We start from the raw sequence: 72,089 nt of genomic DNA on the forward strand, positions 1-72,089 counted from the left end.
TTCCTGGTTCCTGATTCCAGTATTGAAGAGACGAAGAGGACCTAAAGGTGGTACCGGCCGATCTGCAGGTGTTTTTTTACATTCTTTTTCCATTTAACACCCCCATCCTTCCCTGCCTCCGCCCCCCCTGTTAAATAGCGGCTGCCACTGAATAGATATCCCCTTCCTTCATTAACCATCATTTTATTGGTCTCCCACAAGGATGTCCTGAAAAGAACTCGACATTTCTAATGAGTTCAAAACACCATATCCCTCCACTATACTTTTCAATCAAAATTAACAGACTAACATGTTCACTTCTCAGATTCCATATTCAACTATACTAATTCACCACTAATCCATTATGGGTTCCGGAGTGGAGTGCTTCAACACCCCATCAGGCGTAATAAATGCTATATGAATGCAAACCTTTCTTCTCCTTTTAACCCTCCGCTATCCTTCTCACTCCAAATAACTGACTAATATCCACCACTGAGATTACTTTCATATTTCACCATACTAATTCACCACTAATCCTTTATGGGCTTCCGGAGTAGCGTGCTTCAACACCTCATCAGGGGTAACAAGCGCTATATAAATTCAAACCTTTTTTTCCTCCTCTATCCTTCTGCTATCATTCCAAATCCAAATAACTGACTAACCTATCCACCACTTAACATGTACTTGCATGTTTCACTATATTAATTCAACATTAATGCTCTATGGCTCCCGGAGTAGCGTGCTACTCACCGAAAAAACGCTTTGATGCCTCGTCAGGGGTAGTAAGCGTTATGTAAATGCAATTACAATACAATACAATACAATACAATAGATACCAAAGCACACTAATATCACTGGCTTGAAAGAATAAGGCTGATACATGTACTTAAAACTGCCACCCATGTGTATGTGTTTTTCCCTTGGGACACAGCACACATTTGTTGAGTTGTGTGCTTATTGCACTCTGTATGTGACATTTGTACAATTTCTATGTGGTATACAAATCGCTACGCTACACGTGTAGTTACTATAATGTTCTGGTTTAGTTAACAGCACAGATAAGGCAAGAGTGTATTCCTGGTTATACTTCTCTGGCCACGGCCGTCCACTCAAAGTTGTGGTTGCGGAACTGAAGAAGAGGCTTCCAGGCACACTAGCTTCTGCTGGGAATCCCCTCGGCCCAGTGATGAGAGCCCTCGCCTGGGGCTCTTCACAGAATCATAAAGGTTTGTGCTTAGGGTTCACAGACGTACCCTGGGCCAGTGTTTAATTTGTGGTGTTTGTCACCTAGACTCCTTTTTTGGGCGCTGAGACTTATTTTTAATAATTGGACTTGGACCCTGATCAAGAGAGATAATGGAAGAAAAGGGAGAAAGAATGAGGAAGAGGAAAACATTGGAAAAACAGCGACAAAGGGAGCACGAAGAGATGAAAAGAGAGATTGAGAGACAGGAAGCGTAGTGTGGGGGAAGACAGAGGCATGAGGAGTGATTATAACTGGGCGGCCCTGGTATTAACCGTCACATTCAACAGAACTTTCAGGGGGCCACTAAGAAGCACGTTGGAGCCCTGAACGTATGTTTTTTTAACGAAGTACTGTTTCAAACATATCTAGAGAGCAGTGCCGTGAGACCCATCCTCTACTCAGGATAGACTGGCACCTGACAATCACAGGTCTCAGGTAAGAGTGCACCACCTGCACCTCGGTATCAGGGGCCAATCGAATAGGATGCTGCAGCCCTCACTCTACTCATGAGGGCGCCTCCATTTTGCACGAACCGTGGGGGTGTAGAAATGGCTGCTGCGCGTCTTGTGTATTCATCCGTCGTATGCGGGGTATCATGTGGGGGGGGGGCGGGGGGGCACGGTGGCACCCCATATGTAATCATTTACTTACACGCCCTCATTGAAAGAAGGCACCCACACTTGGTCGGCTATTTGTAGTGCAGTTATGCATGGCGCCACAGGCTCGCGCTTGTGGGTGCCCCACCAAAGAAGCAAGTCGTGACCTGCCAGCGTGCCCCTTTGCCCTTTCCACAAAGGGAAAGAAGATTTTGTTCATCGCGCCCTTAGTTGTAAACAGATTATTTTGAGATAGTTGGAGTTTTGTTTCAGGCCTCGGTGAAAGTCTGCACCCCACAGCCACCTCTCGTGCTTTGGGTTTGGGCACACGATTGCATGGGGCTGTTGGCTGGGCTGTGCAAAAGTTATGGGGCAGGAACTTTCGCTGCAGCCGCGCCCTGCTGCTCGTGAAGCTCTGTCCGCTCCAGGGGGCCTGCCTGCTCCAGCCTCTGATCTCTGCACTGAGTTGTGTGTGTAATTGGCTTCTTCCTGCCTGCTTTGAAGACGCCTGGTCTGCGGCCTCTCCTTGCTGGCCCCCTGCATCTGCGCGCCAGCTCCTCGTAGTAAACATCGCCTGACAAGGAGACGTGTGGATGACCACTTGGCAAAGGAGACCAAAGGAGACGAGCAAAGGAAGTGTGCGGGGACTGGGGGCAACCACAGTGCATGGCCCATCTTTGGGGCCTCCACAGATGGGTTTCAGAGAGGCCCAATGCCAAGGGATCGCCTTCACATCATATCGAAAATGTACACACAAATCGTATGTCGTTTACTTAAAAGCAGAACCCTGCTTGGACATTGCATATATTCTGAATGATGCATGTCCAACCCCACGCCACCTCCAGGAGAAGTCACTGACTAATCCATTTCAGTACCCCCTGAGAGTCCAACCTAAAGAGGTGATACTTGGCAATTCAGTGAGCTTGCAGAAGTACCTGCTTCCTGTGTTCCCAAGGACGGTGATAATACCTGTCACAAGGTTGCCTAAATACTCTTGAGACACTCAAGCCATGTAAAACTGGCCTGACACATACATATAACATTCAAACTTTTTGCATCTTGTGCTAGGAAGTTTCTTTATTTTAAGAATGTCTGGAACGTCAGCAAGCTCCAAGACCCATGCACTTCAAACCCTTACCTCATGTTGCATCAAGGCAGTCTCATCTCACCTTTGTTCTCAACGGGCTGATGATTCTTCATATCAACAAGCACATTTTCTCAATACATTTTTAACATCTGCACACTTAGGGGCCCGTTATGATGTCTGGCGGATTGCCTCCGCCAGGCCGGCGGTGGCTATCGCCAGCCTGGCGGAGGCACCGCCGGCCTGGCCTGGCCTGGCCAGCCTGGCCCGACACCTATGCCCGGATTCACCCCGCCGTATTAGGATGGCGGGGGGGAGCGCGGCGGACGGAAAGACCGTCCGCCGCTCTACCGCCGCGGTCGCCTTGCGACCGTGGCGGTAATGGAATAATATGGTGGCGGTGTCCAATGGACACCGCCAGCCATATGCCGCCGCGGAAAGGCAGGCGGTGTTTGCTGCGGCGGCCCCCTGCGGGGCCCCCAGGTGATGCCGGTTTAGGGGGAGGACAGGGGGGGTACCTATGGTACCCCCCCACATTTGCATATGCAAAGCGGCAGGCACCGCGCGGTGCCTGCCGCTTTGCACATGCAAATGCGTTTACGAGTGTTTTGCATTGTGGCGGGCGGTGCAGAGTGCACCGCCCGCCACAATGCAAAACATGGAGGACGTGCCCGCCACAGTGGCGGGCACATCCTAATTCCCCCTATGGGACCCCCGCCCTTATGGCGGGCGGTCCCGTTCTCCGTTAGGGTGGCGGGCGGACAAAGTCCGCCTACCATCCTAATGAGCCCCTTAGTTCTCTGAATATGCGCTGCAAAATTTGGAGGTGAAGTGTGCCATGCATTTTACCTTAAGGCTCTGCTGATAAATTTTTGTAACCTTATGAGGCAGTGATGCCTAATTATTGTAACCTTATGAGGCAGTGATGCCAGTCGAGCAGTTACAAAGGCCAGATGCACGGGTCAAAATCACCATCTGGTTTTTGATCATCAGGTTTACGTTTACGAAGGAGGCAGAAAGTTGATTTTCTTTTTTTATTTCGATTGTACACATTTTATTAATTTTATTCAGGACAGACAGGTAAAAAAATTCGGACGACATTATTGACTTTATGCTATCAATATGGTGCTTTACACAGGCAGTCAGGTCACACTGGTGCCTAGGCCGTGTCGGTACTTAGGGTTCATTCTCTTACTATTGCGTATTTATGTCAAGAATGCAGAATGTATGTGCCTATTCATTGAATCACTAAAGTCTCCCTTCCTCAGTCTGTCTCTGTCTGCAACGCTTTGGGTGTTGTGCTAGATCAAACCTACAAACTTTAGGGCTGCTGATTGTTCCTTATTGTTATCTTTTTAAATTGCAGATCATAAGAATCTACCCATTGCTTAGTTTCTGTCAGTGGCTTATTGGGTATTGGCGCTCATTTTTGGCGACCAGGATCAATGTTTCATCATAAGACTTTGACCCAGAGCAAGAGGGAGGGAAAGGCAGAAAAGGAAAAAAAGGAAAAGAAAGATAGTAAAGCCAGGCTATGGGAGTTCCACCATTGTGGCCCTTCCAAAAAGAAACTTGCCCAGCTGAAGGTCACCCTGAATGCGGCAACAAGGCTCATCACTGGCTCACAAAATAGGGATCATATCTCTCGACCTCCTATCCTTGTATTAGCTCCCATTTGAAACTAGGATCCATCTCAACATTGCCTGCATGACTCATAAAGCATTTCACCACAACACTCCCACCTACTTAGCCCAGAAACTAACTCTATCGGGTGGAAACACATCTTCCTGAAGTGCAAGCTCCTTTCTACTTAAGTCACAAAACATCAGCAACAAGAAAATCTACAATTGAGCATTTTCTGGAATCACCCCAACAATCTTGAACTTTCTTTCTCTCGAGATCAGTTCAACCCATCCACTGCCTTCTTCAAAATAGAAGTAACACTTCTACTATCAAACAGATTCCTCTCACTTTGAAACTTTACCTCCCTCTCCTCAAGCGTGACGCTATTTCCTGCTTATCATGCTTATCAGAGATCATCATGACATACATTGGAGTTTGCCCACTCCATTACTTACAAGTGACTATTTGGCCTATCTCCCCTCCTATTACTTATGTAATTTTGCCTATTTGACCAATCCTTGTTGATCTCTATTGTTTATCGTTTTACTATAACTACCTTCCTGTAAAGCGCTCTGTCACCCGACTGGGTCTTACCAATACCTTGTTTTTTTCTATATTGTTTTTCGTGTGCACTACAAATACCTCTTGGTGTTTTTGTAAAGTGCTCTGACACTTGGTAGGGTCTTGTTTACAAATAAATAAATTAAATAAATAAAAACAATGTCAAAGGGAAAAAGCTGAGATGAAAAGGAAATTGCAAGAGTCAAAGAAAGAGACAGGCATAATACTTTTTGGGGTGCTCTATTAAATTAGTAATTAGAATTTTCCAATATTATCAATCAAAAATCCATATTATGACAAAAATCTTCACTCTTAATGTTATTTCAAATTCCAAACACTCTTCAAATGTTCTCATATTGATTCCACATTGTCAGCACGTGTTTCACAAGTAACAGTACATTAACATCTTTAAACTTAGACATTCGCCACACATCAAAACATTTAGATTTCCATTTTGTTTTAGGCAATGTTATTTTGCTTGACTCTTGAGTCTGATACCTCTCAGCGTGAACCTTTAAGCTGAGTTGAGTAACGAAGAAAAGGCATGCCAGCCTTCCTCTAGATAGTGAACAAAGAAACAGAGGGCCTCATTTATGAGGCCTTGCGTCAGTTTTGCGCTTCCGATGCGTCACTTTTTGTGACGCATCGGCGGCGTAAAACATGCCTCCTGTTGCGCACTGTTTACAAAGTGACGCATCTAAGCAGATGCGTCACTTTGTAAACCCTGCGCTACATTATACCTGCGTCAGGTACAATGTATGCAGAGGGGGCGTTCCCCCGCAAAAAGTCTCATAATAGTGACGCAGTGAAATCTATGAGATTTCACAGCGTCACTTTTAGGACGCTGTTGCGTCAAAATCGTGCGCCTGCCTCACAGCAGGCGTAAGACTGACGCAAGCCCCTTCACATGGGGCTTTCCCCTTGTGAAAGGACGCATTGCTGGAGTTGCATCACTTTTGTGACACATTCCAGCAATGCGTGACTTTTACGCTTACAGATACGTCAGAAATACTGACGTATCTGTAACTCCTTGCGACATGATGCATCATACTGTAAATGTGACGCATCATTGGTGTCGCAAGGAGGGTGCAATGAAAAGTGACGCATCGCTGTTTTCACGCAGCGATGCGTCACTTTTCATAAATGAGGCCCAGAAAGTGTAGGCTGGTGGAAGAAAGAGGCATAGGATGGAATCAAGGCTATGCAGCCTTGATATCTGGTAACCCTTTAGGCCGCTGACTTTATTATTTTTTATGTTTTTAAGTAAGCACAAAATCTGCCCATTGATACCTACAACTCTGGTCTCATTCCCACTCAAACACCCAACTCCCTCATTGTCACACCAGTCTCTTTTTCATTATCACCCCCGGTATTCTCTCTCTGCTTTGCCCTTCTGCTGTCACCTAGAGGTGAATCATTGTGTAGTGTGTACATCGGAAGGGACCAGCACCGCAGGGCCCCCAAACCCATTGCACCTCTGCAGCTGCTGGAACTTATATGAACTTATCGCAAGCACGCTTTACCTCACATAAACCCCAAATGTACTCTGTCCGCGTAGGAAATAGTGTCCCCGCGAAACAATGTACCACAGTAGGAATAATGCCACCATAAATAATATGCAAGGAGACATAATGGGCATCATAAATACTGTGCATGGACGTATAATGGCCTTCATTTCTTCACGTTAAGATTTTTATCGAGCGTTTTGACAAAAGTGCCTTAGAAAGAATTCGAAAAAATGGTGTGCAGTACAATCAGAAAAAATAAGGTGCGCGTGGTAAGATAACCAGGGTCATTTATAAAAACAGTTCTTAAAGGGAAAGCTACACGGATAAGATAGTATACCAGACAGTTACTATGGAGGGTGAAATGTATGATTTGTAAAGTATTCCGTACAACAGTATTTCAAAACAATCATTGGCATAGGCAGAAGGCCTGGCTTTAATGTGCCAACTCATTTGAAAACAGACATTCGCAATTGCTGTTTATGTGAATTCTATACACAAATGCTGTTTAACACATTAAATAACTTTTTTTTAGTTTTCTAATGTTGGGGAAAACGTAGCAAAAGGGATTGTTTTTTGTATAGAAAGCATACATATATAGGAGACAAAGAATTGAATGTGGAACACAGTGTGATGAACATCGAGTGAACTCTTCAGATGCAAAACAGGCCATCTTGCATTCCAGTGTAAACACTTCCTAGAAACAAAATGATACATCAAACACCCAATAGTGTTATGATGTGAGAAATAAATGCTCCATTAGGAGGAGCCAAAGTTATATATTGTAAAGAATTGATAGCAGTATGCCCAGCAGACTGCTGTACATGTCAAGCCAGACCTAAAAAGGCACAACGGGAAGTAGTGTACCTGCTATAACTAATTCCTTCCAGAAATGCTCTGCTTGTCAAAAATATTTCTAATTTATAATAAATGACATAGGAAAACAGAACTCATAGCTACATGCACAGTGTAGAGTTGCTGAAGAGAAATACTGTATTTAAACAAGCAGTGGCATAGCCAATCTCGCCTTTAGGACCTTATAAGTGTTTAGCCATGCAGGACATTATCCTGGGTGCTCTGCCGCCAGGGATTGAATAGCTATACAATTACTACCCACTGGGTCATGCAGTCTTATTCAGGAATACATGATTGCCTAATGAAACATTTATGGACACATTCTAAGTCTTTTTAACACAGACATTATTGAGGAAATTACTGTTACTGTTGTACTAAAAAAGACACCGAGGTGCATCTCCCTAAATGTAAAGGCTGTTCCACGTGGTTGGACATGAACATACATGCACTTCAGGCATTTGATTTACATATTCTGGTAGCAATGAATATGCACACTAGACCCATGTTATGCACACTGTGTAAGCCATTCATCAAAACCTGACTGATATGGGAGGTGTGAAATGACCCTTGATTGCGGTGAAAACCCGCTTATGACCGTGAAACTCCTGCAAAACTACACCTTCTGGTAAAGAGCGATGAGTCCGGGTGTGTGTTAAAACAATGTTCCGAAAACTTGTGTTGCAATAAAAAATGATAAAGTGTATTAAAAACATAAGTAGTGATGCACACGTGAGTTAATAGGTCAACGGCCAACATTCGTTGTTTTATGAAACCGTAGACTAAAATTAAACCGGTAAGACCACTGGGTCAGTATAAATGCGATCATTGGGGTAGCAATGTTGCAGAAGCAGCGTGTGCGCTTGATAGGTAACGCATGTTTGCGTGATAAGTTTCTGTTAAAACAATCAATGCATGTTGGTCAAACACATAAATAGAATGATTCAGCACAAGTGCTGTCTAGGCTCGACCTAAAAATTACTTACAGTTGTCATTGTCGAGGATCAGCAGTCCTAGCAGAGCAGGTCATATGATTCTTTGCTGTCAACTACAAGTGCACAAATGGCCTTTTGCCCCTCTCTGTGCGAGTTACAGTTTATTACCTGTCTTGGTGCTAGTTTGTTATCAGAACTCTGTCCTGAGTGATCTGCAGGGATTGGTATTGGTGTTCCTTGTGCTTTCTGTCTCTAAATGATGATTTATTTGCGGGTGCAAAAGGGTATTTTGCCTCCTCTGACCAATAAGTACATTTATCTTTAGAATTCGATTATTGGAGCATGACATCTATGAGAGTGCCAGCTGTCTATCACTCTATGGTGTTGGGCTTCTGGAGAATAGGAACACTGGGAGCTTTAGATGTGTGGCACCAACAGGTTGGTAAGAGATGAATGCGGCTGGATGAAAGCTGGTAGCCATCTTACTTGTACCAATAGCTACAAGTGAATCCAAAGACAGCAAACTTTGTGCACGGCAGCTTTACTCTGAATAGGTTCCACAACCGCCATCTGCGCTGTTCTTATGCTCCCTCCCCCTCACATTGTTGAATCTTGGCATATCATTTTCACTACAGAAAAGCCAAAGGTTTTTTTTTGGGACCTGGTCAAATTTTGTTTGGGCTGTACCATCATGTGTTAGCGACGAGGCCATTGAGGGGCTCTCGGCATGGTTGGTACAGTTTTTAAAACCAAGACTAGCCCTTTCCACTATGCTGCTGCCCCTCCTGTTGGCCAATCGGCAACACTACTCTGCGGTGCTTTAACGAAGCTGAAGGGAAACTTCTAGGCTCTACAACTATAGTTTTGTTAGGGCAGCGATTATTAGGGCAGCAATTTCAAAGTACGGCCTTAGTACTTTTAAGGCTGCTGTGCCAGTGCTTATTTTAGGATGCTGTGCTATTATCGTGACAGTACCTGTTCTCATCCATCGACTTCTATATTTTTAATCCAAATAGTGCCGCTTCTGGGCAGGTCTTTTATTTATGTGTGCAGTTTTATAGAGCGAGAACTCAGCCCAAGAGCATCAGAGCGTTTTACATGAGCACTAGTTACATTGCACAAGATCAGGTTATTTATTTTTATTTTTAGGCACAGTGAGAGTGAGTGAGTTGTCCAGAATCACAGGATGCAGAGCTGACGACAGAACTTTAACCTGGTTCCCCAGTTCCAAAGTCATTGACTCTGGCTGTTATGCCACACTCGGGCAGTGCTATACCCATTGGCTAGATTGCTGTCCTGTTTGGCTCTGACTGGCCATGTACTAGCTGGAGAGGTATTAGGTGCTGTTTACAGTTTTCATTGCATGGGGAGTTTGTCACTCACACACATACCGATCTGCCTGCTGTACGGATACGGCATCCCGTGATTGTTTATGTCTCAAGATGTAATGCGCCGTGTGTGTTTTAGCTCTCCACCATTACGTTGAGCGATGCTTCTTTCTGTGAAAGCCGACTGCCCTGTGAAAATCTACACTCTCAAGATAGCACCCGTTGCTCCTCACTGTAACTTCGCCTTGGATCCAAGTTGAGATGAGGCAATGAAAGCAGATCTATGAATGGAAACCGAAATTGATCCAGGGCTGAGCAGGTGCCCGGGCTTCTTGCTGCCTCACTTGATGCACATGGAAAGGGAGGGTGGGGTGATGGATGATGCAGCGAATCGGAAGGGTATTGAGGGACGAGGGCAATCCTCTCACTTTGAAGTCAGAGAAAGAGAATTCAAGAGGCCTCTCGGAAATAGTTTCTGACATTTGATCTCAGTCTTTGAATGCGCAACAAATGTGAGGAGATAAAAACAAGAATTACAGCCATGTTTACAGAACTCGGAGCTCAGTGACTGAAAACATTGAGGGCTCCTGTTGTGCTCTTAGAGAAAGGAAAAAATAGTCCCTAAACAGATGGTAAAATGGGTCAAGTGTAAGGGTACACGTGTAGGGTGGTGCTCTGTTGGAGGAAGCAAAACACAGAAAGGAGGGACAAATAGGAAAGATTAACCACAGGCAAGCAAGCTTTTTAAAGGACACTTGGAGTAACAAATCAAAAGCAATGGACGGGCTGTAAGCCCAAAAGTATGTACAACATGCCTCAAAGAGACAGCGCAAGCATTGTTTATGCTCGACCTAAAACTAATGCCAGCCATTAATACTGTGCTCTAAAAAATCCTATTGCACTTATAATGTCCTTATAAAGAATGTAATGCAGAAATATTGTGCGTGGATAAGTTATGTAGCCAAGCAACTTGAAAAATCTTCCCTTCCAGAACACTGTGCCCTGAGGGAAAAGGATAACAAAAAACTATGCAATGATACCAATGATTGTCACCAAGGTTGTGCATCAGAACAGCACACCAGAAGTGATGATGGTGTGTCAGACTCTAAAGGAGCAGCTGGTGGTGTCTCCAACAAAAGAAAACATACAGGTTGAGATGCTGAAAGGACATGTAATCCTCCCAGATAGGCTTCATGATAAAGAGATGCAAATTGAGGGGGCTATACTGGGTTAAATGAAAGCTATATTCTGACCTCTTTTATAGGATGCGGATGACATCATCCTTGCAGAGGATGACTGGCCTCCATTTTTTGTAAGGAAAGCACTTCAAGGTGAAGAGCTTATAATGCAGGTATTTTCCTCCTTAGTGCCTGAAGTACTCAGGTGAAAATATACATGTGAGTGGGCTTTGAAAGAGGCTCCTGCTTTGCCTAGGAATCCTGGATTAAAAAACCTATGTCACATGTGATTCTCTTAAGAAGCGAGCCTCAGATATAGGCTCAATATCATTTGATGCCTTAAGCTAAGCATGTGTGGAGAGAAGGAAGACTTGCCTGAAGGGTTGGCGATCTTCTGGCTTCAGCGACCACCCTGGAGCGCAAAAACACCTAGGAAGGTTAACAACGGAAGTAGGGGAAGGGAGAAACAAATTGAAGAAAGACAAACACAGACAAGAAAATATAAAAACTGAAGACGGACACTCTGGAGGTGTCTTCTTGCAGGAAGCTGACACACCGAGGCAGAGAGGAACTCGGGGAAGACAAAAGTTGAAGAAGGACACATAAAGGTAGAAGTGCTTGACCAAACAGGAAGAAATTCGACTGCCTAGGCAGTGAGAGACTGTCAAGAGAACTTGGCAGAGAAGGAGTATGGCTTGATGATGGCAGCCAAGGAAGGTAGATGCCGCCAACTGAATGCCTCCCAGTCCAGGAATGAACCAGACTTGCAACTAATGCCTGCCATATTCCTGGAGGAAAGTGGCTCATCCAGGTGCATGCAAGGGAGAAGGGCTGGTAAAAATGTGGTTGGGGAAACTGGGAAATGGACGGTAAAGGGTCTTAAGTAAACTAACTGGAAAGAGCTGACGTTGGCAGGGATCATCCTGTCCTAAAACTAGGTAGTAATTAAGCTGAAGTAAGCTTACTAAAAGGGCGAATGTCTCAAGCCTAAAAAAAGGGAGAAATACAAATTGCTTAAGTTATTTGTTTTGTTTATAATGTTTATGTTTCGCTTGCTTCCTGTCCAAAAGTCAGAGCCAAAAAACAAGAGGGAAAATTGATAATAAAAGGGGGTGAGGTTTGCCAAAAAGAGAGAGAGAGACCATAAAAAAAAGAACAACATGTGACTCGTGAACAATGTTACATTTATTTTTACTTTATTTAAATATTTTATACAATTTTTATAATTAAATAATAAGTATGTACTATTTTTATATCTTTTTAATATTTAATTATATTTATTTATGTTTTTAACTATTTTAAATAATTTAATTTAATATAACATTATTTCATACAAGGTTTTATTTTAAGTCACTACCTCCTTGATTTTCAATGGGAGGGTGTTGCAGTACAAGTGATTGGATGTGTGTAGTGCTGGACTTACTACAGAAGGTTAAGGGCCAGATGTATCAGGCATTTTTCCAGTCACAAACGGGCCAATTTGCAGAATCGTGCCATTTGCAACTGGAAAAATGCATTTTGGTATGTATCATTTGTAAATTGCGATTTGGTAAAATGTTACCGAACCATAATTTGGAATTGCGAACACATACCCATTTTGTATTAGGAAGATGCATGTTTAAGGCGTCCCTTCCTAATACCGAATCGCAGTGGTATGTAAGAATGTTTAGCAACCAAAAGGCGGTCACTAAATATTTGCATTTTTCCACCTACTTCAAGTAGGTGGTAACCCTTTCGCAAATGGGAAGGGAAGGGCCCTCATACCCTTTGTTAACGGTTGCGAAAATGTATTTTTACGAGCATGCAGTGGTCCTCAGTGGCCCCACGAACCACTGCCTACCCTTAAAAAATTATAAGAAAACTTTTTTTTTTTTTTTTTTAACGCATCCCATTTTCCTTTAAGAAAAACGGGCAGCATTAAAAAAAATGGTTGCTTTATTTAGAAGCAATCACAGACATGATGGTCTGCTGACCCAGCAGGTCACCATCCCTGTGTTTTAATGATTCCTAATGGGTAGCAAATTGCGACCTTCCTCAATATTCCTGAGGTAGGTCGATTTGCAACTCACTAGGAATTGCTAAATAAAACTCACTGGCCCACATGCATCAAGCATTTTTGTATTCGCAAACGGTGCGATTCCTTAAAATCGGCCGTTTGCGAATGCAAAAGTGCTTTTTGGGATGCATGAAGCAATTTTAGAATTCGTAACATGTGTGCGAATTCTAAAATTGCGGGTGCTTTTAAGAAGTCGCAGATGTGCGATTTCTTAAAAGCAATGCATCATTTTTTTTAAAAGTGTAAATTCGCAAATAGGGTGCCAAATTTACCGAGTGGTTGAACCACTCGGTAAATTTGGAAAAAGTGTGTAAAATGTGTAAAATGTTTTTTTTTCAACATTCATGTTACGGACACACATGTCCTTAGGACATGTGTGTGTGCAACATGATGCGAAAAATACATTTCAGGGGTGCATGGGGGGGTCCTTTGGACCCCCCCCTGCACCCATGAAATTTTCTAAGTGCCACTCGCAATTTCCATTGACTCCTATGGGCCTTTTGGCCCATAGGAATCAATGGGAATTGCGAAAATTAAGTTAAGAAATCGGTATTTCTTTGGGATTCGGTAAAAATTGCGATTTTTACCGAATCCCAAAAGAATACCGAAAATATTGATGCATATCATTTTGCATTTCTTAATTTGCGATTCCTTATTTTTCGCAAATTAAGAAATGCAAAAAGACACAATGATGCATGTGGGCCTATGAGTAGGAATAGTGATTTCCTAATTTCGATTTGCAGGGAATCACAATTAGGTAATCACTATTCTTAATATTGATACATCTGGCCCTAGTTTACTACAAAGGTGTAAGATCCAACAAAAGTGCAGCTTGTGCATACCAAAATGTAGTAAACTTACTCAAAAGTGTTATGGGTACATAGAGTCACTTGTAAAATAAAAATAGTCAAAGATAGGGTGAGCAGATTTTGAGACGCAAAAACTGGGACAGGCCAGACTTAAAAGTAGAACTAAAGGATTTTGTCTTACTTCAATGTCTTGCCTGTCTCGTTTTTGGCATAAACTTGTCAATGTGTGCACATATATATATTTGTATATCTTGTAAACTGTACATATATATATATATATATATATATATATATATATATATATATATATATATATATTCATGTACATATAGAATTATTGTTATTCTTTGCAGTCTGAGATTTTCGTCTCTCTGTCCTTGAATTGATTAACCTATTATTTCCTTCCCTTTATGGTTTTTTTGATTACGGTATTATCACTGTATACTATGTACCGCTTGAATGATTATTAATTGCCAGTTGTGCGATGGGAACGCAGAAGGAAGCAAATAGTTGCTGGTTCTGTGTGGTCATGCCCATCCAAGGGCTTTATGAGATACAATACGGTCTGTGATACATTCCGTTTATTTTGTGTTACTTCACGATATTTGTTTTGAAGCATACTACTCAATTTGACCCACATTGATAATGTAGAACAGCATGGTAAGATGGCGCCCATGCTGTTGACTCTATTTGTAGAGTTTTATTGTCCGCTGTTTGTTTCCATGTACACAGGTTATAATGAAGTTTTGAGTGACGCTTTGGTAAACATAGAAGAAGGTTACGACCGAAACGCGTCTGTTTTGCTGGTTGCTGTGTTTGTTTCTCAATAAACGATTCAAACGGCCCCCGCAAGTGCTTTATTCCTGTGAAGGATTGTCCACTTTGGGAGTTGGGAGCGGCAATTGAATAGCGAGTGCGCCCTCGCGTGTCAGCACCCGCCCGCGAGTGCCGCGCATGTAGGTGTGTGGAGAGCGGCAATTGACTTTGGTGTGGCACCGCCGCGATGTATTGCAGTCAAATCGAGGGACTATCGGCGTTGGAAAACGTGAGAAGCCACGAGTATACACCACTACGGCGAGTCCCGGTAAGACGCCGGCCGGCGTGTTTACTTATCATTCGAATTGACGGCTGCATCAAGACAGGGCGAGGGGACCAGGACATTATTTATTGGCCACAAACAGCATACAACTTTGATACATAGCATGTTCTGCGAAACAGAGCGTCACGAAGCGGCAAACAATATTTTTAAAGGGAAGGATAAGAGAGAGTCCGTACAGCATCAACCACCGGGAGGCTCAAGTAAAAACAGTGTAACCACTAAATGCAACGCGCTCGAACGGCTGTACGAGCGCGAAATTAGAAAGTGGTGGGAGGGCACCTCACTCCAAAATTATATAGAGGTTAACAGAGTCCCGAGGGGACTACCTATTTACACTGTACCAGCCTATGAATCACCGGATCCCTTGTTATTGGATGCATGGGCAGAACATACAGCATCCGCATGCCAAGGAAGTTTGCGGCTCCTCACTATATTCGCATGGAGTGATTGTGAAAAGGCATTGGAAGACATAAAGTCATTGGAGGAAGAATTATCAAAGGAAGAGGATCAGACGAAGATCACAGAATTTAAAGATCTTATGAAAAAACGCTTGAAATCATATGAAGACAAGATAAAGGCACGTAAACAAAGCAAATTTGATCGAGACGAGGAAGACTATGCCCAAGGAAGGATTCTGACCTTCGCCAAAAAATACGATGCACCCCGTAAAGAACTTCTGAAAAAGAGAACAACGGGTGCACAAGTAGAAGTGGCGGAGACACCAGTGACCTCAGAGTCAGAAGTCACTGAGAACGAATTATCCGAAGACGAGGGGAGAAGTCGCTTAAGATCAGGTCGAGTGCTTACTCCTTTTCACGAGGAGTTCAAACTGATCCGCCAGTCTCGACAAAGTGGTGGGGCGGGCAAGCCACCCGAGAAAGCCACACGAGGAAGACAAGGAGGGGGCAGAGGAGCCGCGGGGGCCAACACTTCACCACCTGTCACAAGAAGCAAGAGAAACTACAACAGGAAACGACAGTAATGGGAGAAAATTTCACCATAATAAATCTAACGGATAAGAAATTGACTGAGACGGAGGAATCCATACTCAAATTGGGACTTAATTTTTGCCCTGACCGGGATCTAGAATTCACGCAGACACGGATCGATCTGTACAAATTTATTCGGAAAATGAAACTTCATAAATTCTTTAAGACCAAGGTGCAGACTGGGGCACAAAGGAAGAAGATCATTAGAAGTGCAGAGACTGATTCTTTGGCTGGGAAAGACCTTACTGCCATTATGGTACTGGAGGACTTGAGAAGGGATGATCAAGGGATCACTTTGACCTCTATCAGTAGATCCCAGCAATTGACTATTACTGGAATTAAACAAATTGGAGGACAAACGTTATTTAACCCTGTCTCACAATTTAATCCACAACTAGCAAATGATGCTATAGATGTCTTTTCAGAGGCTGTTTTGAAAGATCTTAAGCAGTTCCGTGGGAAACAAAAACATATCAAAGCAAAGACCAATAACTTTTCGAAAGAACAACATCTAGCACTGAAGAAATTGAGCCAAGACAAAGATATCATCTGCAAGCCCGCAGATAAGGGCGGAAATATTGTCCTACAGAGTAAACTGAATTACAACCAGGAAGCTCTTTGTCAATTGACTAATAAAGACACTTATCTACCCATCACCAGCAAGGAATACTCATTGAGTATTGAGGAGTATCACCAGCTGATAACCAAATGGCATGCCAAAGGCTTATTAGAAATGGATGAATTTCTCTTCCTTAGACGTCTTAACCCTACCATCCCAACCTTTTATCACCTTCCCAAGGTGCATAAAAATAAGGAAATGCCACCGGGAAGACCTATTGTGGCATCATAGGGCTGCCTCACGGAACATTTATCAATTTATGTTGACTTCTTTTTGCTTCCTTTTGTAAAAACATTGAAGTCATATATACGAGACACTACAGACTTTTTGGAAAAACTGTCATTTGTACAATGGAAAGAAGGTTACACAATGATGGTATTAGACATTACAAGTCTATATACCATGATACATCATGAGGACGGCTTGAAAGCTATGAAATACTTTCTAGACCAACGACCACTGAAATTCACCTTACACAGTACTCTTGTACTAGAATTTGCTAAATTTTGCTTAACCAATAACATCTTTCTATTCCAATCCCAATTATACAAGCAAATGTCGGGCACGGCAATGGGCACCTGCTTCGCCCCCAGCTACGCGAATCTCTTCGTCGGCTGGTGGGAGGAGCAGGTGGCCTGGGGGACAAGCAATGCCTCCTGGTCTGAGAAAGTGATAAGTTGGCATCGATTTATCGATGACCTATTTATCATTTGGAATGGCACCACTGACTCTGCCAGGGAATACATAAAGGTATTGAATCAGAATGATGTGAACTTGGAATTTTCAGGAGAGGTGAGTGAGACATCCGTAAATTATTTGGACGTCAATATCTACATTGATTCGGGAGAACTTAAAGCAGGTTATTCCGCAAAGCTACTGCTGGTAATTCTGTACTGGTAGCGACCAGTAGTCATCCCACTAACCTGGTACGGAGCATCCCCTATGGGGAGCTCCTTAGAATCAAGCGGAATTGCACTGATGATGGTGAATTTCAAATGGCCGCCAAACAGAGTATCGAACGCTTTAAGGTTAGGGGATATAGCATTGACATTCTTGCTAATGCCTACAAAAGAGCGAATGCCATAAAGCGCGAGAATCTGTAAAAAAAAAAAGATGAAAAAACCAATAAGAGCTCAAACAACAAGTTCCGGTTTATAACCACTTATTCCAGAAATGCCTCCTTTTTAAAGAAAACTATTAGGAAAAGTTGGCATATTCTTCGGACAGATGAGAGTCTGGTCGCGGATCTCCCTTCCAACCCTCTAATAACATTCAGGAAAGCGAGGTCTATAAAAAATGAGTTGGTCCAAAGTCACCTAGTGGATACTCCGAAACCACCTTTTGGGGCAATGAAAGGCTTTTTCCCATGCGGGAAATGTAAGGCCTGTAAATCGAGCAAAAGGGTCCTTACCTATGACATTCCAGGGGTGGGTCTTCAGAGAGGAATTAATAAATTTCTCACATGTACTACACCCTATAGTGTCTATTGTCTCTATTGTCCCTGCAGTCTCCGATATATAGGGAGTACTGTTCACCCCATGAAAATCAGGATATTAGAACACATGCGTGCCATTGTGAATTTCGATGAGACATACCCTGTTGCACGTCATTTTGACCAAGTACACCACCGCAACAGGGACCTCCTTGGGTATTTTGGCTTGGATTGTATTCCCAACAATCCTAGAGGAGGGGACAGACTCACCAGACTCCGTAGATTAGAGTCGAGATATATCATCGACTTGCAGACAAAGGCGCCAGGAGGATTAAATATGCATGAGGAACTTGCAGTCCACCTGGGCTAATGAGGTGATCCAATGGAAGACATTTCTTGATGACCTTGCTACTCATTTACTGTGCCTTTTCATGTACATATAGAATTATTGTTATTCTTTGCAGTCTGAGATTTTCGTCTCTCTGTCCTTGAATTGATTAACCTATTATTTCCTTCCCTTTATGAATGATGGTTTTTTTGATTACGGTATTATCACTGTATACTATGTACCGCTTGAATGATTATTAATTGCCAGTTGTGCGATGGGAACGCAGAAGGAAGCAAATAGTTGCTGGTTCTGTTTGGTCATGCCCATCCAAGGGCTTTATGAGATACAATACAGTCTGTGATACATTCCGTTTATTTTGTGTTACTTCACGATATTTGTTTTGAAGCATACTACTCAATTTGACCCACATTGATAATGTAGAACGGCATGGTAAGATGGCGCCCATGCTGTTGACTCTATTTGTAGAGTTTTATTGTCCGCTGTTTGTTTCCATGTACACAGGTTATAATGAAGTTTTGAGTGACGCTTTGGTAAACATAGAAGAAGGTTACGACCGAAATGCGTCTGTTTTGCTGGTTGCTGTGTTTGTTTCTCAATAAACGATTCAAACGGCCCCCGCGAGTGCTTTATTCCTGTGGAGGATTGTCCACTTTGGGAGTTGGGAGCGGCAATTGAATAGCGAGTGCACCCTCGCGTGTCAGCACACGCCCGCGAGTGCCGCGCATGTAGGTGTGTGGAGAGCGGCAAAAAAAAAAAAAAATATATATATATATATATATAAACCAAAGTATGTCTGTTTGTCCTTTATGCATTACTACACCATTCATCCAATCGGCATGAAACTTTGGGAAGTTGTTGAGTACACTCCCGTGAAGGTTTCTGGCAAAAAAAAAAAAAAACATTGTTAAAAGTTGTAGAGTACAATCCCGCGAAGGTTTCTGGCAAAAAAAAAAAAAGAAATTGTTAAATATCGGCCCCCCCGGTCCCCCCTGGGCCCTCATAATCTTTCCAATACTGAACGTTTACAGTTTCCGGTGCGACTCGCTTTTGCAATGACCATCAACAAAGCACAAGGACAATCGCTGCAAGTGTGTGGACTACATTTGGAGAATCCGTGCTTCTCACATGGACAACTGTATGTGACCAGCTCACGTACTGGAAAAACTTCTGATTAAATTGTGTACGCACCAGATGGAAAAACAAAAAATACCGTGTATCCACAAGCACTCGAATAAATAAACAGAATTAATGTTTACAGTTTCCGGTGCGACTCGCTTTTGCAATGACCATCAACAAAGCACAAGGACAATCGCTGCAAGTGTGTGGACTAGATTTGGAGAATCCATGCTTCTCACATGGACAACTGTATGTGGCCAGCTCACACGTCGGAAAACCTTCTGATTTATTTGTGTATGCACCAGACGGAAAAACAAAAAATACCGTGTATCCACAAGCACTCGAATAAATAAACAGAATTAAAACAACACTTTAAAATGTTTTCCATATTAAAATGAATAATTTTCAATAAAAATGACTCATTTTATGCATGTACTTTTTATATGTGGAATATGCTTTTATGACAATCGTCGAATAAAGCTTGCTTGACTTGACTTGACACAATGTAAATTAAATGTTATCATAACAAGTTTCCTTAAATTTCCTTTCTTCTGAGATCGGAGCAACGCGCGACGGGTAAGCTAGTATATATATATATATATATATATATATATATATATATATATATATATATATATATATATATATATATATATATATATATATATATATATATATATATATAAATGAATGTATGTCTGTCACTCTGTCTGTCTGTCTGTCTGTTTGTCCTTTATGCAATAGTACACCATTCATCCGATCGCCATTAAACTTTGGGAAGTTATTGAGTACACTCCCGCGAAGGTTTCTGGCATAACATTTTTTTAAATATCGGCCTCCCAGGGCCCTCATAATCTTTAGAATACTGATGTACGCACAAGACGGAAAAACAACAAATCATGTATCCACAAGCACTCGAATAAATAAATAGAATTAAAACACCATTCATCTGATTTCCATGAAAGTTTGGGAAGTTGTTGAGTACACTCCCGCAAAGGTTTCTGGCATAACATTTTTTTAAATATCGGCCCCCCTGGGCCCTCATAATCTTTCGAATTGTACGCATCAGACGGAAAACAAAAAATTGTGTATCCACAAGCACTCAAATAAATAAATAGAATTAAAACAGCATTCATCCGATCGCCATGAAACTTTGGGAAGTTGTTGAGTACACTCCCGCGAAGGTTTCTGGCATACATTGTTTTTAAATATCGGCCCCCCAGGGCCCTCATTATCTTTCGAATGCTGATGTACGCACAAGACGGAAAAACAAAAAATCGTGTATCCACAAACACTAATAAATAAATAGAATTAAAACAGCATTCATCCAATCGACAGGAAACTTTGGGAAGTTGTTGAGTACACTCCCGCGAAGGTTTCTGGCATAAATGTTTTTAAAATATCGACCCCCCAGGGCCCTCATAATCTTTCGAATACTGATGTACGCACCAGACGGAAAAACAAAAAATCGTGTATCCACAAGCACTCAAATAAATAAATAGAATTAAAACAACACTTTGAAATGTTTTCCATATTAAAATGAATAAGTTTCCATAAAAATGACACAATGTAAATTGAATGTTATCATAACGAGTTTCCTTGAGTTTCCTTTCTTCGGAGATCGCAGCAACGCGCGACGGGTAAGCTAGTATATATATATATATATATATATATATATATATATATATGTATAAAAGTATTAAAAGACTGAGAGGAAGAGGCTACCGAGAACGAGGTTTGCAAACATGTATTAACAAAATTGAAAATCGATCACGGACAGACACTCTAATCAAAAAACCGAAAAAGCTAAAAGCAGATGAACAAACTCAACAAATTCCAGACTGATTTTATCATACAGCAAAGAGTCTCACAAAATACGTCAAACTGTGCAAAAATATTGGCCTATTTTAAAACAAGATCCAGACATGGCAAAATTAGTGGGTCCAAACCCCCAGATAACATTCAGGAAAGCACCATCAATTAAAGACACATTAATCCAGAGCCACATTAGCCAAAAAAGTAAAACTCAGAGCTGGTTGGATAAACAACAAAGTGGATTTTTGAAATGTTACGCTTGTAAAGCATGTAAAATTGGCGTGAACAAGAGGAACATAAGAGATCCAGAGGGAAGATTAATCGAAATCCACAAAAGAAACACGTGTCAAACAAAATTTGTAGTATATGCCATTCAATGCAACTGCGGAATGCTCTACATAGGCAGCACTATCTGCATGCTAAAAAAGCGAATATTGGAACACATTAGGGCAGTCAAGAATCAAGATCTATCGTATGCCACAGCAAAACATCTTTTAACATGTCAAAACGGAGATTGGCGTAAATTGACCTACTTTGCGATTGATACAGTGGAAGAACATGAAAGCATGGGAGGACAAAGAAAGAAACTCCGACAACTAGAATCAAAATATATAATCAGACTACGGACAAAAAATCCAAGAGGCATGAACCTCGACGAAGAACTTTATGTGCACTTAGAATAAAATTGAGTGATCGGGCCCCAACGACAAACAATTTCAAGAAGGAAGCAAAACCAATGCATGAAACTGTAAAGATTGGAGAAAGGGTGGGGTACTAACCACAAATGCCCAGAAAGAATACATACAATATCCAATTACGGACTAAAAAGATATGTACTATACATTGTAAATTGGCAATCACTATTATAATTGTTTTATTCTTTCCACATTCTCGATATTCAAAATGTAAGAGATATTAAGACATATCAATCTCTCTAAATAACATGCATTGGTTAGATAAAGATGCAAAATTGTTTAGTACTTGAACTAAGTCCCACATGTAAATAGGACACTGTCTAACAAAGGTGATCTGCTGTATATAATAGAAAACTACATGTCCCAGAATTCATGGGAGTTGTAGAAATAGAAAACAGTATAAACAGTTGCAGGAAAGTAGTTGCACCTACCGTGAGCAAGGCCGTTAGGCTGAAATGCGTTGGTGTTAGACTGGGCACTGAATAAAAGTCTATGAAATCTGGAGTTGGTGTGTGCGGCGTATTTTGTGTAAAAAAAAAAAAAACATATATATATATATATATATGAGTCAGCAATGCGCCAAGCGCTTCAGGAGGGCTGCCCACGGTGCACCAAACCATCCAGCTTTCTTGTGCCCCAATCGATCTCACAGCCTCCCTCCAAACATTGAATCAGAAGTCCGACGCGTTTCGGGGCAGACACGCCCCTTCTTCATGGACGTGAAAAGATTGCACCAGACACTCACCACTTCGCTTCAAATGCATTTTATTTGAGGCGGGGCCGCCCTAAGTGGGCGTGGCTCATCACGCTGTGCTTCACAGGAAACCTGGTAGCTGTAGTCTTTAGTGGTGAGTGTAAAATTATCCCTTGAGTAGGTTGTGCAAAATTGTCAATTAGTCATCTGGATTATTTTTCCTCATTTGTTCGAGGTGGGGGGTGGGCTCTGGGATGATATTTGTTCACTGATGCGTCGCGCTGTGTAAGCAAAGATAAGTATCTTCGCTCCAGTCCTCGTCATCTGTTTTGCTCCAGGCGACTGGCGAGGTGGAGCCCCTCCCACGGTCATGGCAGACCGGAGTTAATGTGAGTCAGCAATGCGCCAAGCGCTTCAGGAGGGCTGCCCACGGCGCACCAAACCATCCAGCTTTCTTGTGCCCCAATCGATCTCACAGCCTCCCTCCAAACATTGAATCAGAAGTCCGACGCGTTTCGGGGCAGACACGCCCCTTCTTCATGGACGTGAAAAGATTGCACCAGACACTCACCACTTCGCTTCAAATGCATTTTATTTGAGGCGGGGCCGCCCTAAGTGGGCGTGGCTCATCACGCTGTGCTTCACAGGAAACCTGGTAGCTGTAGTCTTTAGTGGTGAGTGTAAAATTATCCCTTGAGTAGGTTGTGCAAAATTGTCAATTAGTCATCTGGATTATTTTTCCTCATTTCATCCATTTGTAAATTGTCCCCTAGCCCAGACGCTGGAGATACGTTTGCTAAAAATTGAAGTTAGGAATTATAATGCTTTAGAAAGTAACCACCTTCTACCTGACAGAACCTTTATTTGCTTACTTATACATACCCAGGTTCTGAGGGACACAGGGTCACCCCATTTGTGAAACTAAACTAGAATTACCGGCACACTTAAAAAAAAAGTTCATGAAAATGTGTCAAACGGCATCAAAGATATATATATACATATATATATATATATATATATATATATGAGTCAGCAATGCGCCAAGCGCTTCAGGAGGGCTGCCCACGGTGCACCAAACCATCCAGCTTTCTTGTGCCCCAATCGATCTCACAGCCTCCCTCCAAACATTGAATCAGAAGTCCGACGCGTTTCGGGGCAGACACGCCCCTTCTTCATGGACGTGAAAAGATTGCACCAGACACTCACCACTTCGCTTCAAATGCATTTTATTTGAGGCGGGGCCGCCCTAAGTGGGCGTGGCTCATCACGCTGTGCTTCACAGGAAACCTGGTAGCTGTAGTCTTTAGTGGTGAGTGTAAAATTATCCCTTGAGTAGGTTGTGCAAAATTGTCAATTAGTCATCTGGATTATTTTTCCTCATTTGTTCGAGGTGGGGGGTGGGCTCTGGGATGATATTTGTTCACTGATGCGTCGCGCTGTGTAAGCAAAGATAAGTATCTTCGCTCCAGTCCTCGTCATCTGTTTTGCTCCAGGCGACTGGCGAGGTGGAGCCCCTCCCACGGTCATGGCAGACCGGAGTTAATGTGAGTCAGCAATGCGCCAAGCGCTTCAGGAGGGCTGCCCACGGCGCACCAAACCATCCAGCTTTCTTGTGCCCCAATCGATCTCACAGCCTCCCTCCAAACATTGAATCAGAAGTCCGACGCGTTTCGGGGCAGACACGCCCCTTCTTCATGGACGTGAAAAGATTGCACCAGACACTCACCACTTCGCTTCAAATGCATTTTATTTGAGGCGGGGCCGCCCTAAGTGGGCGTGGCTCATCACGCTGTGCTTCACAGGAAACCTGGTAGCTGTAGTCTTTAGTGGTGAGTGTAAAATTATCCCTTGAGTAGGTTGTGCAAAATTGTCAATTAGTCATCTGGATTATTTTTCCTCATTTGTTCGAGGTGGGGGGTGGGCTCTGGGATGATATTTGTTCACTGATGCGTCGCGCTGTGTAAGCAAAGATAAGTATCTTCGCTCCAGTCCTCGTCATCTGTTTTGCTCCAGGCGACTGGCGAGGTGGAGCCCCTCCCACGGTCATGGCAGACCGGAGTTAATGTGAGTCAGCAATGCGCCAAGCGCTTCAGGAGGGCTGCCCACGGCGCACCAAACCATCCAGCTTTCTTGTGCCCCAATCGATCTCACAGCCTCCCTCCAAACATTGAATCAGAAGTCCGACGCGTTTCGGGGCAGACACGCCCCTTCTTCATGGACGTGAAAAGATTGCACCAGACACTCACCACTTCGCTTCAGATGCATTTTATTTGAGGCGGGGCCGCCCTAAGTGGGCGTGGCTCATCACGCTGTGCTTCACAGGAAACCTGGTAGCTGTAGTCTTTAGTGGTGAGTGTAAAATTATCCCTTGAGTAGATTGTGCAAAATTGTCAATTAGTCATCTGGATTATTTTTCCTCATTTGTTCGAGGTGGGGGGTGGGCTCTGGGATGATATTTGTTCACTGATGCGTCGCGCTGTGTAAGCAAAGATAAGTATCTTCGCTCCAGTCCTCGTCATCTGTTTTGCTCCAGGCGACTGGCGAGGTGGAGCCCCTCCCACGGTCATGGCAGACCGGAGTTAATGTGAGTCAGCAATGCGCCAAGCGCTTCAGGAGGGCTGCCCACGGCGCACCAAACCATCCAGCTTTCTTGTGCCCCAATCGATCTCACAGCCTCCCTCCAAACATTGAATCAGAAGTCCGACGCGTTTCGGGGCAGACACGCCCCTTCTTCATGGACGTGAAAAGATTGCACCAGACACTCACCACTTCGCTTCAAATGCATTTTATTTGAGGCGGGGCCGCCCTAAGTGGGCGTGGCTCATCACGCTGTGCTTCACAGGAAACCTGGTAGCTGTAGTCTTTAGTGGTGAGTGTAAAATTATCCCTTGAGTAGGTTGTGCAAAATTGTCAATTAGTCATCTGGATTATTTTTCCTCATTTGTTCGAGGTGGGGGGTGGGCTCTGGGATGATATTTGTTCACTGATGCGTCGCGCTGTGTAAGCAAAGATAAGTATCTTCGCTCCAGTCCTCGTCATCTGTTTTGCTCCAGGCGACTGGCGAGGTGGAGCCCCTCCCACGGTCATGGCAGACCGGAGTTAATGTGAGTCAGCAATGCGCCAAGCGCTTCAGGAGGGCTGCCCACGGCGCACCAAACCATCCAGCTTTCTTGTGCCCCAATCGATCTCACAGCCTCCCTCCAAACATTGAATCAGAAGTCCGACGCGTTTCGGGGCAGACACGCCCCTTCTTCATGGACGTGAAAAGATTGCACCAGACACTCACCACTTCGCTTCAAATGCATTTTATTTGAGGCGGGGCCGCCCTAAGTGGGCGTGGCTCATCACGCTGTGCTTCACAGGAAACCTGGTAGCTGTAGTCTTTAGTGGTGAGTGTAAAATTATCCCTTGAGTAGGTTGTGCAAAATTGTCAATTAGTCATCTGGATTATTTTTCCTCATTTGTTCGAGGTGGGGGGTGGGCTCTGGGATGATATTTGTTCACTGATGCGTCGCGCTGTGTAAGCAAAGATAAGTATCTTCGCTCCAGTCCTCGTCATCTGTTTTGCTCCAGGCGACTGGCGAGGTGGAGCCCCTCCCACGGTCATGGCAGACCGGAGTTAATGTGAGTCAGCAATGCGCCAAGCGCTTCAGGAGGGCTGCCCACGGCGCACCAAACCATCCAGCTTTCTTGTGCCCCAATCGATCTCATAGCCTCCCTCCAAACATTGAATCAGCAGTCCGACGCGTTTCGGGGCAGACAAGCTGGATGGTTTGGTGCGCCGTGGGCAGCCCTCCTGAAGCGCTTGGCGCATTGCTGACTCACATTAACTCCGGTCTGCCATGACCGTGGGAGGGGCTCCACCTCGCCAGTCGCCTGGAGCAAAACAGATGACGAGGACTGGAGCGAAGATACTTATCTTTGCTTACACAGCGCGACGCATCAGTGAACAAATATCATCCCAGAGCCCACCCCCCACCTCGAACAAATGAGGAAAAATAATCCAGATGACTAATTGACAATTTTGCACAACCTACTCAAGGGATAATTTTACACTCACCACTAAAGACTACAGCTACCAGGTTTCCTGTGAAGCACAGCGTGATGAGCCACGCCCACTTAGGGCGGCCCCGCCTCAAATAAAATGCATTTGAAGCGAAGTGGTGAGTGTCTGGTGCAATCTTTTCACGTCCATGAAGAAGGGGCGTGTCTGCCCCGAAACGCGTCGGACTTCTGATTCAATGTTTGGAGGGAGGCTGTGAGATCGATTGGGGCACAAGAAAGCTGGATGGTTTGGTGCGCCGTGGGCAGCCCTCCTGAAGCGCTTGGCGCATTGCTGACTCATATATATATATATATATATATATATATATGTATATATATATCTTTGATGCCGTTTGACACATTTTCATGAACTTTTTTTTTAAGTGTGCCGGTAATTCTAGTTTAGTTTCACAAATGGGGTGACCCTGTGTCCCTCAGAACCTGGGTATGTATAAGTAAGCAAATAAAGGTTCTGTCAGGTAGAAGGTGGTTACTTTCTAAAGCATTATAATTCCTAACTTCAATTTTTAGCAAACGTATCTCCAGCGTCTGGGCTAGGGGACAATTTACAAATGGATGAATTGGGACTCAAAATATTTCTACTGTTTTTGTTTATCAAAATTGCATCATTCATAGATATTCACAAAATGCAGTATTGGAAGGCTGTCAATATACAAGAATTATTTACATATAAAGGTGATCATGTGACATAGTATACTTGTACATAAACCTTGATCACTTTTGTATATCACCCATTCCTTGAGCACTGAGCACTTATGTCACATGATCATCTTTATATGTAAATAATTCTTGCACATTGACAGCCTTCAAATACTGCATTTTGTGAATATCTATGAATGATGCAATTCTGATAAACAAAAACAGTAGAAAGTATTTTGAGTCAAGTTTCATTCATTTGTAAATTGTCCAATAGCCCAGGCGCTGGAGATACGGTTGTTAAAAATTGAAGGTAATTCTAGTTTTGCATGGAAAGTTTCAGGGTGAGCCGTCAAGCGGGGGCCAAAAAATAGGGGTGGGGTGGCAAAAAGGTGCATTTCCTATGTTAATTCCCATAGGAATTGTGGACACGACTACAGCCCGAACTGCTGGATGGAATTACATCGAATTTGGAGAAAGCTAGCTCTTGGCACAGGAAAGAGTGCTTTTGTTATTTGGTGTAAATCTGTTCAGTATTTTTAGAGTTATTAAACAAAAAATTAGTTTGGTTTTTATGAAAAAAAGAAGGGGTGTCGCACAGACCCCCATCCATTTCCCAAACGGGCACCAGGGACCACCTCCTCCCTGGGACCATGTATATAATATTGAGTAAGCTGTTTCCCTGCTCGCTTTCATGAAAGCAGGGAAACAGATTTATCAGCTTCCTGCGTGAGGGAGCAATTCCGGCTCCTGCAGGAGGCAGGGAGCCAGGTGGGACCCTGGGTGATGCTCCCCAAGGTCTCCATCATAGCACACAGGGTGCCCTGGGTAGGCTGCAGGGCACCTAGGGAGACATGGCCAGGGCCTGGCAGATGGGGTCCCTGGAGCCGAAATTGACCTGGGGAAGGGGCGCACAAGGCCCCCATCGCCAGTCTTGGCACTGGGGACTGCCAACTCCTCTTGGCTGGCCCAGTCTTGAATAAAATGGAGGAGGGCCGCGCAGCACTCCTACTGAGGCTCTAATAACCACCTCCCTGGGGCATTCTGAAAAAAAAGGGGCCCACACGGACCCCCCTCCATTGCCTGAACGGGCCCAGAGACCACCCCCTTCCTGGGCCTATGTATATAATAATGGGAGGGGGGCTGTGTGGCCCCCCTCCCGAGTCATATACGGCCCGAGGACCACACCGTCCTGGGGTCCTCCCATGCAAACATAAAGAAGGGGACAGCATGGCCCCCCCTCCTGGAGCCATTAATGGCCCTGGGCACGGTCGCCCCCCAGGAACTCCCTTTGTCCCGGAGTGCCCACCCAGGGAATTAGCTGTTTGCTTTTGCTTGTCAGGATAAGCAAGACCAAACATAGCTCTGTTTGCAGCAAGCGGGAGCTGTCAAACTGCTCCCATTTGCTTAAAGCATACTTTTCATCTGTTTACCTGCCCATTGTCATGCTGGCAGGGAAGCAGATGAAACAATTTCTCCTGTATGCAGGGAGCTGCATATTTAGCAGCTCTCTGCTTGATGTAGCAATGCTGGCTTCCGCAAGAGGCGGGGAGTCGGCTGGGACCGTGGGGGCCTTGAGGCACATCCCGCGGTCCACATCATAGCACACTGGGTGCCCTTGGTGGGCTCCAGGGCAACCAGGGAGACAGGGCCGGGCCCTGGGGAAAGTGGTCCTTGGAGTCGAAACCTGCCTGGGGAGGGGGTTGTACGAGGACACCTCTCCCCATTGAATTTTGTCCAGTCCCTGTGGGATGGGGTCCTGAGGCTGAAATTGTCTCGGGTAGGCAGGCCCCTGCATGGGTGAGTCTGTCGCTATGAGAGTGGCTGTACGGGTGACTGGTTGTATGAGTAGCTATATGGGTGAGTGAGTGGTAGTGTGAGTGGCTGTATAAGTGTGTGAGTGGGTGTGTGAGTGGTTTTGGGGACAGCATCAGTGATGTAATTTGAGATGTCATCAGTGATGTCTCAGTGATGTCACTGACCATGTCATGAGTGATGTAATATGTGACTTCATAAGCAGTGCATTCCGGGGCATAAGTTAGCTCAGGTAAATATAATTGATGAATTTCAATGGTTTTGGATAAGTGAAATCTGAGACTAATTATAGCATCCCGGTAACCTTTGTTTTTTCAGTGAATTTCTAAGTTTCTTTTCATTCTGTTTCCTAACTAAAACGTCCTAGTACTCTTTGGTTTTGTCCGTGACTAAATAAATATTATATATATATATATATATATATATATATATATATATATATATATTTATATATATATACACGTGTTCTTGAACATAGAAGAGCTAATATTAACGAGGATAAGCAATATCCAATAGCGAGGCACTTCAAGGATGTTCATGATAAAAATTTAAATTTATTAAGATATTGTGGTTTGGAAAGAATTCCGAAGATAGAGCGGGGTGGGAATCGACTGAAAGAACTAAGGCGCCTAGAGTCTAAAATGATCATTAAATACAAGACAATGCTTCCCCTTGGGCTGAATAAGGATGAGGAACTGTCTGTTCACTTAGGATAATGTAACGTACTGTCTAAACCAATTGTGTAGCCTTGAAGTTGTTTGTATAGAATTTTAAAAGGTGTTAGGTGAACACCGATCACTTGTATGTTTTTATTATAGGAGATGGAGGCAACATCATCAAAATATAGGGCTGTTAGTGAGAAGCCTAAGATGTACAAGACGCATTGTGTAAATAGCCCACATGGGCGGAATTGTAAATTATGAGTCACAAGTTGAAACTGGAGTTATAAATTTGGAGCTTTGGACAATTTATCATTGTTTGCCCAAAAAGCGAACCTGGTGACACATACCTTGATTGCTGGGGGCTCTGAGAGGCGGAACCTGCCGCCACCTTGCTGGAATTGCCTCCGATTGCCGCAGCGCCTGCTCTCCCCCCGCCGCCGCACCTTTGCACCAGCTGACCGCGGCCGCAGTGTGGGGGGGGGGACTATAGCGCAGAAACTACAACTCCCAGCCTGCAACGCGGCCGGAAGCCGCATATTGGTAAATCGCGCCAGGAGGCACTTAAATAACTCTGTTATTCCCGGCGGAGCGGGGATCTTTCCAAAAGCGAACCTGGTGCCACATACCTTGATTGCTGGGGGCTCTGAGAGGCGGAACCTGGCGCCACCTTGCTGGAATTGCCTCCGATTGCCGCAGCGCCTGCTCTCCCCCCGCCGCCGCACCTTTGCACCAGCTGACCGCGGCCGCAATGTGGGGGGGGGACTATAGCGCAGAAACTACAACTCCCAGCCTGCAACGCGCCCGGAAGCCGCATATTGGTAAATCGCGCCAGGAGGCGCTTAAATAACGCTGCTATTCCCCACTACGCGGAAGCGTGCGGAAGCGTCCCGGGAGAAGGGCGGGTTGTTTTGTGGTCGTTCGGTGGCTGGAGGAGGCTGGGCTGGGGCCATTCTCTTGCACCTGTTAAAGCCATTGCCCTCTTACATCCCTCGGCGAAAGTAAGGTCGTCGTGCATTTATATTGTTCATTCATTGCACCCTAATGGAATGTGTACACCTTCACCAAATACAGGATCTATCTCTCTACCGGCATAATTTACATAGACTATTTTATGCCGCTGCCAAATACAGTGATCGCCCCCCTTGTTGCACCTTTGAGTGAATTTACGAGCTGAGTGCTGCCGCTGTGGGGAGATTGCCTGGGGTTTTGGACTGCTACCATTGCATGCTGCTTGCGCTGGAGTAGATTAACCATGAAAACCATTACCAGCCCTGTTGTACAATTAGCTGATAATAACACCTGGCTGATCATTTCCCATGGATGCTACCCCTGAAACAACCACGCTGTCAAACGTAGGGGGTAATAGTAGAGGCACACTGGATAATTATTTTATAAAGGCTCCCTCTGATATGGAAAGGGAGTGCGTACTGGCCGAGCGCAGGGCTGAGCGACGTCGCTCTATCGAATGTATTAAAAGTAGACCTCCTCTCCTTCCACTACCTCAGATTAGCCCTTCTGGTACAGTTCTGGTCACAGAAAAGGAGGACTTGTTATCTACGCAGGGTATTCCCATACTTTTGAGAGATATACCTCTTACACCGGTTGCTCTTCACAGTATGGACAAAAATAACGTATCCATCTCTAGTAACTCTAATATGGGGATAGAAGTTATACTCGACACCCCTTGAGTAGTAGCTGAGACTACCAAAAAGAAGGTTGGGAAATCAGATGTGCCCAAAGTTCATGGTCCGCCACCAAGTAAAAGGCGGAGGAGGGGTGGTGTTCCACAAAGAGGTAAGATCAGCCATTCTGACTTTGGCAAAGGCAGAATGGCTAGTGTAACACCTGCACCTACCATAAAGGCCAGTTTAGTACCCGACCCAACCCAAATGGTCCCCCAAGAAACATCACCAACTTTAAAAACCCCTATACTGACTGCACCTACATCTGGCCCAGCATCTCCCAGGAACTGCACGTCCAAGGATCAACCGCCTGCTGTCTCCCTCGATAGCATAGAACACCTACTTAGGGCAATTACATTACCCATACTAGAGAGGCTGAAGAGGGTAGAGCAACGGCTGGGGGACCAAGAAACGGCCATTACCAACAAAGCCGGCCTATCTAAAGATACTGTAAAGCCAGTCCCCCCCCCCCCGCAGACGCAGTGCCGTCTTCTAACCACCAGGGGGTAAATCTATCTAAATCGGCCCACCAACCTGTCCCACACGTTCTTAATGAAACCTTAAAGGGGGTGAAAACATCCGCCACTGGAAACTAGCAGGAGGTAAGGGGGAGGGCATGCCCAGCTAGAGTAGAAAACCACAGGGGCCGCCAAGTTGAATTGCCTCCAGAAGCGATCCCTTATGTGGTTGTACTCACGGGTGTCCCCACATTAGAGGATGGCAGGAGGGAAGGCTTCACTCAGTTAAAAAACAAAACCATGCACTGGCTCAGCCAGAACAGACCGCTCCCTTGTAACATCAATGGCGAGATTGTGCATGTGCGGCGACTCTCCTGGTTGTGGAGCAGAGTGAAAGATATTAAGGGCGATCTAATAGTTATAAACTTCAGAGATCCTGGTGCGGTCAGACACATTTTAAATTGGATTTTTAGCAATGGAGACGATATAGCGTCAGGATACCGAGACGCCGAATTCGTGATATCCAGATCGACCGAACAGGCAACTGCCGTAAGGAGATATCTACTTGGTTTTCCCCAAAGAATAGGAGGTGGGATTTCCTAACTACGTAGAACGAACTTCAATTGCACAAGGAAATATAGATCCAAAGTCTGGGAATCATTTGGGTACCCAGTTCACCGGGCTTACTGTAGAAGGAAAATCGAATACAGAAAATCAATATATATGGGAAAATATTGAAAATACGTTTAGTTGAAACACAACACGACTTTGAAATATCTTTTGCGCCCTGAAGAAGTTCTGGTGACAGAACGAAACGCGTTGGCTGGTGTCTTGTCTCTAAGTGGATCATTAAAAGAACATTGAATTTTGCACATCACGACTCAGCGTCTATATAAGAGGATACTTGAAAGACTTATTAATCTCCCATGATTGGAGGAGACTCACCCTTGTAGTGGTGCTTTTTCATTCAGGACAAAAATAGACTTTTTACCCAGGTTTGGGTAATGCTCTTGGGACAGGGAGCATATGGAAAATGCACACTTGTTTATTGGAAATTTGAATAATTTGGTGATATTTGGATTGGTGCTTTGCTTTGTGCTGGAGTGGTCCACTGTCCGAACTAGTTTGTAACAATAACATTTTAAATTGGATGCCAGGAAACGTTGGTAAAACCATCATTCCCTGTGATCTGTCCTATTTTTACCCAAGATCTCTGGTGACTCCTTTAATGTGTCCAGGGGTTCCTTCTGGCCCTCTGATTAATCCACCTATGACATTTAATAATCAGTATATGTTCCATGTGCCCAATCCTATGACTGCTAAAAATGCATCTGGCTGGGACACTGTACCTTACAGGGGACATAGTAATAGCTTTAGGGGGATGGACCACTTGCTTGGAATCAGGGGAATGGGCCACTTGTTGCCATTTACCCCGCTGGAAGTCACTAATAGATTTGAAGCCCTTTCAGGTTTTGACGACTGCGACTGACGGTCGGGGTCCCCTATTAACATGTCTCCGACTGGCGAGATCAAAGACGTAAAAGCAAACTTAAGCTCCCAAAAACAAATCTTGGTTCCTGTACAAACCATTAGCATACAGGAACCTTATAACGTCATAGATCCTCAGCCTCAATCACAAGTACTAGGGGAAGAATTAACATCATTTCCCCAGCTGGCTAATACCCTGGGGACTACTCCCAGTGTTCCATTGGAGCTGGCTCCTGTAACAGCTATTGACCCAACACGGCTAATTAGCACTGAAACCCCCGGTAGCATAATTTCGTGGAATACAGCGGGTCTTGCCTCAAAAATCAACGACGCAGCCTGGCAATCAATAACCATGACTCACTCCATCATAGCTCTCCAGGAAACATGGGCCATCGAGCAATCCCATTTGTTAGGATATAAAACCTTTTTTACCCCGGCAGTTCCTAGCAAAATGGGTAGACATAAGGGAGGGCTGTCTATATATTTGTCGATTCATACCGGCCCTATTGTCCTTAAGAGCTTTTTGGACTGTGCATACTACCAAATACTAGTGGTAACATGGGGCTCTTTAAAAGATCTAGCTATAGTCAATTTCTATAATAATATCCCCATAGTCCACTTGGAAACCATCATTACGAAATTGTCAGGTACCCTTAAGAACATCGAGGATAGCTGCGTGGAGGATATGGCTATTATGTGGGTAGGGGATTTTAATTGTCCCTTATGTCCAATGAACCTACAGGGTGTGTGTGGCTGGGAAGACGAAAACTTGGGGGTGTCTAGTCATTTTTCCCACACAAAACTAGGGGACATGCTTAATAATTTACTAGTGGATTACTCCATGGTATTTATTAATGAGGCTTGCTCCCAGCCCAAAACATTTACTCCCACCTTTAACGCAAGAGGGGCAAAATCAATTATTGATTTTACTTTATTTTCATCACGATATGCCCCACTGGTCACTAAATGGGAGACACTTATTAGCGGTATTAGTGATCATTACCCTATTTCAGTCACCTTTAAACTAAATCTGGAAGTACCATCCCATAATACTCACTGTAATTATGACCTTAATCCCACTCTTGGTCAGCAAAATGGATTTTGTATTAAATGGGAGAAAGTAATCCCAGCTAGTTTTCTAAAAAACCTAGTGATCAGTTCCCAAAAGGAAATTAATACGTGCCTGACCCTAGAAGAGGACGAAGACCTTGTTTTGGATTCTTTCAATAAAATTTGCTGCTCAGTTAAAAAGCTCCTGACCAGAAACCCGCGTGATGTAGTCAAGAGAATCCCTGGGTGGTTTGACCCAAATTGCACTAGGGCATTGAGGGAACTTAAACAAGCATTACATGTTACCCCAATAGTTAGAGCACAGGTACAAATGGCAAGGCGTAACTATCATGTCGCCCTGGCTAGAAGGAAGAAAGACATAAAGGCTGAAGCTTGGACAGCCCTTCACGCAGCCTCAGTACAAAAGGACACTGTTGCCTTTTGGAAGGCTGTGAATGCTCCCTTCTACCAAGATGACCAGGGCCCACGTTTAGATAATGCTATCACGGCTCAGGAATGGGTGGCTCATTTCCAAGCCTTCAATGGTATGCCGGTTCCACCTGTGGCTTCCCCCCAAACAGCAATAACCACTGAGGGAGCAGATCCTTTGTTTCCCTTAGATATTCAGTTTGAACTGGAGGAGATCTATAAAGCCTTAAGGGAAAGCTCAGCTTTCAAAGCACCAGGACCCGACTGTGTCCCTATTGACGTGTTTAAAACGCATCCGGATCTGTGGGCCCCTTTACTCACTAGAGTCCTGAACTGCATAATTAAAAGAGATTTCATCTCGACATGGAAGGAGGCAATCCTGGTCCCGATTCATAAAAAGGGGGACAGGAATGATCCTGCCTGCTATCGGCCCATCTCTTTGTTGGATGGCTTTATGAAGATGGCAGGTAGGGTCATTCTTGCCCGCATTCAGGACTGGCTGGAGGGCCAGGAAGTGTTATCGCCTTTCCAGTATGGGTTTAGGGGAGGGCGGGGGACAATTGAGCAGGGGCTAAATCTTTCCCAAATTGTCTCCAAATACATACATGCAAAGAAAACCAATCTATACGTGACATTTGTGGACCGCAGCTCCGTATTCGATTGCGTCCTGCATGATAATCTTTGGCAGACTCTAAGGGACATTGGTTTGGATAACCAAATAATTGCTTACATCAGAGAACTTTATGCGGGGGCAGGTGCACGCGTAAGATACGGCCAGCGGGGGGAATGTACTGAGCTTTTTAAGATCAATAGAGGGGTAAGGCAGGGTTGCATACTAGCCCCCCTGCTATTCAACCTCTATATCAACGGGGTGGGCTCTTGCTTAACACAACAACAATATTATGATTATCCCGTAATCAAAGGCAAACCCATCCCCATTCTATTGTACGCTGACGATGCGGCTATCCTTTCGCAGACAATGGTGGGCCTTCAGAAAGCCGTACAGACCTTCTCAAATTTTATGAAGTCCAGGGGACTACGTGTAAATGTCTCCAAGACATTTACCATGTCGTACGGCCCAAAAAAACAAAGAACACCATGTCCAATTATTTTAGATGAAAGGCGGGTGGAGTTAGCCGACATCTTTTGTTACTTGGGGGTTCATTTTGACAGGCAAGGCACGTGGAAGCCCGCTGTGAACGCAAGGGCCCTAGCATTTAATAGAGCAACTGGTGCTCTTATGAGATTCGCAAAAAAAATAGGGAATAGACCAGTCAGGGAGCTCCTCCAAATATTTAAAGCTAAATGTGTGGCCACTGGTACTTATGAGGCGGGTATTTGGGGCTGGCAGCAAGTGGAGGCAATACAGCGAATCGAGAACAGGTTCCTGCGATTCTTAATAGCTACATCGAAGAACACTGCTATATATGCCTTACACGCTGAAGTTGCCCTCCTTCACATTACGGATATTATAAAACTAGCCCCTGTTTTACTTTGGCACAATGTCTGGACTAATACTGCTACAGAACTGAATAGAACCATTATAGAGGACTGCTTAAGCTGTGATGGGGCAAAAAACATTAAATGGTTTAGCTACATCAAGAACTTTGTTAGTGAGATTGGTCATCCTGAATATTTTACCGACCCGGCCTCACTTGAACAGCTCTCGCGATCCACGCTAAAAAAGACTTTCCTAGAACATTTGGAACTGCAAAGATGGAAGCGTGAAAGGACTAAAAAATCTGTCATGAGTCACGATGAGGTGACATCTCAAAGGGGTACTCAGCTGTATCTTGTAATAGATAAACCCCTGCACCATCGCAGGCTCCTGACATACTTTCGCCTGGAAACTTTTTATAGACTTGTTTCATTTCCGAATTGTAACGATTGGGCGAGAGAAAAAAGACGCTGTCACTGTGATGAAAAATCATATCAATCAAATATACATTGCACTCTTTTCTGTACTTTATATAACCCCCCTAGACGACAAATCTTAAAACCTCTCTTGTTAGTTTGGGGTTTAAGAAAAGCTAGAGATGCCTATAATAAACTAAGGTCCTTAGACGACTGCCTTACCATTAGGACAGTGAGCCTCTACTTGAATACAATCTTAAGAGTGAGAAAGACTATAATCATGGGATAGCAATAGCCAACTAATTATAACTAATTAACATGTATCTCACCTGATTGCATTGTTTTTTATCTATTTTTTACTTCTTTTTAATAATTTAAAAAAAACTGCTTTTAGTAATGTTAAATTATGAGCGAATAAGATTGAATTCTAATTTTGTTTTTATTTGTATACTTTTATGAATTGTAAATTCAATTCGAATAAAGTGTTTGAACTGAACTGAACTGAACATTGTTTGCCCACTAGGGCTGAATTGTGAAATGTATTCATTATAATTTGAATTAATTATCAAATGTATGCCTAATTCAGGTATATTTTGCATATATGCGAAGCAATGAAGCTGATGTCCTGTTTCTATGAATTTGAATAGGCCAGCATCAACTTAAAAAACACTATTCAAAGATGGCTGCCAATCTAACGAAGCCCTGGATGTGGTGCAGTAGTCCTTTGTTTATGTTTATGTTGTTGTGATGTTGTCACTTTCTATATATACTTTATTGAAACGAACAAATAATGACCCGTGACAAAGGAGCTCTGCTCCGAAAGACGTCGGGCAAGGATTTGCAATGTGATGCAATAAATCATTTCAACCACGCAAAACGGAATTGGGCTCGGTTCTTTGGCACTAAAATACCGAAGGCTTGAGCAATATATATATATATATATATATATATATATATATATATATCCCCGTCCTCACCTATACATAAACCAAGCTGCTGTTCGCGTGCTACTCAAAGGTGGACACCTTCGAGCATTGATATATATATATATATATATATATATATATATATATATATATATATATATATATATATATATATATATATATATATAGCTACATTTACATAATATTAGCTATGACAGGACCTCCATCCTGAGGTCCTCTTCCCACTTTTCCTCCTTCCAGCTGAGAGCAAGTAGCCAACATCCTCAAGATACAGAAAAAGAAATTACTCGAATTATTTCATATTATAGGGTCGCTAGTGTAAAAGATACACTTTGGTCTGCTTTGCAATCTGACTTGACCTGTGTCCCAAAAACTGGGACATGTATCTAAAATTAGGAAGAGCATTGGGACGCCGAGACAGTCCTCTGAAAAATGGGACTGTCCGGAAAACTCCAGGAAGCCTGGGCACTCTAAGGAACGGAGACATTTTTGCCATTAATCTCTGAAAAAATCACGTTGCTCTTCCCCAGGGCCCAGGGTCATAGAATAACCTGAAACCTAGCTAGCTGGGAATTCTCAGAATCTCAAGTCGCAATAGGTGAACACTTAACTGATTCCCAGAGAGCAGAGTTCTTAAATTGATTAAGACATGTTAAGTAAGTTTTGTTTTTTTACTTGAGAAACACAAATAACATTTCCATCCTATATGCATTGAGCCTGGGAAAGGTGGTGAAACACGACCCCATAGCATGTCAAATGCCTGAATAAACGCTATATAGCAGGAGATCAAAAGATGTGTCAATAGCAAAAGTAAATTGAATAATTTTTGCCTGACCCATGATTTGAAAGGGAACTTTTCGTCTTCACAGTGCAACACAGGATACTCTATGATGCTCACAGTATGATAATCCTAAAGTGCTCTGTGAGAAGATGTTGCAATTCCTGAACCACAGGACACTGCACTGTTTTAGAAGTAATATAGTTCCCAGGTACAGTGTGGGATGAAAACCATCATTCAGCCATCTTTCCACTGACAAGCGGTGTCCCTCAGGGCTCCTCCCTGAGCCCGACGCTTTTCAATGTATACATGGCCCCTCTTGAGGACGTGGTAACACCATTCAACATAAAAATGGTAAACTATGCCGACGACACCCAGCTGGTCGTCTCTTTGTCCCAACTGATCGACCACCCAGAAAACCTGACCAACTGTCTTACAGGGATCCATAACTGGATGAATCACTCATCCTTAAAACTAAATGGGTCAAAAACGGAGGTGATGCTCCTAGGAAAACAATGGACGACCATCCCTCCAGCACTTTGGCCCGACGTGTTTGGGGAAATTCCTCCCCCGAAACGTGAAATTAAGACACTCGGTGTGTGGCTCGAGCCAGAACTTACCATGAAAACACAAGCAATCAAAACCTCGGGTACCTGCTTCGGGCTGATGCGCACGACCCGCAAGATTCTCCCCCTACTGCCACCCACCTCCAGGAAACTACTTATCCAGGGACTGGTACTGTCCCGCCTGGACTATAGCAACCTGGTCTACCTAGGAGCCCCTGAGGCCACACTAACGAAGCTCCAGCGGACACAGAACGCGGCGGCACGCCTGCTTTCCAATACCCCTTCCAGAATGTCCGCCAAGCCGGCCCTCAAGGCCCTGCACTGGCTCCCTGTGCGCCAAAGGGTGCAATTTAAAGCGATGTGTACTACACATAAGCTGATCAACGGATCTGGCCCTGCGATCCTCAGAAAAATGATCACTCCCTACACAGCAGCCAGACCCTTACGATCCCAGAATGAAAACATGGCTAGCGTTCCTAGATTCAAACGATCTCGGACAGGAGGACGACAATTCTCCGTCCAAGCTGCCACCGGTTGGAATGCTCTTCCCCGCTCCCTCAGATTGGAACCCAACTACCTGCCATTTCGTAAGAAATTAAAGGCACATCTATTCCCTAAATAGAAGCCCCTTTAAATATCTCTCCCCTTGCCCTCCCCCTCATCGGGATTACAACACTCACAGCGCGGGGATGCCCTTGGGTCACCAGGCGCTTTAGAAATCGCTAAATAAATAAATAAAATAAATACAAGAAACAAAATTATAATCAACATTACCCACATTCAGATGGAAACCACTCCAGTAGTAAACCAGTTGTATGACCTTGGTGGAGAAAGGTACCTTTCCCAAAAACAAAATCAAGCAGGGAGCCATTTTTACCACTGATTAAATGGATAATAATGTATTATTTCTCTTCTTTTGAAATCTGTATCAGAATAATTTTCTTACAGAACAATTTCTTATAGCAAAATCATTTTATTTGATGGCAGTTCTGTTGGCTCATAATAAATCGCAGTTGTAGTTTCAATGGTTGGAATTGTTGGAATCACAGCATGAGGTTCACTCATTGAAACTGGTACTTATGTAAAACTGAAGAAAATGCAGGCTCCACAATCTCTGGAATGGGGTTTAGGATTACTGTGTGGCTGTGCTCTTCTTTTGACAGTTCTGTAAGAGTAGAGAAAGGATCCGCTGATCTAGTCCAGCTGCACCTAGGTGCAGTGGGGTTCTGCTGAATAAAATCAGCCACATAATGCCTTCTACCCTAAGAACTGGAACATGTGGTCTATAAGATGGCCTAAAGACTTGTTTGTCAAGTATCTTGTCTTGTGTTACCTCTCCTACTTAGGGGAGCAACCAAACAGCAATTTTAAGATTCTCATCTTGGCTGGTGGCTGAGTCAGAGTTCTTCACATTAGATAACGTAGTTATAGTTTCCTGACCGTTCTGCAATATGGCAGTGGTAGCAAAGCATTACGTGATTTCAACTCTACCCGCTTCCAGGGACATCAAGATCAAGCACATATATAGTTGCTCCAAAAAACATCTGCTATGGGGTGTGACCACCTAATACTCCTATAGGCAAATTATTTAGTGTTGTCTGAAGCCCATAAAAGTTATGTAGAGAGGTCATTCCTGTATCCATAACCCTGTTGATTAAGGCTTGTTTAAGCATACCACTGGCACATTCTACAACCCCATTTGATTATGGGCAGAAGGTATGCAGGTACAGCAGCTGTACTCTCAGAGCAGATATTGCATCCGTGAATATATTAGCAGCAAACGCAGGACCTTTGGTGTGAGCTTCTTCCATTGTTACTGGGCACGACAAGTCTATTTTGACTGTTCAAGCAGTGGCAGTTTTTGTGGCCAAACACAAAGCAATCTGGAACGTGCGTCAACCACAACCAATATATATTCATATTGGTTTGCTCTTGGGAATTGCCCAATATGATTTAGGAAAATTACCTGAAGAGTTTATCAAAGATAGTAAGGGGAGTTGGAACTGGTCTTACAACAGTAGAGTGTTTTATCTGTTGGGAAATATTGCATTGCAGTACATATTTTTTGTAAGCTTTGGTAAATATGCCCACCTGCATGTTGTTGTAGCACTAATACAGTAGCAATAATGCAAAACATGAGCAGAGTCTATCCCTTTGTGTGCTGCCTCTATTAGATCGTAGAAGTTACAGCATCCACCTTAAAGATGTGCACTGCTATTTGTGCAGTCATGTCTGCTTCACTGTTACTTTCACTGTGAATTATTTCACTTTTATGGGCCATGGTTTGCTGGACATGGACCAAAGGAACCTTATCTTGTAGGCCAGTTACCTTTTCCCAAAGTTGTTTACTTTTTATTGACTTATTGATATCCGCAAACAAATTCCAAATAAATGTGCTCTCAGCCACAAAGTTACGCCAGGCAATCCGTAATCCAAGGGTGTTTGTTCACCTACTACAACATGTTTTGGCTTACAGGGAAGCCTTGTTCACGTAAGTAAATGTGTGTTTGGAAGCCGTACTGATAAAGCTTGTGTGCAAGTACAAATCATGGACATAAACAAAGGACTCACATTTCGTGTTATTCAGTGAAAAGCATGGCAGACATATTGGAATGTGTCAATAGGCAGCCTACTACATAGCGAATGCTCGTAATGGGTTCAACTACATGCTGCAGAATATCTGAAGCCCATACAAGATGTAGAATACAAATAGATATTCTTGTCAGGAGTGAGTTGGGAAACACGTGGCTAGGTCCGCTACTATTTGATGGGGTCCTGTACAGGCAGGTGGTCGGTACCGCGATGGGTTCATGCTTTGCTCCCAGCTTCGTGAACCTCTTCATGGGGTGCTGGGAGCAGAATATCTTTGCCGACCCCGCCTATGCAGGGCACTTTGCCCACGTCACCACATGGTGGCGATACATTGATGATCTTTTCATCATTTGGAAGGGCACTGAGTCTGATGCTAACCAGTTCATTGAGACACTGAACACTAACACCAACAACATCAAACTCACCAGCCACATCAGTAAAAGCACAGCAGAATATATTGATGTCAAACTTGACATAAAAGATAATCAATTACGTACCACCTTGTTCAGGAAGACCACTGTGGGTAACAGTATTCTTCATGCCCTCAGCAGCCATCCAGAAACTCTCAAATGAAGTATCTCTTTTGGAGAGCTGCTGAGGGCAAAAAGAAACTGCAATACAGAGGAGGCATACCAACATGAATGCACAGAAGTGATAGAACGTTTCAAAATCAGAGGCTATCCCACTTGGGTGCTCAATAAGGCTAAGAAAAGAGCAGATGGCATTCCTAGAACGTTTCAAAATCAGAGGCTATCCCACTTGGGTGCTCAATAAGGCTAAGAAAAGAGCAGATGGCATTCCTAGATCTCAAACGTTGGTGGACAAGACAACTGAAGCCTCCCACGACACTGAAGAGAGTACTCGCCTCATTCTGACGTACAATGCCGAATCTAATCACATTCAAAAGTTACTATCCAAGAACTGGGATATTCTGAAATGTGACAACATCATTGGGGAGGGCATCTCCAATAGACCCAGTATAACGTACAGGAAAGGGAGAAACATCCGGGATATGTTGGTACGTAGCGACATCACTACCTACACCACAGGACATGAGCATGGCCTCAGGGGATTTTTTCCCTGTGGCCATTGCAAAGAGTGCAAAAACAGTACTTTCACCAAGATGATTGAGTACAATGGAATTAAAAAAGAGATCAAACAATTCCTCATGTGCAGTTCCACCCACGTGATTTATGTGATTGAATGCCCCTGCAAGCTTTGTACATAGGGAGTACCACGCTACTGGCCAAAAAACGAATCCTTGAACACTGTTGGGCCATCACACATAATGATGAAAAGTATCCGGTGACCAGACACTTTAGAGACAAACACTTTTCCAACACCTCCCTCCTCAGATTCTTCATTCTAGAACAAATCACCAGAAACCCCAGGGGAGGTAACATGGTGTTGAAACTGAGACAGAAGGAGTCCAAGTACATTGTTGATTTTCAGTCAAAGGACCCGGGGGCCTCAACCAAGACGAGGAACTAGCCATACATTTGAGAGAGGACTAGGGAGCACACCCTCCAATCACAGAGCCTTATTGCCCAAGTCCCAGTCTTTTAGCAGGTATCAGACATAAGCAGTGTTGCACGCCCGCTCTTTCCTCTTTCAATGAGATCAGTGCATGAGAGAATGTTTATTTTGATGAATTATGTTTTTAATCACAAACGTAACTAATTTGGTTTTATTGTATGTGTTTTTTCTCACAGGAGGAAAGGAAGGGGCCCAATCACCACACTCACCGGCAACCTACCCTTTTCATCATCTTCACATCATCTTCTCACTGAGCACGCCGTCCCTGATGGGCACCTGCGGCAAGTACTACTGACTTTCAAAACAGTAACATGTGTTGTCGGACCTCATGTTTCCTACTGCTGCCCAGGGAAATTACGTCCTGTTAGACTTTTGCACCTTTGATATGTGGAGCGAGGCTTCCATGCATGGTACCGGTATTTTCCACAAAGGTTGTCACCCTCGTATTTTACGTGCTAACTACCAGTACTGTACCATCTGACTCATCCCAGCAGGGACCTTAAACTTTGATCCAGTAGCAGACCTAGCCACGTATTTCACGTTTTACTTCTACACTTTGAACAGTTTCATGTTCCACGCTAGCTGCACTGATGCAAGTTTTCAGGAGCACAGAGGGCACTGTGAAAGTTATGCACATTATCATGTTGCTTAACTTGACGCCTTACAGATTGTCAATGTTGTTGTTGGGCTGCCATTAGGCACCATGCCGCGCCATGTTGCAACTATTCATGTTGTATGAAAGGTATTAACTTGTCAGACTGCCAGTTTGCTGCCCGCATTTTATCGACATGTTGACCCGATTCCATTTTGTGGACACATTAACTTTGTTTACATTTTCCGAATGTTCTGCATTTGTCCCAACTCACTCCTGACAAGAATTTCTATTTGTATTCTACATCTTGTATGGGCTTCAGATATTCTGCAGCATGTAGTTGAACCCATTACGAGCATTCGCTATGTATTGGGCTGCCTATTGACACATTCCAATATGTCGGCCATGCTTTTCACTAAATAACACGAAATGTGAGTCCTTTGTTTATATCCATGATTTGTACTTGCACACAAGCTTTATCAGTATGGCTTCCAAACACATTCACTTACGTGAACAAGGCTTCCCTGTAGTAGGTGAATAAACACCCTTGGATTACGGATTGCCTGGCGTGACTTTGTGGCTGAGAGCGCATTTATTTGGAATTTTTTGCGGATTCGTTAAACCGGTGTGCTCGGCCGGGGCATGCTCCACCGACCACTGGGCCAAAATTAGTTGGAAAGGAGCGACTTCTTGGGACATATATATATATATATATACGCCTCTCATTCTGGTGCTCTGCGAGAAACCAACAAACCTGTGGAGAGAGCGTACCAAATACGCATCGCAGTGCCCCCCCCCCCCAGCAGCGGCTTCCACGAGACCCGGCAGGGGAGAGAGCGGCGGATCGTCCGCCGTAAGACGAGTCTCCAGGTGAGCGGAATCACCTTCAAAGTGCAGCAACAGGAAGAACACGACCGGTTTGCTGATGAAGTCAGGGCACTACAGGTTTGCTTGTTACATAGACACTGGACTATGTTCACAAACCTGGACGAGTGCTCTTCCTTTGTTTGTTCTGCACATCAAAGAACGCATCTTACTGACTGAGTGGGGGCTTGGAAGTGTGTGAGCGGAAACGGACTCAAACTACCAGCATGCAGTGAGAGGTATTGGACCGGATCCTGCAGTCCGTTTTCTGTGGCCGCACAACACCATCCAATAGGATTAATACACTGGACTTTCAAAAGACCCTCACCAGTGCACCCTGTCACACTTAACTGGCACTGAAGAGGCAATCCAAGCCGAAACGCATCTGCCAGAGGGACAGCTATGGCGACTGACCATTTTCAGTAAAATGCCCTGAAGGTGAAAATAAAGCTTACCTGGTGTACCGTCGAGCATGTGTCAGCCCGTTTTGAACGGAAGTGGGATTGGTGGTCTATATATATATATATATATATATATATATAATCAATATACAGGATCTTCTTGTAAGATCTCCATGATTCTTGCTGCAAAGAAGACCAGGGCTTATATTATACTCTTGGAACAATGATGGTGTTGAAAACTACTGAATGAAAAAGGGGTTAGATGCTGAATTAAGGCGCTATATTTTGACTAAACAATCCATTAGATCTGTCTAAAGTTGTAAATGCTTATTTCTTACTAGATTCAGCATTAATCCAGTACTGTGAGCATTTTGTACAGCATGGGTGAGTGTATATATAGCTTTTCATTTCTATGATCTTAGAGTTTTGTATAGGAATTATCAGGTTTCAATACTAGAAGAAGAGGAGTGTTCATTGTTGAATGACAAGGCACTATTATACCTTGGTATTGTAGCTGATGTATTATAACTTTAATATCACCCTGCTGCAGGTCTAGCCGTTTCTACAGTATAGACAAGGCAGGTATCTTTCCTATATGTTTTGTTTATTTCTTTTTTTTTTTAAGTAGGCAGTGTATTCCTAGTTATGATCACTCAAAAAATTAGGGTTCCTTGAGGGAAAAGGAATACTTCTAATGAGAGGTCAAGACTTGTCTTGGTTTTCTTTTTCTATTTTTACTGGGCAGTGTATTGTTTTTTTTCTTGCCGAGTCAAGTTTTACGATATAATAGTCAACATCTCTTTCCTTGCAGTTTTTCCCAGGCAAACCAGACAGAGAGACTCGGAGGAAGAAGAAAGAGGTATCAGGTAAGAAGGTTTGTGTATAAGCTTAATAATCTCTTGAGGCCATGCTTGTACTTATGGCTCTTTAACTATTTTATCATTCTTTGTGACTTTCTTTGTTTATTTCCTCCCCACCAGCTTTAATGATACTCTTCTATGTCTGTGGTGTCACAGGTTGTTCTTCTTTTTGCGGTTCCTCTCTTTCTCTCTTTCCCCTTTTGGCACAACTCTCCCCCTTTGTGACCTAGTTTTCCCTGTTGTTTTTCAGCTCTGACTTTCAAACAGGAGGCCAATGAAACAAATAAATTAAGCAATTTGTATTTGTCCCTCTCTCTTTTAGGCTTGAGAAGTCCTTGCGTTTAGTAAAGTTATTTCAGCTAAATTACTACCTATTTTTAGAGTCAGGGTGGTTCCCCCACTACTTTAGCTCGTTCTAATTGGTTTGCTTACTTCCCTCCCGTTCCTGGTTTTGCCCCACTGCATTTCTTGTCCAGCCCAGCACACTTGCACACACCTGGGTAAACCATGATCCTCCAGGAATGTGGAGGGAGCTAAGTGCAGGTTCGGTCTTTCCTGGACCAGGAGGTACTCAGATGTCAGTGTCTGCTTCCAGTGACTGCAGATCATCCCGCAGTTCCCCTTCTGTATATGGGGTCCCTCTCACTGTTTTCCTGTTTTACCAGTCTCTCTCTATTTGGTCACTTTCTTTCCCTTTTAGTGGTGTCCCGCTAACATTGCGTGTCTTCCGTCCTCTTTCTACCAAGCTTTAACATCATCTTAACCTTTGTTTTTCTTCAGTGAATATATATATATATATATATATATATATATATATATATATGAACAAAAAGTTGTAGCTATTCCCAAGCCACAGTATCGGCGGGCTCACGGCAGGGGTAGCCACCCCCTTAAATGAATCACGTCACCACCAGCGCTCTCCTTCTCGATATTTAGGAAAAGAATTACACAGGAGCCGTGGCCTCGGTTAAAGTGCAGGTTTATTTCCAGACACAACGTCCTACGCGTTTCGGAGTGAACACTACTCCTTCATCACGGGCAAAAATTGTGCATCTTAACAACACTAATAAAGTAAAGTAAAGTGTCACGTGGTATAACAACATAGACAAAATATTTAATGCTTGTACTTTTTTTACAGAATATGTAGCAGATACATTGTTTATTGTGTATTATTTTAGATGAGTGACCGCTTGCTGATGTTACGACCAGAACTTATTTTAAACATTTAAAATGTCTCCAGCCTCAAAAGTTACCGTCCGTAATTTTACAAGGTTTAATTGCATGTGTTCACAAAATATAACTATTGTGCTAGCCCTGTGCCTATTATAAGGTAAAATAAAGTAAAATGAAGCCACAATGAGTAATTGATATTTCTTACTCGGCAAACATGAGACTCGAACCCTCCGTCTCAAAAGACAAAAGACACAATGACAGCCTGATAACCGCTTGCGCTACACAGTTAAGCTATGCTTAATATAGTACTGTTGTGGTACATCAGTGAAGATACATAATAAAGAATCATTTAACAATTCAAAATATAGCCCAAGTGGGCTTAACGTAACTCATATGTCTATTTCAAATTCAGTTTACATTGACAGCAAACTACAGGGCACACAATGTCCGCTATCTCATTGTGACATGTGAAAGGGAAATAAATAATAAAGTATTGCCCAAGTGGGCCAGTACTGTTCCCAGTAGATGTTGTGACAAATCATGCCCCAGTGGGCTAATGGTCTTGGTCAGCAAAGTAGCTTCTCATCACTCATTCTTGTACATACATCGGTAATATCTAGAAAAATAAAATAAAGTCCTGTTAAAATCTTCATACCCAAAAAAAGGGGGTTCCTGAAGAAAATACACACAATTCTAAAAACAACAAAACAGAATAGCAACAGCAACAATTATTCTACAACTGTATGAAATGAAATTAATGCAAGTGCACTTCCATTTCTTCGTCCATATTCAACCCATGGGGCACCATGGTGTTGAATCTGATAATAAATTTGGACTCTAGTTTCCTTAGTTCAAGTAATCTATTGCCCCCTCTCATATTGGGAGAAACACAATCAATTGCTGCAAATCTAACAAGATTAGCATTGCTTTTGTGATACTCGTAGAAATGTCGGGCTATCGGATAGGTTCTATCATTGTTACTGATTGCCCTTAAGTGCTCTAACACTCTCTTCTTGCCTTTATGGATAGTACTGCCAATGTAGTACTTTGAGCAAGGACATTTGAGGGTGTAGACAACATATTCAGTGTTGCAATTGAGATGTTTATGGATGACCCATGGAGCCTCATTGTCATGAAATTTCAGAGATTTAACACTACTGCTATATTTGCAGGCCTTACATTGGTTGCAAGTAAAAAAGCCTTGCACTGCATTCTTTTTTATAGGGGTCGGGATCATATTACTGCACAACTGATCCCCTAGTGACTTGGGTTTGCGAAAGGTTAGGGATGGATAGTCACCTATATAGTCTTTCAGGTCATTGTCTGTTTTTAAGACCTCCCAAAATTTCTTGAGGCTTTTTCTAACCTCCCACGCATGAGTATTATAGGTCGTGATGAATCTTATTTTCTCTTTGGGATTATCTAAAGACTCATCAAGTTTTGGAAAAATAAGTTCATGGCGATTGAGAGCATCCACTTTGTTAATGGCTTTTTTGACTGTTTTAGAACTATAGCCTCGGGTCAAAAATCTCTCACTCATGATTTCTTTCTCTTGTTCAAATTTCTCGGTTGTACTGCAATTCCTGCGGGCTCTTAACAATTCACCGTAAGGTATGCTCTTTATAAGATTGTGAGGATGGCAGCTGTCCGCATGTAGTAGACTGTTGCCTGCCGTTGTTTTTCTAAATAAGGAGCTTACAATAGTGTTATTGCTTATCTCTAGTTTGAGATCTAGAAATTCCATGGAATCTTTACTTATATTATATGTGAATTGGAGATTCATTTGGTTGGTATTTAGTATTTTCACAAATTCAATTGCTTGTAAGTCAGTGCCACTCCACACACAAAAAATGTCGTCTATGTACCGCAACCAGAGGACGGCGTGGTCTTGGAATAGCCTGATCTTATGGACGACCTGCTCCTCCCACCAGCCCAGGTAAAGACCCACAAAGCTGGGGGTGAAGCAGGTCCCCATCGCCGTCCCCTGGATTTGTCTGTAGATGTTTTTATCAAATAAGAAAAAATTGTTTGTTAAACAAATCTCAATCATTTTTAGTAACATGTTCGTATGCTGAAAGAAACCTAAAGGTCTATTCTGAAAGAAATGTTTGCAAGCTTCCAGACCTAGAGTTTGTGGAATGCTTGTATACAAGCTGCAAACATCTAGGCCTAGCATCAAGTACTGGGGAGACCATTCGATTTCACTGATCTGTTTCAAAAAATCACTGGTATCAAGGACAAACGAAGGAAGAGACTGGACCAAAGGCTGCAGAAAATGGTCTACATACTTTGAAGTGTTCTCTAAAGCACTTCCACAAGAGGAAACAATCGGTCTCCCTGGTGGTCGTTGGGCATTCTTATGCAATTTGGGAAGCAAGTACAAAACAGGCAATTTTGGATATTTGCATGCCAAATAGGAAAATTCATCTGTACTTAATATGCTTTCATCTTTCCACTTTGTAATTTGGTTAGCAACACTAGACAATTGTGAATACCCTTCTTGTCTATACATGTCTAGTGGCCAGATGACAACATTCCCACCTTTGTCACTTTTTTTAATGACAAAGTCGCGATTCAATTCAAGACTTTCCAAAGCTTCTCGTTGTTTTTTGGTCAAATTATTTCTCATTTGAAATTTACGTGATTTTAAACATTTCAATTCATTTACCATTCCTTTCTCAAAACGAAGCGATCAATTGTTTTGAGAAAGGAATGGTAAATGAATTGAAATGTTTAAAATCACGTAAATTTCAAATGAGAAATAATCGCGACTTTGTCATTAAAAAAAGTGACGAAGGTGGGAATGTTGTCATCTGGCCACTAGACATGTATAGACAAGAAGGGTATTCACAATTGTCTGATACTAGCAGATACTGCCAGACCACTAGGATGGTGTATGATCAAGCTATGTCTAGTGTTGCTAACCAAATTACAAAGTGGAAAGATGAAAGCATATTAAGTACAGATGAATTTTCCTATTTGGCATGCAAATATCCAAAATTGCCTGTTTTGTACTTGCTTCCCAAATTGCATAAGAATGCCCAACGACCACCAGGGAGACCGATTGTTTCCTCTTGTGGAAGTGCTTTAGAGAACACTTCAAAGTATGTAGACCATTTTCTGCAGCTTTTGGTCCAGTCTCTTCCTTCGTTTGTCCTTGATACCAGTGATTTTTTTAAACAGATCAGTGAAATCGAATGGTCTCCCCAGTACTTGATGCTAGGCCTAGATGTTTGCAGCTTGTATACAAGCATTCCACAAACTCTAGGTCTGGAAGCTTGCAAACATTTCTTTCAGAATAGACCTTTAGGTTTCTTTCAGCATACGAACATGTTACTAAAAATGATTGAGATTTGTTTAACAAACAATTTTTTCTTATTTGATAAAAACATCTACAGACAAATCCAGGGGACGGCGATGGGGACCTGCTTCGCCCCCAGCTTTGCGGGTCTTTACCTGGGCTGGTGGGAGGAGCAGGTCGTCCATAAGATCAGGCTATTCCAAGACCACGCCGTCCTCTGGTTGCGGTACATAGACGACATTTTTTGTGTGTGGAGTGGCACTGACTTACAAGCAATTGAATTTGTGAAAATACTAAATACCAACCAAATGAATCTCCAATTCACATATAATATAAGTAAAGATTCCATGGAATTTCTAGATCTCAAACTAGAGATAAGCAATAACACTATTGTAAGCTCCTTATTTAGAAAAACAACGGCAGGCAACAGTCTACTACATGCGGACAGCTGCCATCCTCACAATCTTATAAAGAGCATACCTTACGGTGAATTGTTAAGAGCCCGCAGGAATTGCAGTACAACCGAGAAATTTGAACAAGAGAAAGAAATCATGAGTGAGAGATTTTTGACCCGAGGCTATAGTTCTAAAACAGTCAAAAAAGCCATTAACAAAGTGGATGCTCTCAATCGCCATGAACTTATTTTTCCAAAACTTGATGAGTCTTTAGATAAGCCCAAAGAGAAAATAAGATTCATCACGACCTATAATACTCATGCGTGGGAGGTTAGAAAAAGCCTCAAGGAATTTTGGGAGGTCTTAAAAACAGACAATGACCTGAAAGACTATATAGGTGACTATCCATCCCTAACCTTTCGCAAACCCAAGTCACTAGGGGATCAGTTGTGCAGTAATATGATCCCGACCCCTATAAAAAAGAATGCAGTGCAAGGCTTTTTTACTTGCAACCAATGTAAGGCCTGCAAATATAGCAGTAGTGTTAAATCTCTGAAATTTCATGACAATGAGGCTCCATGGGTCATCCATAAACATCTCAATTGCAACACTGAATATGTTGTCTACACCCTCAAATGTCCTTGCTCAAAGTACTACATTGGCAGTACTATCCATAAAGGCAAGAAGAGAGTGTTAGAGCACTTAAGGGCAATCAGTAACAATGATAGAACCTATCCGATAGCCCGACATTTCTACGAGTATCACAAAAGCAATGCTAATCTTGTTAGATTTGCAGCAATTGATTGTGTTTCTCCCAATATGAGAGGGGGCAATAGATTACTTGAACTAAGGAAACTAGAGTCCAAATTTATTATCAGATTCAACACCATGGTGCCCCATGGGTTGAATATGGACGAAGAAATGGAAGTGCACTTGCATTAATTTCATTTCATACAGTTGTAGAATAATTGTTGCTGTTGCTATTCTGTTTTGTTGTTTTTAGAATTGTGTGTATTTTCTTCAGGAACCCCCTTTTTTTGGGTATGAAGATTTTAACAGGACTTTATTTTATTTTTCTAGATATTACCGATGTATGTACAAGAATGAGTGATGAGAAGCTACTTTGCTGACCAAGACCATTAGCCCACTGGGGCATGATTTGTCACAACATCTACTGGGAACAGTACTGGCCCACTTGGGCAATACTTTATTATTTATTTCCCTTTCACATGTCACAATGAGATAGCGGACATTGTGTGCCCTGTAGTTTGCTGTCAATGTAAACTGAATTTGAAATAGACATATGAGTTACGTTAAGCCCACTTGGGCTATATTTTGAATTGTTAAATGATTCTTTATTAAGTATCTTCACGGATGTACCACAACAGTACTATATTAAGCATAGCTTAACTGTGTAGCGCAAGCGGTTATCAGGCTGTCATTGTGTCTTTTGTCTTTTGAGACGGAGGGTTCGAGTCTCATGTTTGCCGAGTACGAAATATCAATTACTCATTGTGGCTTCATTTTACTTTATTTTACCTTATAATAGGCACAGGGCTAGCACAATAGTTATATTTTGTGAACACATGCAATTAAACCTTGTAAAATTACGGACGGTAACTTTTGAGGCTGGAGACATTTTAAATGTTTAAAATAAGTTCTGGTCGTAACATCAGCAAGCGGTCACTCATCTAAAATAATACACAATAAACAATGTATCTGCTACATATTCTGTAAAAAAAGTACAAGCATTAAATATTTTGTCTATGTTGTTATACCACGTGACACTTTACTTTACTTTATTAGTGTTGTTAAGATGCACAATTTTTGCCCGTGATGAAGGAGTAGTGTTCACTCCGAAACGCGTAGGACGTTGTGTCTGGAAATAAACCTGCACTTTAACCGAGGCCACGGCTCCTGTGTAATTCTTTTCCTAAATATCGAGAAGGAGAGCGCTGGTGGTGACGTGATTCATATATATATATAAAAATATTATAGGTATATAGGTCTGTTAGAGAGAGATATAGTTATATTTTAGTCTTTTGCTACCTACTGCAGCTGGGTACAACATTGTTAAAGAATTTGTAAAAGGACAAACTGTCCTTTGATTCATTTTCTTTATACAACTTTTTTATAAGAGGACCAAATAGTTTCATGTTTGTGAATGAGTGTGATTAATAAGGAAGGTACAATCATTTTACGTTATTTTTCCTGCAACGTGATAATCAAGTCTGCTCCAAGATATTGACAGAATTTTATCTGAGTTGACCGTTCTGAATAACTGCTATTGAGTTCTGAACAACGTTTCATGGAAAGCTGATAACTTTGTTTCTCAATTATAATTTCTTTTCAAAGAACAGTCTTATAGAAGGAAAATAAGTCATAGGGCACCAGGCTGCAACAACTAAATAATGTTATATAAGATAAGCACAGGGTGTGAAGGATTCAAGAGGTTCTTTATGCTAGGTGACCAAGAGAGGCCATGTAGAATCGCATCACCTACCGTTGCTGAATGCCAGCGGGAGGCATTCAGCCTTCACTTGCTGGGCTTACTAAATTGCCTGCCTCTACATACAAGAATACCCGGCTCTGCTATCATACTGGTCATATGCCTTATTATTCAAACAGTTATGTGAATGTGAACCATTTCTGAAACTCAATTTAAGATTTCTTTTTTGGTGCTAAGATTAACATAGTAAATATGAGAGTGTGATTACTATAAAGTTAAACTGGTAATATGTTGGAGTATTTTTTCTTGTTCACACTTTTTGTAAACATTCCAGTTACCATTCTGTTTATTGTTGTTGTAGCGACAATTCACATCTTATGCACTAGGATAGAATTTTTACCTTAAAAATATATCTTTGAAATCTATCCGTTGTTTCCTAGTATTCTTGAATATGCCTTTTCTCAATAAAATGGGGGTTGGATTCCACTAACTATCCCTATGATATCTCATAGGATTGATTGTTGCCTGAAACCAATCTCACTGAAATATTGCTCAATCGGTTGTGATGGTTGTAGTTCAACTGGCTTCCTTTCTCGGGTTAGCACATTGACAAATTCTTTAGTGCCAGGGGTGTAGAAAATGAAAAGTCTGTGCCATGTTCTAGAGAATGTAGAAAATGTATTGGCAAAGAGCTGTAACAATATAATTTGAAGAGTTTAGATTGGGCTCTGAAGCAGAGATGGCGAAGACTGGAAAAGGTTTGATTTTGTGAAGGTTTTTCAGATATATACTGAAAAGTGTAGACATGAAACCATGGTGATGCAAAAGAATTGGTCCTTTGTGAGTTCTTCGATGGTGAGCTGTGGAAAACACTGGGGAGCAAGTTAAAGAATCCCGGGAAACAAGAAGGTGGAGTGAGGAGAAGGAATTATTTGAGAGTTGGCATTTAGGGGAGTGAACAGACATGCATGTTTCATAGCATCTAATTAGGCCTCAATTGTGTCTGACATATTAAAGTTGATTATCTTCTGAATATTAATGCATGTAGAGTGAATGGTGCCAATGTTCATCAAAAAGCATCTTGTTCTAGGTAGAGATGCGCAATAATTTAATTTTGTGCACACAGTTTTGTAAAGTTCACAAAGTTTGCACTTTGTGAAATATTAAAATTTTGTTCAGGGTGCACACCTGCAAAAAGGAGAGTATGAGAATTTTCCTGCAAAGTCCTTTTGTTCATAATCATTTTGGTCCTACTGCATTCTTCATAAAGATTTGAGAAAACCTCAAGGAGTTTGTGAATTAAAATTTCACAACTGTGCACACTGGTATAATGGGGTTGGTTGAACGAAAGCACAGAAGAGATGATTTCCCCTCCTCCCCCAAGTGCCTTGAGACCCTCGCGGGTATGTAGTGCGCTTAACAAATGACTGATTGATTGATTGATGATGGTCGAGTGGATTGACTAGTGAACAATTGAAAGGATTGAGATAGGAAGGAGGAGAAGGCTGAGTGAGTGGCCACATTGATCATTGGATTAATGAAAGAACACAAGATTAACTATCAATAATTATTTTAAAGTCAATGTTTCCTAACGAATTTTGGCATTTTTAAGCACTGCGGATGGAGGATTTAGAGTACTGCCTAGATGTGTTAGGGACAAAGGAGAGGCTAGGAGCGATAAACTGATATCAATAAGTCAATAAGATATCCCAGTGGTTCAATGCACCATTTGCAGCAGTCTAAGTGTATTCCGCAAATTACAGTTATGATTTTCTACTCGACGGACTCAGGTGCTCTTTCTTCTGATGCTGATAACATCTGCACCATTGAAGTGGACACGTTGTCTACGGTGCTCAGAAACAGGAAAAGTGTGGTGGCAATCCCTATATAAAATCATAATGTTGTTTATATTATTAAACAAACCATTTATAGATTGTATATTATTGAATAAGTGGCAAGGTTGATGAAGGACAAAGAGATTGATGGAGGCAGATAGACAGCGTGAGGGTATAGATGGATGGCACCAAGTATGAATGGACAGATGGATGGATGTAAGGTGGGCAGGTTAGAGCGATGGATAGCTGGATGGCTCAATGAATGGACAGGTGGCAGGATGCATGTTGGATGGGTAGATGGATGAATGAAGATATGGATCAAGGACCTGCCTTAGGATTTGGTAGCTGACTGGAGTCCAGGAGGGTAGAAGGGATGGAAGAAGCAGTGGAAAGATGGAGTTTGGTGGGGCTGGCAGGATGGATAGAAAGATGGGTGGCAAATTGATGACTGGGAGGACAAGTGCAGGAATGAAAGGCTAGATGAATCGGCAGGTGGATGGTGGATTATGCAATATGAGACAGAAGAATAGACACACCTACTGACTAACTCGAGAACGGACTCTAGGATAGTTTAAGGATGTAATACTGTAATGAATGGATGGATCGATGAGGGAGTGTGTGGATGATTTGTTTATTTATATGATGGATGGACAAATGAAGGGGAGTGAGCTAAGTGGAACTAAGAATGGGTGGACGGAACGGAAGAGGATGGGAAGGATTGGAGTTACGAATAGACGTTTAGATGGATGAAGGGATTAATATTTGATTTGATAGGTGGTTGGAGGAAGGGAAGACAAGTGGGTGGACGAGCATGGATGGATGGATGCCCAACTGGGCAATAGGACGGAGATGGGTCGATGGGCTAATGGATAGGTTGATGGATGGATGAAATGGTAGAATGATGGTTGTTGGCGCAGATTAATGAGTGGGCGATAGACATGATGAAAAGATTAGAAATTCGTTTTTTAAAATCATCGGTTTGATCCGGACAGGAAAGTGCGGTGGGAGGATAGAGGGGGGTAAAAAAGGTGGATTGATGGAGTTAGAGATGGATAGATGCATAGGTTACCTAGTGGAAAAGGAAGGTTCGATGGCTGCGGGAGTACATTGATAAGTAAACGACTCGATATATGGGCGAAATGATAGCGCAAGAGGTAGAGGCTGGAGAGGGCGCGGATGAAGGCACGATCGAACAAAGGAGCATGCAGGCGAGGAGGCCGCTGCAGCACACTCCCCAAACATGAACTTGTGAATCTGAGATAAGCTGGCAGGAGGCCCGGGAGCAAGCGGAGGGGTCAGCGAGAGCAAAGGCCTGCGGGACACCCCCGCCCGGCATCAGGTTTTAACAGGCCGCGTCATTCTGAATGTGGGACAGATGAGGCGCGGCTCCCAGACGGCACACAGCGCAATGTGCATTATAAAGGCTTCTCCTCTCCCCCCACCGCCCTGCCTCTGCTTTCTGTAACATAGATGTCATTTTTTCCTCAGGAGAACAATAAGCTCGTTCCTGATTTTAAGGCCAGTTCAGCTGGCTGGGAGCAGGCTGGGGGAGGTCAGGAGGCAGCTGGAAGTTTCCTTTCAGATCAGACAGATGGCTCAGGTTAAGTGACAGCTCCGCCACGGACTCCTCGCCAGTAATTGGAAGTAATTTGTATTTTGCATCCAAACTTGACCATGGCTGCATGAGGGGAAGGTTAATATGGATGCGGCTTCCCATTAGCCCTTTCTGAGAGGGGTTTTCGGGGGAGGGGGAGGATGCAGCCAGGGAGGGGTGATGGGGTCGTTACTGTGGTTTTAATCCTTCCAGCAGGCTATCGGCGACTGGGCCTCACACTCTGGCGCAATGCAAGAGTCCAGCATTGTTAGGAAAGACATCGATTTACCAGAGTGTGCTGGAATCAGGACTCGTGAACCGTGTATCCCGGTGTTCTGTAATATTCACCACTGCACAACTCGCTCCTTTTCTTACCAGTGTCTTATGTAATCTCCATCTCTGTACACAATGTTGCTTTTCGTACCAGGAAGTGCTGTTATCTTCACCAATAGACACATTACTGGTTTTCTTTCGAAGGTGGGTTGTAATTTTCTAAACTGCACACCACCACACAACTTTGTAATCTTCACTACTGTACCCTTTAGACCTCTTCTTACTAGGGTGTGCTGTAATCTTAACTACTGTACCCTACAGACTTCTTCTTACCAGGGTGGACTGGAATCTTCACTACTGTACCCTACAGACTTCTTCTTACCAGGGTGGACTGGAATCTTCACTACTGTACCATACAGTCCTCTTCTTTCCAGGGTGTGCTGCAATCTTCACTACTGTACACTACAGACCTCTTCTTACCAGGGTGTGCTGTAATGTTTACTACTGTATCCTTCAGTCCTCCCCTTACCAGGGTGGACTGGAATCTTCACTATTGTACCCTACAGTCCTCTTCTTACCAGGGTGTGCTGTAATCCTCACTACTGTACCCTACAGTCCTCTTCTTACCAGGATGTGCTGTAATCTTCACTACTGTACCTTACATACCTCTTCTTACCAGGGTGTGCTGTTATCTTGACTACTGTACCCTAGAGCCCTCTTCTTACCAGGGTGTGCTGTTATCTTCAGTACTGTACCCTAGAGCCCTCTTCCTACCAGGGTGTGCTGTAATCTTCACTACTGTACCCTTTAGTCCTCTTCTCTCTAGGGCATACTGTAATCTTCACTACAGTACCCTACATCCCTCTTATTACCAGGGTGGGCTGTAGTCTTCACTACTGCCCACTTCAGTCCTATTCTCTCTAGGGCATACTGTAATCTTCACTACTGTACCCTACAGCCCTCTTCTTACCAGGGCGTGCTGTAATCTTCACTGCTGTATCCTTCAGTCTTCTTCTTACCAGGGGGAACTGGAATCTTCACTACTGTACCCTACATACCTCTTCTTGCCAGGGCGTGCTGGAATCTTCACTATTGTACAATTCAGTCCTCTTCTTAACAGAGTGTGCTGTAGCCTTCACTACTGTACCCGACAGCCCTCTTCTTACCAGGGTGTGCTGGAATCTTCACTATTGTACCCTACAGTCCTCTTCTTACGAGGGTGTGCTACAATCTTCACTATGATACACTTCAGTCTTCTTCTTACCAGGGTGTGCTGGAATCTTCACTACTGTACCCTTCAGTCCTCGTCTCACTAGAGCACACTGTAATCTTCACTACTGTACCCTACAGACCTCTTCTTACCAGGGTGTGCTGGAAGCTTCACTATTGTACAATTCAGTCCTCTTCTTAACAGAGTGTGCTGTAGCCTTCACTACTGTACCCGACAGCCCTCTTCTTACCAGGGTGTGCTGGAATCTTCACTATTGTACCCTACAGTCCTCTTCTTACGAGGGTGTGCTACAATCTTCACTATGATACACTTCAGTCTTCTTCTTACCAGGGTGTGCTGGAATCTTCACTACTGTACCCTTCAGTCCTCGTCTCACTAGAGCACACTGTAATCTTCACTACTGTACCCTACAGACCTCTTCTTACCAGGGTGTGCTGGAAGCTTCACTATTGTACAATTCAGTCCTCTTCTTAACATGTGTGCGGTAGTTAGTCTTCACTACTGCCCACTTCAGGGCACACTGGGCTTAACTACTGTACCCTACAGCCCTCTTCTTACCAGAGTGTTCTGTAATCTTCACCATTGTACCCTACAGTCCTCTTCTTACTAGGGTATAGTGGAATCTTCACTACTGTACTCTTCTGTCCTCTTTTTGTCAGGACCTGTGGTAATCTCCACTATTGTACACTTCAGTCCTCTACTCACCAGAGTGTGCTATAGTCTTCACTACTGCCCACTTCAGTCCTCTTCTCACTAGGGCACACTGTAATCTTCACTACTGTACCCTACATACCTCTTCTTACCAGGGTATTCTGTAATCTTCACTACTATACCCTTCAGTCCTTCCCTTACCAGGATGTGCTGCAATCTTCACTACTGTCCACTTTAGTCCTCTTCTCACTAGGGCACACTGTAGTCTTCACCTTTGTGCACTTCAGTCCTCTTCTTACCAGGGTGTGCTGTAAGCTTCACTACTGTACACTTCAATCCTCTTTTTACCAAGGCATGCGGTAATCTTCACCTTTACATATCTTGGTCCCTTTTTTATCAGAGTGTGCTGTAGGCTTCATCTCTGTACACCACACTCCTTTTCTTACTAAGGCATATCATAATCTTCACTGCTAGGCACATCAATCCTGTTCTTACCAGGGTGTGTTGTAATCTTCATAACTATTCACCACGTTACTGTTTCTGGTAGGGTGTCTTGTAACCTTCACCACTGCACTTCCCAACTGTTTCCCTACAGAGTATATTTTTTTAACTTACTTTTCATACAGCAATCGCACGGTATACAATATAACTGGATGGTGAACATGCTAGCAACATATTAATCAGAGCAATACAGTCCAGTACTGCCATCTGTGAGATGGGAACATAAATGCAATGCTCCAGCAATTGAGTCCAAGGCCTACTGCGTTGGGTAGCACTAGAGGAACTCCCAACCATGTGTGACGAGATGCAGTTTGTGACTTCGCAGGCATGTTGTGTTGTGAGAGTATTTTCCTGGAGCAAGGTAAAAACGAAGTAATTCATTAACCACAGCAAAACAAACCTACAAATCAAGAACTAGCAGTAGTGGCAGCAACTAACCAGCGCATGTTCGTCCTCCCTGAGACAGATGTCTGTTAGGGGGTGGCCAGGGCGGTGAATCAGGTGAACCCCGGAGTTGCAGGTAACCCTCCCTCGTGTGGGGAGTGGGGTCAGAGAGGCAGTGATGGAGTGGTTCAAGAGTATATTGAGCATAGCCCTGTGAGAACTGCTGTGCCCCATCTCGCACTCAGAAACGGCAGTAGGCGCAAGTATATGTACACCTCTAGGCATCCCCCGCCTACGGGCATAAACATACACGCACACACACACACAGTCCCTCTGTGGAAAAGTACATTTTGCCATGTTCTGTGTCCCTACGCGTCCTCCATCATATGTTATGTGTGCATGATTAATATGCATATGTATCCCCCATGTTCGATTAATGACGCAATTACAGTTGTGTCCATCTCTAGTATGTCTATTTCTAGTTCTCGTGAAAACTACGAATATCAGGCCTATGTAAAGTTACGTTGCCGCGTTTCTCAGTGTGCACGTTATTCCATTGTAAAGTCCCCGTTTCTAGGCCTCAAAAGGGCCCGGACACCAGATTCAGCTCCTGTCTCCTGAAGCCCTCGCTGAGGAGCGATACAGCCCCCACCTGTATCCCTGACCCTTCACTTACTTCCTGCCTCACAGTGCCCGGTTCAGCCTGGCTCTGCCTCTGAGTCTGCCAAGAGTATGTTATGATTCTAGTTATCAGTTCAGCCCTCCTTCTCTGCATTCCTAAAGCTACTGAACCGCATCAATAGTTTCCGTCATTGTCTAGCCTTTACGTCTCCATGTAAGAGAAATACTGTATTTAATGGTCATTTAATATTCTTCATCACGCACTACATGTAGAATAATGCATGCACCAGTCTTAGAGTCTGTTAGCCTTTCCCCTCCTGACTTCTAGTTTATATCAACATGTTCTCTAAACATCAGATACTAGATACTGTTTAGGTACATGTCGCCTTGACTCTCCAGACTTCAGTCTCTGCTCCTAACACAGAGTTCGTAGCCCCCAGCTTCTCCTAGTAATACGTCATTGCCAGTTTGCGCGCACCATCAGGTTAGAGGTCCCGGCTCCTTAGGTAGCCCCCTCCATGTTTCCGCCCCATTTATGACATATTCTGTTACGTTTGCATCACATGTCTATGTATACGCCCTGTTACACCTACTTTCACCCTTATCTTTCGCGACTGCTACGCGTCACACCCTTTGCTCCACCCACTGCTCCGCCTGTCGTATGTATTGTAATGCAACTGTTTTCATATATATATGCCTGTGTATTGTTATTAAACGTTACGCCAGTCCTTTCTCCAGAGCGCGCTCATCCCAGATCCAGCCCCGGCAGCTGCCGGGCCACGCTAGTCCAATCCGGCCCCCCTGCCGGGCCCTGCCATCCTATTCCTATGCAGGTTGTCCTGTTCCTGTCCTTTATGCTGTAATAAACCTGCAAACTCCTACTACCTCGAATCTTGACTCTTATTTATTGAGCTATCTGTTATTGCTATGCCTAGACAAAAATAGATCCGGTATTATTTATTTATATACCACATAATGGCGCCCGAACAGGGACTTGCCCTTTCCCCACGCGCCGGTGAAGCCACGCCGGCCCCCTGACCCTCTGCAGCCGTGACGGAACTATACCGTGCACCGGCAGATATTTCTGCTTCAAGTATCCCTCAGGCCCACGGAGGAGACGGAGGTGGCGGTCCAGCATCCAGACGAGGCGGTGGAGGAACGCGGCGAGTCCCGACCAGAGCCCAAGCCGAGAGTGCAAGGTCCGAGGTATCCGGAGGCCCACCCGTAACAGAAGTCCGAAGTTCGTCCGTCCGGCGTCGAAGCAGTCCAGTCCAGTCTGAGGCCTTCCGTTCTTGCTGCCCGGTGAGTACCGTTGCTGGGGTAGTATCTAGACAGGGTCAATCTAAATTGTCTCTGGTCCGATGGGTCTGGGTACGCAGATCTGAAACGAAGTGTTCACCTAGGTGGATACGGTTCTTGATGCGTCCCTTTATGGGACCGGTATGTTCCGTGCTGTTTCAGCAGCGCATCCAGTAATTCTAGCCTGTTCCGTTCTCGAGAAATTCATGTGTTTCTGTTCTCAGTGTTCCAGGTAGTATTCTGTCCGAACTGTTGCTTCATAATGTTATTCAATGTATTTTCAATGTCGTGGTATGCCTGAATTGTTTTCTCAATTGTTATTGTTCCTCGTGTATTGTATTGTGTTCAGATTCAAGTTTGCAATGTCCCTCTTTTCGAGATTACGTCAGTTAAAAACTAGAAAGGGTCTGCTAGAAGAAGCAGTTCCTGTCCCGCCTAGGGACAGTCCAGGTCATTTTATGTATCAGAAACATGGCATAAGCGCCATATTGTATCTAGATTTATGGGTAGAGTATACCAAACAGTTAGAGGAAAAGTATAGATGGCCCGTATCAGGTACGTGGGATGCCGAGTGCATCATGAGAGTAGAAGAGGCATTATGGAAAAAGAAAGCCAGACAGTCACAGAAAGATGCCATTGAGTTATGGCGCAAAGAATCTCATAAAAGAACCGAAAAAGAAATCAGAAAGTCTGAATTAAGTAGAGAATCCTTAGAGCGAGCACAAGAAAAAGAATTAATCGAGATAGGTGAACGAGTTAAAGCCGAACAGTCAGACAGACAGAGGCATGCTCTTATTAAGGGTATGTATCCTCTTCTTGCCGAGGGCTTGCCAAAAGCGACCCCGGAGGCATTCAGTAATTTTCCGCCACCCTTAGTTCCGACCAAGCTACGTCACAAACCGACCGCAGCTGATATTTTCATTTCGTCCTATTTGGACGACACAGTCCCAGAATATGCAAATCCCGCTCCGCCAGTCCCTGTAAATCAGGCACTTCCCGCTCCTCCAGACACCGGAGTACCTGTTACGGTACCCCCGGTCCAGCCCGCCATACAAGTCCAGCCTGCATTTCCATTTCCCACTCTGCCAGGACGAAGAGCATCAGTAGACGACTCTAGTTTAGGGGCCGCAGGGGGAGGTCCTCCAGGAACCCCGCCGCCACACAAGCGTTTAACGTTAGCCGAATTACATGCACAAGCGTCACAGCGTACGCCCAGGTATCAGTCTGTTGCAGAAATAAGAAAAGCCCTTAACGAATGTGGCTATGATCCAGTCCCAGGCGAGGATAATATGGTTCTATATTCATTACGCGTGAGAAAGGTGACCGAGTATCTAGTCACCCTACCAGATATGAAAGGAGATCTAGACAGAATATATCGTTTCATCCGTACAGGGAATGATCCAGAAAGTATTAGTGACGTCATGTCTCAAAGAAAAGTTGAAGTCCAGCTCATGCTATTAAAGTTTCTGATTAATTGTCTAATAAGAGAACAAGATTATCCGACCAAAGATCAAGCCGAAATGAAAATCCTGACAAAGTGGAGTGATAATATAGCCGAGGGTAAGCATAAGACCATCAGTAGTATAGAGAGTATGTACAAGAAAATCCGTAAAGAAATAATAAAGTTACACGAACAACGTAAAGCAGCACAAGTAAGCGAGAAAGAAAGTAACTCAGATACTGAAGAGGTAGAGGACGAGAATCCCGCCAGAATAGCGTATGTAGGAAAATCTAGATTTCCAGATCGCCATTTGCGCCTAGAACACAAGTCAGTTTTACATCATCCAGCACCAGAACAAGGTTCTCTAGAACAAGTATTTCAAGCTACCGATCACATTCTGAAATCACGAATCGGTTACAGTGAATTAAGTACTATGCATGAACAAGAACTAGTCCGATCAGCAGTCCGATGGATTACTGATTCTATCACTTTTCCAGACGAAATAGTGGCACAAATGTTTCTGAAACTGCCCCCAGCCGAACAGCGACTGGTGGGTATGTATATGATCCAGCACCTCATTACATTGTATGAGGGTCAACATTCTGATCCAGGTCCGTTACACGATGTCCTGAACGAGTTGCTCCAGTATAGATGGAAAGGTTTAGGTACCGATTTGATTAGTGTCATTCTAGAACAGCGCCACAAATATAGTATGTTTCTGAACCCGCATTTTGTTCATGTTTCACCCCCAGAAAGTAAACCGTTTTACATAGACAGACAGAATCCGTTACGAGAAGTGCATCCAGTTAAGACAGACGGTGGTGAAATGCAACGAGTGTTTGTTTACACCCCGATCACAAAGATGGAACTCTTAGAGATGAAAAAGTTATTTCCCTGTCATGATAAAGATCCAGCAGGGTTCCACCGAGAATTAAAGGACATGCTCCGTATGGGAGAATACACGTATCCAGATATCATTAAAATGTTAAAAGTCTTGTTGCCCGCAGGGGTATATGAGAAACTCAAGGAAAAAGAATGGGAGGTGGGAGAGAAAAAGATCGATTGGGCAGTTCTAGAAGCTGAAGACAAGATACGAGTACCAGGTACCGGTCTTGGAGATAAATGTAAAGAATTACCTGAACTGTTAATACAAGTTTTGCCCAGACTATTAGCAACTAAAAAGGAAGACTGGGATGCAATCTCAGCATGTAAACAGAAACAAGACGAAGACACTAGTGATTTTTACTCTAGATTTGAAAAATGTTTTATTATAAACAGTGGCCTCAAGACAAGTAGCGAGTCATACCCTCATCTTTTTGTAACTAAACTAGTCGAGAATTCAAGTCCACAAGTTAAGAATCGAGTTTTGAAAGTCGAAAGTACCTGGCAAGCTAATACCCCGTCCCAGATGTTACAGATGCTTCAATACCACCAGAATAGAATCAGAGAAGAGCAAGAACACGAGAGAAAACGTATGAAAGACACGAAAATGAAAGTACTAGTTGCACAATCTGTTCCTCAAGACAGTCAGAAGAGGGGTCCGAATCAAGCCAGTCACCCTGCAGCTCCCGTTAAAGGGAACTGCAATTATTGTAAACAGCCAGGTCATTTTATAAACGAGTGTGCAGTTCTGAAACACAACATAGCTACCGGTAAGACTAAAGAAAGACCACGTCCGCCTAGACAAGAACAAGTTTCACAGACTTCTCAGCCACAGAATGCACAACAGACAGTTCCAGCACCGCAGCCCATTGCTGCAACACAGCATGTTACACAGCAGATGTATCAGTATGCGCAGTCAGAGTATCCAGAGTATCAGCCATATTCATGAAACAGCCTAGAGAGGGAGGTAGGCTTGCCTCTCATCGAGATACCTGTAGATCAAGTGGGTCCCTATGTTCATAGTCAAGTACTAGGGAAAGACAGAAAGTTTCTGATTGATACAGGGGCAAGTAGGACCACCATCAGTCACGCCGAAGTTCCAGGGGCTCCGCTCTCAGGCTCTAGAAATGTTTCCCTTGGATTTTCAGGAAAGCCTATTGTAAATGAAATATCAAAGCCAGTTACCCTAGAAGTAGGTCCACTGTCCCGCACTACTGATCTGTTACTTACTAAGTCATGTCCAGAAAATCTATTAGGCATTAAAACACTGAAAGAGTTAGGTGCAGTTATATGCTGTTCCCCAGAGGGAATACGATTGTTCCTACGTGACTTCAAGGGTCACTATGTATTACGAGATTTTGATCCGAGATTGTCTAATGTTCCGCAGCATCTATGGGCGCAAGGTCCAACTGATGTTGGCTATATGCAAATCACACCCCATCGTGTGACTCTTAAACCAGGTGTAGTCCTGCCACGAATCAGACAGTACAGATTGCCACCTGAGGCTGTAGCAGCCTTATCCAAAATTATTGACGAGCTCATGGCTCAAGGAGTAGTGGTAGAAACTGACTCCAATGTATGTAATTCTCCGATCATTCCTGTCATGAAACGTACTGATCCAAATGCACCTCCAGTATATCGATTAGTGATTGACCTTCGAGAACTTAATAAATGCATTATTCCCCAGTATCCAGTTGTCCCAGATATCTCTTCCCTATTGACAGCCATTGATTTCGAAGCCTCATTTTTCACTGTCATAGACCTCAAGAACGCATTTTTTAGTGTCCCCATTCATCCGGACAGCCAGTTTCTTTTCGGATTTTGTTTAAATGGAAGGAGCTATATGTTCACACGCACTCCTCAAGGTTTCACAGAAAGTCCTAGTATTTACAGTCAAGCACTCAAGAGACAACTAGACAATATTCACATGCCAACTGGCACTGCCCTGCTCCAGTATGTCGATGATCTACTGATCACAGCCCGTTCTGAACGTGCTTGCGAGCGAGCCTCACTTACAGTATTGTATTTCCTAGCCGCGATGGGGCACAAGGTGTCCCCTTCTAAGCTTCAATTCTGTGTCCAGCAAGTGATCTACTTAGGCCACTTACTGTCCAAGTGGGGTAGGCAGTTGACACCTGACCGTATCCAGTTAATAGCGAGTCTTCCTCAGCCAAAGACCCAGAAGGAGGTACGTGCTTTTATCGGCCTTACTTCTTATTGCAGACAATGGATTCCTCAGTATGCATTTCTAGCCAAACCACTGATACAGTTAACGACACAGGAGGCAGCCGTATCGACTGTCCTCCCTTGGACATCTGAACATACACTTAGTTTTAATGAATTAAAGAAAGCCCTATGTCAAGCTCCAGTTCTAGCAACACCGAACTACAGTAAGCCTTTTACACTTTTCGTTACTGAACGCGAAGGTACAGCATTATCTGTTCTCACCCAAGATCAAGCAGGACAATACAAGCCTTGTGCTTATTTTTCGAGCACATTAGATCCTGTAGCCCAGGCTCTGCCTGCGTGTCTCAAGTCAGTTGCAGCCACAGCACTAGCTATCAGACAAAGTGATTCCATAGTCTTAGGACACTCCTTGACAGTACAAGTTCCACACTCCGTGGAAGTTCTTTTAAACCGAACACAAACTCAGCACTTGACAATTGCACGTTTAACAGGTTATGAATTGACACTGTTCCAGCCACACATAGAAATCAGACGCTGCAACGTTCTAAATCCTGCTACACTGTTACCGTCAGTAAATTCAAATCCTGCCACACACGACTGTGTGGAAGTAGTTAACATCATGACCAAGCCAAGACAAGATCTGACAGATATTCCATTACCAGATCCCGACCTGACACTTTATGTGGATGGTTCATGTATGAGAACCAGTACAGGAGAACTAGTAGCCGCGTATGCAGTGACTACCGACACTGAAGTTATTGAAACACACCGTATTGACACCCTGTCTGCTCAAGCAGCAGAGCTAGTTGCTCTGACTCAAGCCTGCATTCACGCCAAGAACCTGAAAGTTAATGTTTACACAGATTCACGTTACGCATTTGGAGTCGTACACGACTTTGGAGTGCTCTGGCAGGAGAGAGGTTTCATGACTTCTCATGGAACCAAGATTCAGCATGGTCTCCTTATTCAAGCTCTGTTAGATGCCATACACTTACCGACATCCATTGCCATCATGAAATGCAAAGCACATACGAAAGTTACTGACACTATTTCCCAAGGTAATGATCTAGCAGATCGCACAGCCAAGCTTACAGCACATGCTCCAGACATTTCAGTTAAGCCAACACAGACACTCACTCCAGATCCAACTACCTGTATGACAGTTAAAAACCCTACTCAAGATGTCATAGATATCCAGTTACATGCTACTCCTGATGAAATCAAGAAATGGTCCGAACAAGGAGGGGTCCAGACAGATCAGGGATGGGTAACGAAGGGTAGAGCCACATGGTTTCTCCCCGACTCTATGGTTCAAGTCATTATTAATACCGCACATAGTCCAGCACATTTAGGAGAGAAAGCAATGTTAGACAGTATCCAGAACCTTTGGTTCAACAAGCATTTACGAGCTGCAGCCAAGCAGAAAGTCCGTACCTGTATGATATGTTGTCAGTTTAATCCAGGTAAAAGTGTCCCGGTGGAACAAGGTGGATTCCAGCCCCCTGACCACCCTTTTGAAGTCCTCCAGATGGATTACATTCAGATGGAGCGATGTCGAGGTTTCAAGTATGTCCTTGTAGTTGTATGCGCTTTGTCCAGGTGGACAGAAGCATATCCAGTCCCAGATTACACAGCCGCGACCACTGCTAAGCAGTTGGTTCGTGAGTTCTTCCCCCGTTATGGACTCCCTAGAGTCGTATATTCTGATAACGGCCAGCCATTCTCATCTGAGTTGATGAAACATGTTTCCCTGTTGTTAGGGTACCAGTGGAAGTTCCATTGTGTACGCCATCCTGAAGCAGCCGGTCTCGTAGAGAGACATAATCAGACCCTGAAAATCCGCATCGCCAAAGTATGTAAAGAGAAAGGTGTAGACTGGCTAGTAGCTCTGCCAGTCGCTTTGTTTTATATGCGCATGGTCGCACATTCCAGATCAGGTCTGTCCCCGTATGAGGTCGTTTTCGGCCGCCCCCCTAACATGTGGGGTACACCTAGACCCCGAAGTATTACCGATGTTTCAAGTAATATGCTGACAGATTACCTAGCTTCCTTGATGTCTGCCCTCAACTCTTGTCGTTCACAGGTTGCCGCCGCCTTTCCAGACAATACCGAGGTGGCACCGCATGAAATCGTTCCCGGATCCATGGTCCTAGTGCGAAATTTCGATCGTTCAAGTCCGCTGGAGCCTCGCTGGAAGGAGCCCCGACAGGTCCTCCTGGCCACCCGTACAGCCGTGAAGTTGGAGGGACGCAAAGGCTGGGTGCATCTTTCGCATATCAAAAAGTTTTATGGATTGAAACCAGTTTCAAAGAACATTTCCGAGGATTTAAAGGACTGCCAAAGTACTATTCTTAAGGACTGTCCCGTAAAAGACAATGTTACTACACCCTCCCTGTTAGAGACAACTCCGCAACAGGAGTATAAGAAAAAGTTAAGGTCTAGTAAAATAAGTCAGCCAGTTTGATTGTCTAAGTCCTCCCCTAGGTGAAACGGTTAGACCGGTTTCTGACATGTATAAAATAGACCCCCATAGTGAGAGAGTTAGTCAAAACTCAATCCGATGTATCGTTTTTCTAAGTTTCATATTATTTCTCAGCATTATGATTTCCTGCACCAGTTATGCATTTTACTTGTATTTTCCAGTTTCTCATGTAAATAAGTCTTCTAATGTTACAGTAGAGCACACGTTTAGTGATCTGCCTCCTCATGAACTCTCTTACCGCCTCGCTATGCGTAACAATTCTTTTATCCGCATGTTACATTATTCACACCAGACCAGCAATGCCACTAATTGTTGGGTGTGTGGTCGACTCCCCCCTTTCCAGACACCGAAGGGAGTTCTGCCACTCTTTCCTTATCCATTTTCACATAATGGTTCGTGTGGAGCATGGTCCACGTTAACGTCATCCTCAACAGATATGTCTTTCCTTAACAGTACATGTTTTCCAGACAAGCAAGGTCTTCCCCACAGAACCGGGTTAGATCTAGAAAACGAAGTTTACAATTTAGGAAATTATTCTTCGAATTTCATGGTCCTGAATGTTCAGTCTGATTCTACTCCAGACTTACCTGCTATTTCAGTACTACCAGTCAAAGGTGAATTATGTGTCCGAAATAATGGTTCCGTACATGTAGGACATAGTGATTGTACTACTATTGTCAAGTATAGTGACAGTGGGAAATCTATTTTCAAAGCTTCACGTCATTCTTATTTTATTTGTGGTCAAACCGCATATGTTCGTCTGCCCCTCGATTGGGAGGGAACCTGTTACATTGCCTTCCTACTGCCACCAGTTTTCCTAGCCCCATCTGATTATCACAGAAATACACATCTAGTACACATTAGACATAGAAGGGAGATCGAGTCCCCGATTGTCGATTATACTGAAACTGCTCTAGAACAGTATACAGATTTCAATAGAGGTTTCTTCTTTTTTATAGGCCCTATCCAGAATAGCAAGCTAATTCGTAGGTTAACCAGAACCCTTGAAGCAGTAGTTAATGAGACTGCCTCTGCCCTAGGTAATTTGACTGAAGAGCAATCTGCTATGAGATTTGTCGTTTTACAGAATCGTCTCGTCCTTGACGTCATATTGGCCGATAGGGGCGGGGCCTGTAGAGTCATCGGATCTAGTTGCTGCATTTTCATTCCAAATAACGCGCCGTCTGTTTATTCAGCTATAACCAGACTCCATAAAATTGCCCATCTGTTACACCAAGATCCAGGCACCTGGACATGGTCCGGTTGGTTCTGGAATATAATTTCCGCCTGGGGATGGAAAGTATTGTCCTTTCTAGGTATTGCAGTAGCGATCATATTCAGTTGCTGCCTCTGTATACAATGTGGCCCTGCGATTTGCGGCATTTGTGCTACCTCTTGTATTCCTAGTCTCAAGCCCCGTTCTAAATCCCGTTCCAAGAAAATTCGAGACGAGCAAATGATACTGTATGAAATGATAGATGGTATCATGAATATTGATGTTTCCTGATGGAAACGTAGTGACAAGGAGGGAATGTGGAAAAGTAAATTTTGCCATGTTCTGTGTCCCTACGCGTCCTCCATCATATGTTATGTGTGCATGATTAATATGCATATGTATCCCCCATGTTCGATTAATGACACAATTACAGTTGTGTCCATCTCTAGTATGTCTATTTCTAGTTCTCGTGAAAACCACGAATATCAGGCCTATGTAAAGTTACGTTGCCGCGTTTCTCAGTGTGCACGTTATTCCATTGTAAAGTCCCCGTTTCTAGGCCTCAAAAGGGCCCGGACACCAGATTCAGCTCCTGTCTCCTGAAGCCCTCGCTGAGGAGCGATACAGCCCCCACCTGTATCCCTGACCCTTCACTTACTTCCTGCCTCACAGTGCCCGGTTCAGCCTGGCTCTGCCTCTGAGTCTGCCAAGAGTATGTTATGATTCTAGTTATCAGTTCAGCCCTCCTTCTCTGCATTCCTAAAGCTACTGAACCGCATCAATAGTTTCCGTCATTGTCTAGCCTTTACGTCTCCATGTAAGAGAAATACTGTATTTAATGGTCATTTAATATTCTTCATCACGCACTACATGTAGAATAATGCATGCACCAGTCTTAGAGTCTGTTAGCCTTTCCCCTCCTGACTTCTAGTTTATATCAACATGTTCTCTAAACATCAGATACTAGATACTGTTTAGGTACATGTCGCCTTGACTCTCCAGACTTCAGTCTCTGCTCCTAACACAGAGTTCGTAGCCCCCAGCTTCTCCTAGTAATACGTCATTGCCAGTTTGCGCGCACCATCAGGTTAGAGGTCCCGGCTCCTTAGGTAGCCCCCTCCATGTTTCCGCCCCATTTATGACATATTCTGTTACGTTTGCATCACATGTCTATGTATACGCCCTGTTACACCTACTTTCACCCTTATCTTTCGCGACTGCTACGCGTCACACCCTTTGCTCCACCCACTGCTCCGCCTGTCGTATGTATTGTAATGCAACTGTTTTCATATATATATGCCTGTGTATTGTTATTAAACGTTACGCCAGTCCTTTCTCCAGAGCGCGCTCATCCCAGATCCAGCCCCGGCAGCTGCCGGGCCACGCTAGTCCAATCCGGCCCCCCTGCCGGGCCCTGCCATCCTATTCCTATGCAGGTTGTCCTGTTCCTGTCCTTTATGCTGTAATAAACCTGCAAACTCCTACTACCTCGAATCTTGACTCTTATTTATTGAGCTATCTGTTATTGCTATGCCTAGACAAAAATAGATCCGGTATTATTTATTTATATACCACACCTCAAACATGCACTCGCTCACACCCCCACTCAAGCATACAACCAACTGACATGCCATTCAGGTGTCCGGGCAGGACCTGTCCGTGTAGTCCCTGAGGGTACAGCCGAGCCTGCGAACCATGGGTGACCAGAGGACTCAGCTGGCTTAGACTCCCTGGACATCAGGCCTTCCAACATAGCGCCCCACAGCTCCAGATCCCTCTCCACATTGTCTTCAGTGTGGACTAGCCTTCGCCTCTGCTCCTCTACACAACATTCACAGAGCATTTTACGCAAGTCCGTCCTCCATCTGTCCAGTGTGGGGGGTCAGGGACGCGTCCAGTGGATCGTGACTCAACACTTGGCCAGCACAAGTCCCAGCAATGTCAACCTATGTTTCATACGCATTCCTTTTTTTGGGGTTGGCACTTACAACAAGCAGTGGTTGACAGAGGTCTCGATATGGACCTGTGTGACCTCCTGCAGTTCATGTTGAACCCCTGTCCTAGTATACCCATAGTTTTGAGCAGTCCCAAGTTATATGAAGGAATGTTGTTGGGTTCACTTCACAGCGGGGAAGGTGGGAGATTGCTCCACATTAAATTTGTGTAGTTCCTGAGGTGTCAATCAACTGCAATGTAGGTATTGGAACTGTGTGAGCTTGAGGTGAGTGTTGCTTGCCACTTCGTGGACCTGAGAGAACACTTGCTGCATTCGCTGTCCGTGAGGGATGCCGGCAGGTCTGCTGAACACCTTTGGCAAATTCCACTCACTTTCATCCTGT

The sequence above is a fragment of the Lissotriton helveticus genome, chromosome 12 (assembly GCF_964261635.1).
Source record: "Lissotriton helveticus chromosome 12, aLisHel1.1, whole genome shotgun sequence".
Taxonomy (NCBI): Eukaryota; Metazoa; Chordata; class Amphibia; order Caudata; family Salamandridae; genus Lissotriton; species Lissotriton helveticus.